Source organism: Saccostrea echinata, unplaced genomic scaffold (assembly GCF_033153115.1).
Source record: "Saccostrea echinata isolate AGI-Se365-2 ecotype Australia unplaced genomic scaffold, CSIRO_AGI_Sech_v1 ptg000025l, whole genome shotgun sequence".
NCBI classification, from domain to species: Eukaryota; Metazoa; Mollusca; class Bivalvia; order Ostreida; family Ostreidae; genus Saccostrea; species Saccostrea echinata.
Window position 1 is genome coordinate 6,569,888 of NW_026889774.1, and position 72,089 is coordinate 6,641,976.

Here is a 72,089-nt window from a genome sequence, read left to right on the forward strand (position 1 = left end):
GAAATGGAAACTTGAAAGACTCAAGTTAAACTTAATTAAATGTAAAATTTGTAATTTTACATTTCATGTCCTTGTCAATTATTTGAACAATTATGTAACATTTCAGTTATGTCAAATGTCTATCTTTATTAAATTAAACACAGTTACTCAAGGTTTTTTAGTACAATATTACAATATTCTATGTGGATTTATGCACTAATCAATCATTTTTAACTCACCTGAGCCAAATGGCTCAAGTGAGCTTTTCTGATCGAAGGGTATGTGTTGGACATCCATCTGTCATGTGCTGTCTATAAAGTTTTCACATTTTTGACTTCTTCTCAACATCTCCTTAGCCAGTTTGAACCAAAATTGCAAAAGAGCATCCTTAGGTGAAGGCAAAAAAAAGTTTGTTCAAATGAAGGGCCATACTGTCTTTCAAGGGGAGATAATCTTTAAAAATCTTCTTTTCAGTAACCACTGGGCCAGAAAAAATGAAACTTACATGTATGTGAAGCCTTCCTACATATAGTAGATTCAGGTTTGTTCAAATCATGGCATACCCCCCCCCCCTTTAACTTTTTTCATAGGAATATATAGGAAAAAGTATTTAAAAATCTTTTAAAGCCATGATTAGTGGTCAAAAAATAAATATCGAAGCATCCTTAGTTAGTGTAGATTCAAGTTTGTTCAAATTATGCCCCTTCCCTGCCCTTACGGGAGCTGAATTTCTGCTTTTCTCTAGCTAAGTGCTTAGGTGAGTGATGTGGCCCATGGGCCTCTTGTTTCAGTGTACAACAAATCTTGTAACTGCGGTGATCAACTGAATAGTAATGTTAAAGAGATTACCATTACTTATCTATTAAAAATCATCCTCATCTGAAAATTTAAGATTGAACATAAATGTTAACCCTTGTTGTTAACCAGTTCCAAAACCTGCTCATTCCAATGTTTTGTTGAGGTATGGCATACCAGTTTGTGTTGTTATGATATTGAATTACATATGTTCTGTTATGTAGATGTAATTATGCATCGTCCAAATAAAAGTGATTGTTGATTGTACATCATTCTATTGTTTGATTATTCTCTCTATTGTCAAATTTAAAAAGGATCAAATGAAGAAATATTTAGCAGTCTACGGTTCCTTGGTTTTCTGATGATGTCAAATGAATGTCAAATACACAGTTTTTGAGATTGAGGCGGTAACAATATACTGTACAAGCAGAAATTTTAGCCAGGATTCAATTTTGGCATTTTTAGTGAGGGTGTTGAGATCATTCAAATTAAATGTCGCTAAGAATTTATTCTGTATTGAAGGTTACCGATATCTTTCTATGAACCATGAAATCGCTAAAATTACTTCTCCCTAAAATTAAATACTGATTTTAAGGAAATCTCGCTAAATTTGCGTCTCTCTAAAAATTCCACTTATACGGTATGATGTAAATTAAAATTGCCATAAAGAATATGTACTTATCTCTAGTATAGGACATGTTGCTGTATAGGTATGCAATTGATAACGAACTCATGATAAGTACATGAAAAATTGAGTTTTATTCTTATTTTTCATTCAATGACATATCAGAATATCAAAGTTGAATGTACATGTAATGCATACATCAATAAAACTGATTTTCCAACCAACTATATTATCATGGACTGAGAATGTTTAAGGAAGTTTGCTTTAATTGGTCAATATCAATGGATATTTTTCTGGTGAATATCGGACCATATTCACCACCAAAAGAGTCCATAATTGTACAATAAAAATTCTACTTTCAAAATATAATTTTTAACATTTTTTCTATTTTGTGATGTGTGCATAGGTACCTGCCTACTAACATGTGAACCTGGTTTTGTCATATCACTATTGCATATAAACACATGTATTTAGTGCAATACTGTAGATTCCTTATTATACGCGAGTACTTAGTATCGCGAAATGGCCCAATGACATCAAATCGCGAGAACAATAATTCGCGAATGGGTGATTTGTCTTGAGATTTTACATACATTAAAGCACCATAAAAATAATAGCGAGTAATTTTATTTCGCGAGCGGTGGTTCTCGCGTAATAACGCGATAATTTATTCCTCGCGTATATTTAGGAATCTACAGTAGTCAACTGCAAACCCCTAAATGAATGAGTAAAAAGACAAGCCTCTATAGTAACGTCAAATACTACAGCTCTTATGTCGAACAACAAAGGTCCCTCCTTAATATTAACTTTATACAATCATGTACATATTTTTTTTAATTTAATTAAAACTTGATTTTAATTATATAAACATTCTTAAATGACTTCAAAATGTCAATAAAAAAGTAATCTCAGATATTTAAATAAAATACTTTAAAAATACATGGTAAATAGAATACTGTACCAGCCCTTGGGCTGATATGGGGCCATTTGGGAAATCCAAATTAACTTGGATTGATTTACATTACATATTTCATGTTATTTTTCACAAAAAAAAGGAAAATATTTGAGTATATCAGCAAAGACACAAATATGCACACATATGGGAAATTATTTAATTGGACATTACTGGCAAAGTATTCTGCAATATATGATACATATATTTATGATACAGGGATTGTGATGTGACACACATATGGTTAATGATATAACTAGGACATTATGGCAATGTATCCTGCAATATGATATGTAGATTGAAATAAACAGGGATTGTAACATGACAGATTCATGACATGTACATGTATCTTAATTCCATTTCAAACAGTTTTCACATGTATAAATGCTAATTAATTTATAAACTAAGATATAACGATATTGTGGAGTTTGATATGCAGCTAATTTCTCCAAACAAAAATTATTTTGACATCACCAGTGATTTGGGGTATATCAGTGCATGTCTATGAGTATTAAAACAAAATTTAAAAACAATCGAAGTCATGTTGAATAATAAACAATTAAAATAGAGCACAGATACCCTCTTCTTTCCTCATGAACAGGCTCTCCTTTAAAAAAAATGCTGGCACTAAAAGATATCCATGAATACATCATTGATGCATATTATCACAGTACTGCATCAGTGTTCATTATATAACCCTCTTAATTAAGGCATGTCAAGAAATATGAGTTGTTGCAACTCAGTATACTGTATACAATAAATATTTTAAAAGTAGAATATAATGAAAAATGAAGGAAATTGATATGTTTAATATCCTGAGCATTTACATGCCACTGCATAAAACTGTCGTCTGTATTATATATCTGAAGGGGGTTCCATTCCTTTCTCAAATCTGAAAGGCACCAGGCGCTTATACACAAATAAGATCCAGCCCAAAGTTAGAATGATCATACCACACATGGACAAAAATGTCACCCTTGGACCAAATGAATTATAAATTAAGCTGACAAATATTGGTCCCACGGTTCGAGCAAGGCTTCCTGAGGCTGTGAGGAAACCCATCATTGTACCCTGAAAGTAAAAATATATTTACTTGTGTATATATTATACTGTTTCAGTACACATTTTTGTCTTTGCAGGGCTGAAGGATGTCTTTGTTATATAAACATGTACTGTATATTTCCTAAATATATGTGAGGAATTTATTATCATGTAGTTTTGCAAGAAGCAACACTTGTGAAATAAAATTACTTGCTTTCATTTTAATGATGCTAAAATCAATGTAAAATATACAAGTCATTTTGTGATATTAAAAGTACTCACATAAATCAAGGAATCTAAAGTATTTATTGTGAGCAAATTTGAAAAACATTCTGTCAGTAATTCAAATTTTCAAAGCACTGACATTTTAACAGTTTATTTTTACAATGTATACATTTCAAATCACAATGTAACAAACTATGTTTCAACCAAACTTTATAATAAAACAAAAAGACATTACACAAACCTGAGGCTTTGGTCCCAGTATTTTGGAATACAAGGCATATGACATGACATTTCCTGTTGGATATCCTATGCAAATGAGCGCAGTGCCACAAAGAAATTGGGCCAATGTTACAATGGGGGTATAGGCGCACCACTGGTAGGCATCTGGACACCCAGTGGCCTCAGGATTCCCCCCTGAGCTGTTACCGACCACTGCTGGTGCTTTGATGGACTGGTTGTGGTATGGGGATATAGTCTGGGCAGATGGTAAAACAGTAAACCATGACTCGTTTATTGATGGTGTGCTGTTTGGGTAAATTTCTGTAATTACAGTGCATATGTCAAGTTATGTTCAAATCAGTTTCAACCAATTAATTACCGTATGTTATTCATTTCTGTACTCAAAAGTTTTTCACAGTAACTCACAAAAACTTAGATAAGACAGCACATTAAAGGGTGAAAGGAGATAAGTCAATAAAAAACTGCCTTATATAATTAATTCATCATGTATAAGAGATGCAATCCTAAGTTTATTTAATATTGATTGCATGGCTTTTACTCTATTTTGAAGATTTCAATGTAAAGGTCTGTACTTGGAGTATGACCTTGACCTTTGACTTACATCTTTACCGATGTGCCTCTGTGGGTGATGTATGAGCCAGATGTGCCAAACAGAAAATCAGCTCAAGACAAGGTTTTTCATAAGAGATCTGTTACGATCCTCTGTCATAGAAATGTGGTTCAAGGATACTGCATAAGCACTTTTGTATGAGCCAGATAAGGCCAAAAGAAGAGAAAATACTTGGACACCCCTAACCCTTGGGTATTCTTTTGGTAAAGTATGAGTCAGATAGAACCAAAGAGATGCTCTAGACAACAATTTCTGCAGAGATATTTTGAACATTGACCTTTGATCTATATTTAATTTATTGGTTTGAGGTCACTGCACACATCCTTTACCCCCTGCACTCTATGGCCTTGTTTTGGCTAAGAGAGAAATATGCTCATGACAAGATTTCTTAAAGAACTCTTCTATGACCTTGATCTACGGTCAAGGAAACTGATTCATGGTCACCGTACACCCTCTACCCACAGGTGCTTCATGGATAAAGCATGAACCAGACTCCTGACTGCAGACCTTCAACCCAAAGGTACTCAATGGGTGAAATATATGCCAAATAGGGCAAAGAGGAGAAAATATGATTGAGACAAGGATTTCTGAGAGTAATCTGCTTTGATCTTGGACCTTTGATTTAGAATTGGTTCAATAACAATGCAATCTCTTTACCTATGTATACAGGCAGTCTGTAAGTGAAGTTTGAGCAAGATTAGGCCAAGGGAGAAGAAATATGCTCCAGACAAGATTTAAAGATTTTTTTACCTTGACCCTTCATCTCCTTAAAATTAGTTTAAGGTCACTGCACACCCTCTAACCAAGGGCACTCTATGGGTGAAGATTGAGCCAGATTGGGCTGGATGATTGATGTAGGACAGACAGACAGATGGACAGCTGTCTGGACTGATGGATGGACAGACTAAACACTACAGGGCACCCTCAGAGCAGGGCCCTAATTATACAAATAATCAATGGAGGAAACAAAAGTTTGAAAATAAACTTACTGGCCATTTGGGAGGGAGGGTAGTTGTGTCCCCATGGAAGATACACCACGAAGCCCAAAAGACAACAAACAAGTCCTCCAATCAACAAAAATCGCTCATTAATTCTGAAGTAAAAATTGATTATCAAAATCATCTCAGTTTGACATATAATACTCAACAAAAGGTTTTATACATAAATGCTAGGAACCCTCTATAGTCTGTCATCCTCAAAACGTCAGCAGTCCTAGCTGAATCAACTCACTGCTGTCGGACCCCTGAAAAAATTTCATTCAATATTTTACGGGCTTGCTTCTCTCATTGAGAAGCACCAATCAGATTGGGGCTTTAATAAGTTTCATAAGTTTTACAGGTTGTTTGTCACTGAAAAGTTCAATGGACTGGTCAAGAGATAAGAAAAACAATTTGTAAAGATTTTAGGAGATTGTAAAGATTTTAGGAGATTTTAAAGTCTTGTAATATCCTAGAAAGACATCACTGCAGTCAGCCTGTAGATGAAACTGTCAGGGATCCAATGGCAACAAGTTGACTCAGGCCCCCTGATGTTGTGACTCAGTGGATGATACTCTGCATACTGTAGAGTACTACTTCCATCTATACTGTATTTTTTGTATTTTTATGCAATCAAAGTTATATGCCCTTTGTTCTAAAATTTAAAAAAAATTGTATCATTCCATTTGATATCACTCCAAGGATTCTTGACATTTTTTCTGACCTACATCAATTTATTGAACATATATATTTCCTATCTAAGTTACAAAAGTGACCAGTTTAAATATTGTATGTGTACTCAAAAAAGCAGGCTTCATATTTTAGCGGCTTTTGTGTGCAGCACAATTTGCTAATTCATGAAGACTGCTAATAAATCATTTATAAATACGGACATGTAGCGCAAATTCATGAATACCCCAACAACTCCATACCCAGTGGTTGCGCTAAATTTTGAATACGCCAATTCATGTACACATACAGTATACATTGTCTTTGAATATTTTTCCTGGGGGTAATTGACAGGTACCCTATTTTGAAAATAAAATTTTAGATAAGCTCAGTTTTTAATTACATCTTTATACGATATAATTTTCTCAATGTCAAAAAAACTTTTTTCAATATAGTATAAAAATCCTACTCCTCCAAAATAATTCTACCATAATGTCTGATTCAAGTTTATAGATGAAATTAAAATAACTTATTTTGAATTCTTACTTTTTAGAGAGAAATTTGATGACAATGAACACTAAAATAGCTACCACTCCCCCTACTGCTAATATTATTCCATTGTACAGTGTGGCGTGTGCTCGAGTCCAAGCATACATATTCATGGTCAATGGTGTTCCTATTCTGGAAAAAATAAAAATGAGACAATGGTTTACTTAATTTCAGAATTTGGATCTGTGAAATGTGATTAAACTGAAAAGAAATTTACAATGAACTTTCATGAAAATTTTATCAAAATTAAAAGTAGAATTTAAAAGCATTGAGTAATATTACAAAGGAAAACTTTAGCAAGAATCAGATATTTTAATGTTGATCTAGTATGTATAATGGAATGCATGAATTGCTAAATAATTATTTCAGAGACTCAATCTTTGTGGAAGAATGATTTTTTTTTCAATTTCTTACGTCTCAAAGACAGCAAAGATAAACAGCACCACAAAAAAGATGATGTTAGAGGCCACAACAGCAAAGATATCTGGAGTATATTCAGGAATTTCTCTGCCTACAATCATTAATTAAAAATTTTATAATATATTATTTTTTTTTAAAAGTCAAATAACAAAGATCATCATTTATACATGTGTATAACTTACTAGAGTGTTGCTTATATTTTTAAAAATTATTAATACATCTTTATCTGATGAAGTTGTAATTTTGCAGATCTAAACATTCTATGTGCTTTTTATAATACAGTCAAACATTGTTATCTCTAACTCAAAGAGACAAAGAATTTAAAGAAAAACTTTGAGATATACAAGGATTCAATGTATCAAAGTTAAGTTACATAAAGTAAAAGTTGGTGGGACTGCTCACTCACTTCACAAAAATCGATAGTACGAGATATTGGTGTTCAAGATAATGATATTCAACTGTATTTCCTTTTTAAATCAATTAATATCTCAAACACATTTACACATGAAGTTTGAAGGACTGGTTTAACTTAAAACCCACAAACCTGTGTCTTGAATGCTGAAGTTATATTCTTCATCTACAACCCGGTGTTCCCTGAATACCACAAACAATAGGATGAGATTAAGGAGACCAACTAAGGCACTAAGGAATGCTGGAGCTGTGTACAGATTTATCCGTATCCCAGACTTATGGACTGGTCCGGGGTATCCAATGGGGACCATAGCTGTCTGGATTGCTGCAAAAAAAATCTTAAAGGTAAAGAATATCGCAGAGGCTTATAGCCTTCTCCATTAATATTTATTTTCTCATTTTCTTAAAAAAGTTTATAATTAACCAAAACTTATTTAACAAGCTTTGCTCTATATGACTTAAGCTTTGAATGGATTTATTAAGTTGGTACAAAGTATAACTGGTACATGTAATACATATTTCTGGTAACTTTTGTTGTAGTTTTTTGTCAATATACTGTATACCAAGTTTCATTCAAAGCTACTTATTAAATAAATTAGCATTATAAAGTTTGTGACAAATACCATGAACTTTCTTGCAACAGATACTTCATTTCAATAAAAAAAACTTGATCCCAAAGTCAAATCTTCATAATTCAGAATTACTTACAGACTCATGCACATGATGCAACCTCAAAAAAATTTATGACAGGAAAAAGTTAATTTAAAGTATCCTTACAAGTAATTATATTACATACATTTTTTAAGGGTGTGTAACCTTTGAACTTAAATAATTACAGTCAAGCTGTGTTTTTACTGCATGCACCTGCATTTTCCATGATAAAAAGACACTACATTGAAAGAAAAGTTCCTGACAGAACTTTAACATGTGCCATATTAAGTCAGGTGGAAAAAGATAAATAATTTTTCCCTCATACCTGGTCCTACAATAAAGCCGATTGCTTGGAAAGCACTGAGATTCGCCATGGCTGCTGTTCTCTCTTTGATTGTGGTGGCTCCAGATAGGTAAGATCTGACCACCGCCACATTTCCTATACAACATAAAAAAAACAACAAATTCAGAATTACAATTGTCTGCTTTCACTGACGTTCACAGTTGTGGCATATGCCAATTATCTACAACTTTGCAATCATTTGTTATTATAAAATTTAATTTAACAAATTAGCAGTCTATAAAATAATGTACATCGATGTATTATAATTTTCTTTTTCATTCATTACAATATGGTAGCTAGTATCTAAACAGTGTCTAATTTACTGATCTTATCAACATGCATGATCAAGGACATGTATACTGACAGTGAATAAATATCATGTTAATCTGTTGATAAACATACTACATGCAAGTGCACTAAATTAACCTTTCATATCCAAATATTAGTACATGCAACTACACATTCAGTTTCATTCACTTATGTAAAATGGCAGGGACACAAACATTGACAAGATCTGTAACATACATGTATTTCAAAATTTAAAAAAATTATAAAATGAAAAACCTGCACCAAATCCAATTAATGCTCTGGCAGCAATCAGAGCCACTAGTCTGTGTTCCTTTATGTCTTCCAGATAGGCATACAGAATGTTAGCAAGAATGTTAATGATGAGAGACACAACCAGAGGCTCTCGACTTCTACCCAAACAGTTAGCCATCTTGCCAAAGAAAGGAGAAGCAATGAGCTGACCAATACTGTAGGAAGCCACCACCCAGCCCAACAGATCTGTTGTTGCATCTGTGTCCAGCTAAAATTACAGGTTATCTTTTAAAGGCATGCCATTGCAAGCAGAGGGAAAAAAAGGGATGGCAATTTAAGCTAAAATCCTAAAATTGAGGTCATTGTGACCTACTTTTTTTTAGTTGCAACACACTTCCTTCTAGACATGCATGAACTAGTAAAGTTTGATTTTCTAAGTCTTAAAATGTGCTAGATTGATATGGTAAAAAGTTTAGAACATCAGACAATACAGAGTATTTGAGCTGGCATGACAATTGTTGCTTAAATACCTTTAAATCAGTGCCTTCATAAAGTGAACATATTATCTTTTAAACTAACTAATTAACATGCTCCAGTGCATCTTACAGTACATGTAGTTAGCGATTTATCAATACCTGTTTTATTGATGCAGAACAAACATGCTCTGGTTTAGCATTAGTTCATTTTTGCCAAGTGATAACATGTCATATAGTGAACAATTATTAGTGCATCATTGATGCATATAACCATTAGATCAGTATTTCATGCACACCTGTAGATTCTTTAATTTTCATGCATAGTTGTAGAACCTTATACATGTATCTGTGTCTCTATATATTCATTCAAATCTTAGGTACTTCCTATACCCCCTTTATCATAACTAGACTAAAGTTCCTTACCAGTTTCAGAAACGGCCATATTGAGGACATACAGATGGAGAAGGACACACTACTGAGGAACATCGTGAGGTACATGACACGGATGGACTGCCATCGACTCTGACGGACTTTTGGGTTCTCAACAAATGTATTGCTAGGCATGCCATTGGATGTGCTGAAAAAAAGCTTTGTCCCATTATTGACTCAGTACAATTTCAATGTAAAATATTTTAAAGAGCAAAATGAATCAGGCACCTAGCAAAAATACAAAAGTTTGCAAATTCTTCTATTTGAAAAAGTTTCTTAAAAACCAAACATACAAATTATAATTATCTGTCCAACATGGGATGATATCCTGGAAAATTCGGAAGAAGTGGATTTACCACTGACAGAGTCGATCAAAACTCTCATCTACGTATAGTCAATTTACTGTGGACACAATCCATAAAACTAATAATGGATTAACCTTATTTAGCAGAGTATGCTTCTATCTGGCTTAAACAAATATAAACAAAGAGGTGGAATAAGTGGCCCTCTCTGTCTACCTCCTAGCTAATATTTATTGTCTGCTGCAATTTTTTTCTCTGTGTTATGCATCCAGAGATAATAAGCATAGTACCTACCCATTATATTTCCACATTTCAATCTCTGCTTCCACCCTTTCATTCTGAGTGAAATATTTAATAGACACAACCGAAATGTTTTTGTCCATGGTTTAGTAAAATGCTATAACCAGTTAGATTTTGGTTATATAATTTATGAGATCTGATTCCTGGACTTTATCCCTTGTTTTAGCACAAACTGGGAAGAGGGAATGTTGTCAGGGAATTACAGGTAAGTAGCGGTGCTGTTGGGCCGTAATGAAGCATCAATAAGAAAGGTGCTGTAATTTCCATAAGGTCCTCCAATATTCAATCCATTAGAACTGGTAAAATCAGCTGTCCAAATTTATTGTAGATATATATATATATATAGAAATGATGGTTAATAATAATTAACTTGAAATTCAACAATTATATTAAGTTTAACAAGTCAAATTGAGTCTTAACAGAGTGGGATATAGCCAGTAAAGCATCTGGCCTCTGAACTATAGAAAGTAATTATTAATTAATGAACATAGCTTTTTTGTAAGATCGACTGAAACTAACAATAATTGAATTGTAACACTAACCCAGAACTGTGTTAATAAATAAATATTTACCTCCACTGAATATTATCTCCCTTATTTCTTTTATGACACTCAAAAGATCTCCTCTGTTACAACATAGTAATGTTTCCAAAAATTACTATATTCACATCCAATGAAAAAAATTAAGATTCAAATCCTCATCCTTCAACCATAATTATAGTATTACATGTACATCCGTGTACCTGGCATACCCAGTTTGCACTTAAAACACTACATGCTGAAGTCCGTGAACATTCCATGAACTGTTTATTGATAAACTGTAATACGTTCATGCAGGACATTCATACCATTACATAATGTAGTTAGATAAGACTTATCAGCTGGTGACTTAATTGCTTTAACTGGCACATTTTGGGACAAGTAAAGAATCAAAATATTGCTGGGTTGTTACTTCCTTAATCACTTTGCATTTGAAAATTAATTCACCTGATATTGATCTTTTATACTTGTGAACTGGCCATCTGTTGATAATATTGTATATTCTATTTAAATTTACCAGAATGAATGTTTTGTAAAGAATTAGTGCTGTCTGTAAAATTCTAGGTAACTGTGACCATCAAGACTGCAGGATGTCAGTAAGTGCATGGACGATAATTAAATTCATAAGATTTTTCAATGGAGAAAGGCCAGTTACCTAACAAGGTAGGGACCAAAAAAGAGTTTTTGTTTTTAAAAATGTAATTATAAAAAGTTTAGTATTTATTTTATGATGATAAAATCCCTGGGGATTACAAGAAAATTCTTTAATGGATGAATTAGGAACTAGAAAACTGACCAGTAAGCAAGGGCCCGCCAAGGGTAGAAATATAATGGTGCAGCTTACAGAAAGAGAATTTTACAAAAAATAAAAAATATATGAAGACTATGCAACAACAACTGTATTTATAAAATTTCAAGATAATTCCTAAATAACCAACAACCTGTAAATAGTATCCTTGTATTTACATAAGGCAGCAAAATATATCATTCTATAATAACTCAATTATTTAAACAAGAATAAAGCATGTGTTTTATAAAATGCCAGCCTTCAGAGAATGCAAATATCACCCAGGCTTGACCTTAACTTCAAAACAAACATCAGTTGCAGACAAAGGTGTTAATCTATCTTAAAGTGACAGATAAAGATAAGCCTCTAAAATTTTCTGCACCAAGCAAGATAATTAATCCCAGGGGATTACTTGTACTACTCTCTCATCCTTTTCTTCTAAGTTTACAATAAGAACATTTTCATTAATGATAGAATGAGGTTATTATCGGAATACCTGTTAAAATTAATAGTATTCTTGAATTTACATGAGGCAGCAAAAAATAAATAAATAAATAAAATGAAAAAGATATCTTTATGTATATTTTTAGAATTTAATAAAATCAACTCATTGTGTATTTTATCAAAATAAAGTATGAACATTATTTAAATCCACATTTTAGAGAATGTAAACATCATTCAGAAATGACCTTCAAAACAAACTTCATTTGCAGACAGAGGTTTTAATTAATCTCAATTTGATAGAAAAGATAATGCTTTGGATTTTTTCAAGAGGAAATTAGTTAATTAATCCCATTGGACTCATCGCAGCTTTTATAGTTTACAACAGGAACATTCTCAGCAGTTATCTCTCTTGCCAAGTGGTGGCGTCTCCATATGAGTGAAAAATTCTCGAGAGGGACGTTAAACAACATATAAACAAACAAACAAAAGCAGTTATCTCTCTTTGCCCATTCATTCTTATATAAAGTTAAGGAATCTACCCCTCCACTCCAGCTCCAAACTGGATGACAAAGAGAACCAAACTTAGCATCAAAATATGTCTTACTGTCTATATAACCAACATACCAAATCTGAACTTAATTGCTCAACTATTAAAAAAAGTTATTAGAAAAAAAACCCAGAAAATTTGTGGACAGAAGAATGACAGATGGACAGACAGCTAGACAGATGGACAGACAGAGTGATTACTATAGGGCACCTGCAAATCCTTGCGGGGCCCTAATTATCATGTCATATGCTCCCATTCTTTGTTAATTGTTACCAGCATCATAAAATAGATGCTTTGTATTCCTTCAAAATGATGATTTATTTCCTAGTAACTTTATTCATAATAGACTCTAAAAAAGTACTAAAAAATTCATAAGATTTTAAAATAGTATTAAGAAATAATCTTAAAAAATTCAATAAATAGGCTTATGGGCTCTTATGCTCACCCAAATTTATAGGGCTATGAAAAACTCAGTCCCACCGCGGACTTGAACTTGGGAATCATAGGAGTCGTTATTGGACATAAATTTTACAATGAGTGTTCATTACCAGTCATTGCATTCAGCTAAACTGTGTCCTCTAGACCTCAGGAGTAAAGAGGATCAACTTGTAATTAAAATGCAATGCATTTTTTTAATCATATATACATGTATTAGCAACTTAGCCCCACCCTGAGGTTTAAGTCCAGGGGACAAAAAATTCAATATTGGCTAAAAAAAAAAAATTAGCTCAATATCTGCAATCATTTAGAAAAAAAAAAGTGCAGAAAACCATGTGGGACAGACTGGCAGACAGACAGAGGGACAGATAGATGGAGAGACAAATTAACATGCAGAATGAGAGACAGAAGATGGATGGATGAAGAGGAAATCTATAGTCCTCTCCAGTTTCACTGGTAGGTGACTGTCAAGCATTCTGAGAGTACTAAATAAGGAATACTAGTCCCAGTATTGGCAAGTGTAATCTAGCTGGTTTCTCTGAAAAATTAAAAAGGCCAATAATAATTTTAAAAATCATTGAAGGGGTACAAAATGCAAGCTTGATCTATAATTCTTTATGGTTCACTCACATACCAAAAATTGGCTCAATATAACCTGCAAGCGTTTAGATAAAATACTACAGAAACCCAAGTAAAAAATCTGGTTCTCCCTTAAAAATTAACAGACCGTGATTCTGTCAAATAACATTCAAGCATAATGGAATGCAAACTTGATCTGTAACTCCTCAAGTCCACTCATACACCAAGAATCAGTTCAATATCTGCAAGCATTTTAAAAAAGTGCAGAAAACTAAGTGGGACAGATTGATTGACAGATGAAGGGACAGACAAATAGACAGACAAAGAGGAAACCTAAAATCCCCTCCAGTTTCACTGGTAAGGGACTAAAAAACACAAGTATAACCAGATGGGATAGAGTCAACTTATGCTTTTAAGCCTGCTACACATGTTAGCTTTGTAAATGTAAAAGTGATGAGTAACCATCATCATAACCCTTAGAATTCATTTTAAGGATATCCAATCTTCATCCAGGAAGGATAACTCTTAAAATTATTATTTAATTTAAAAAGTCTCAAAATTAAGCTTCAAATTGAAATCTTTTCATGCAACAATTTTCATTTTATGCATCTCAGTATGATTTAAGATTTTTTTAAGTCTTAGAAACGGTATTGTAAAAATTTGACATTTATATTCCATGAAGTAAAAAAATAAATGCATTTTCATAGAAATCAAATTTCCTTTCAACTAGCCTTAGACACCAATGTTTATTAGCATGATATGAAATTAGAAGTGATCTATGATGTCTTACACTGATAGTAAAAGCATTTTACATTTTAATTTGTATTTTATAACAAATGAACTAAATAGAAGAACTAAAGTAACAAATAGGTATGAAAAAGTGCAATTTTCTCAAAATGCCTGGATACCTAATATAATTTTTATAGTAAAATATATTTATTGATCAATTTTCAATCAAAAAATGCATAGCGGGTACTTTTATTTGCATTTCCTGAAAATATATTTGAGATTTAATAATTTTACCTATATAATATATGATTAACTTTATTGCTGAACTATGAAGAAATGCCTTGGGTAAACATGGTAAATACACATTATTTTGAGAATTCAGACTCTGAGACATTTTTGTAGGCATTTTCAATTTACCCAACTCCTGATTTTCAGGACCTGATGATTGGACTACCTTAAAAATAATTATCAATCCTTCACTTAATTTATAACATAAAAACACCTCTATTTAGAACATTCATAATGTATCCATCACCACAAAACATTATTTAAATGCCAGCATTATTAATCCCCTACTGGTGAAACCCGAAGGGACTATAGGTTTCCTCCTAAATGTCTGTCTATCCATCTGTGTGTCCTTTTGTCCTACTTGGTTTTCAACACTTTTTTCTAAAATACTTGCAGATATTGAGCATGTTGAGCTGATTTTTGGTATGTGAGTATACCTTGATGAGTTACAGGTCAAGCATACTAATAATATTATATTAATATAATATATGGTATAATAATATTTAAGAGAATGATGGAATTTTGTAGTAGACAGCCAAGGGGTTGTGGAAATAGAAAGGACACAAACCTGTTGCTTGTGATGGTGATGGATAGCAGGGATGTACTGTCAAATCACTTATTTTCATGGGTGTCAAATTTTCATGGATTGATCAGGGAAAAAATCGGGTTTGTGGGGATTTGATTTCATGGATGAAGAATTGTTGAGTATAGTAATACATGAATATGTGAAAAATTACATTTTGTGGTACATGTATATTTGTCTTGATAATGATAAATCATATGATACATACATGTATCAATTAACACTTCTCATAGACAAACAGGTTTCCTGCACATAAATTATAATGACTCAATCTCCTTATCAACTTATAAGGGGTAGAGGGGGGTCCAACTCCAAGATGAATTTTGGGTTACATTGTATAAATTTTAATAACTGAAAATCTTGGGGGAAATCTGAATTTAATATATAGATGTTAATTTAAATTGATCTATATTCAGGCATAATTTAATTATGATCAAAATTTCAACAACCGAAAGAAAAAACTCATCTTTGGATTCTGATGCATTAAATTGAGGTGGTAAGAGCTTTGTTCATGGTGTTAGAGAAACTGTCATTTGGTCTAGGGATTTTTGCAGCAATTAAGATACTAGGCCTAATATACTAACTGCATGTAGCTTTCTTATTTTTACTGGTGCATGATCGCGCGCGATGCTGTTTTTGGTTGAACAATTACTTTCATTTTCCACTGCTCTGGTCAGTCCAATAAGCATAGCACAAAACTCTATCAATATTCCACTAAGACTGACTTCTAGTTTGATGTTGAACTACATGTATCAGTAAATCACTAAATGGGGACAAGTCCATGTGCTCGCTTATCGATATAAACCAGATTTTTCATTAAAAAGAAAATACTTTACATTACCCGTAATCGGTATAGCTGTCATCGTTTGGTGGATGTGATTTCAATAAACTCTTTTTCTCGTCAACTTTCCTTTTCATGTTGTTTGTTTCTTTATCCTGCACCCTGACATAATGTACGTACGGGGGTCTAGACAGTCACATGATTAACCATGTGACATATTTTTGTAGCGATTAATTTTTCTCTCCGAGTTATCTTTCTTAGTACACAATATTTCACCCAAATACATTAAATTTTATAAATCTTATTCAAACAAAGCTAAGAGTTGCACGGCATATTTGGCTCCATTTTTGAGATTTGCTTGGACAAGCATTAAGTTGTTTAACTAAAGAGACATCACTTCTTTACTGAACAGCTGCTGAAGGAGACACCTATTTACCTATTTAAAAACGTTTAATAAGTATATATACTTGAATTGGGGGGGGGGTGTTATTTATCTTCAAATGATTCAAGATCCGGGGGCTCGTCTTTTGAAATTTTAATTTTTGTAAAATAATAATAATAATAATAATAATTTCTTTTAATTTTAGAATACATGTACGACAAGTCGACAAACTAATATTACACTGTCAGTTAAGGAATAATACAAATGAATGAGAAATTTTTGCATTAACTTATCTATCCAAAATGGAAGCTGGGGATAAAGAATAATAAATCTAGATATCGAATGATTATGACTTTATCCCATTCTCTTTTCCTAGGTTCACTATTCCCCAACTTTAAGAATGATACAGACGATACCAGTAGAAACTGGGTAATTTTATCTTCCACGTACCTGTTATGCGCACATTTTTCTATACCTGAATTTCGAATACATGTGCGCAAAACGGGAACATTTTCAGCCTTGTAACCGAGACACAATGTATGTTATTTACATGTATGTCTCTGCGGGAAAAGAAATAGTTAAATAATTTGACCGAAATTTATTGATCCAGATGGGTCGGAATGACGCACTGAATGACGGAAGACATGAGGATGATATGATTATAATTTCCCCCTTTTTACTTCAGAAACATCGATGTTAGCTGCTTTAGTAATTATTACAGTTTCTTTTCTTTGTTTCCTGTTTTACCTGCATCTCTCTTATTTACTTCATATGAATGAATTCATGCATAATCTATTATTTCAGTGCGCTCATGCGTGAAAATAACTTTTATTTTAAAATTGCAAATGGCTGACATGCAGTATATGTGAATCAATCCTTCCCACACAGCTATCTAGGATGAGTTATGAAAAAGTCGGGAGAAGTCGCAGCAACACCAAGAGATTTACGAAAACGCCGTGAGATTTTGACAATTCTGCCAAAATCCTGGGAGGCTACTACATGTATCACGGATTCCGAGAGACACGATATAAATGGAAAGGTAAATACTATTTTATCTTGCAGCAACCAGGATTTTAATTTTTCACTCGTATCGATCACTAAAAAAATTCAAGGGCTTTACATTTTCTTAGATCATTGTGTAAAAAAAAAGTCAAGTCAATGACCAAGCTTGATTCACATTTAACGATTTATTGTGAAGCAAAAAAGGCTACATGTACAGAAAGCTTGCTACTCTTCCCGGTTTACCGCGACCGGAAAATTTTATTCCATGCATGTATGTCCTATGTTTTATTGATTTGAATTAAAAATACGCAAGAAAATAGTTATTTGTAATAAAGGCTTTCCTTACAAAATAAAAATACTATAGCATGAAATTTTGTAATTGCTTAATTTTTCCTCCAGTTTACTATAGAATATGATTCCACTTTTAAAATCATATATATATATATATCATCCTTACAATGTCAAGGTTTTGTGATTTCGGAATACCACACAGACCCTTCTTTAACGTTTTTACTCGGACAGTTTTTATAACAAAGAACGGATTACTTTAGCCGAAGCAAAATAATTTTGACGTGTCGTACTAATTGCCTAAAAAGAGTAATTTCTAAAGAGCCGAAGACAGACTGCATCTATTTTAGATAGGAATATACAGAGATTTTTTAAAGATTTAAAATTTGTGGTTGACAATTTCATTAAGCTTCAATGTATTTGGCGTTTTACAAAATCTGGGGTGTAAAAAGATTCTTCCTAATGTTATACTCAATGTTTTGCATTCTAAAATGAAATGGAATTTGTCTGCTATTTTCCCTGAATTATATAATGTACATAGTCTATAATTCCACGGAATATTAGAAGGTTGCAAAACTACCAGTTGGTGGTTTGAAGGCAACATAGTACTTTAGTAAAGAAATCAGTGTTGGGGAAATATGCAATTAAAGTGTCCAATTGAATTATCTTGCTCAGAAATTTTAAGAATGCTAGATTTGTTTACAGATTGAGTATACATAATAGATTTATAAAGGAGATGGGGAAACAAGGCGATCAAAATGTCCATAGTTCGACAAACATGAAGGTGAAAAAATAAATCTTAATTATAACAAATTTTTTCTTTGATATTTCATCTAACATTAACGTATACTTTACGTAAAATCTCCACAATTTGCAAAAATCGCACAAAGATTGAAATTACTTGCCTATGAAATACATGTAGCATACACACCGTGACACTAAAGAGGACAAAAAAGACCATTTTCTTATACTATTACTCGATTTTTTCGATATGAGTGGGACTTCGCTCCATTTTTTTGAAAGTGTTTATATATCATCAAAGTTTGCATAAAAATATACATGTTTGATTTACAAAAACATGTAGCAAAGACCCACTTTACCTAAAAAATACATTTTTATGACACAACATTCGCATCTTTCTGAGAAATACTTAAGTCCATTTAGTCAAGGATCACATTACAAACATGATATAAATGCCATTATTCATCAGGAGTTGTATAGGGTAGTGGTTAGCGTGTTAGTCTGAAAGGAAAATGATATACAGGATTTTTATAGCTATGGTTCGAATCCAGCGAATACCACATTATTTTTTTAATAACAGAATAACTTTTGCCGTGAACATTTTCCTAATAAAAGTTTTGTTTTTTAATAATTTCATAAATTTCAATAATGAGGACTTTACTCTAATTATATATATAAATACTAAATTCACAAACTGAATATGATTTTTATATATCTGAACCTATAGGCATTCTGCACGCTTTGTTCAGTCACATCTTTATTTTTAACCGGGTTTTCCTAGGAAAATTCACTTATTGAAATGGTGAAAATGGACGGCGGACGGGCGGCTGCCAAAAGGATACAACATTTGTCCGGATTACTCCTCCTACAGTATTCAAGAAAGGAACTTTTTTAATTTTGCACATGAATGAAGACATATCAGAGATGTGCTTGGTACTTAGATTTTGATTTTTGGTTATTTATGAGAAAAGTATATCATTTGTCGATTTTAATCATTTTTATGCTTTCAGTGTACATTATGTGTCTATATAACTCCTACAATTTCCAAGGTGGAAAATTTTAATTCTGCAGATCAATTGTACATAATTATATCAGAGATGTGCATGGTATTTGGATTATGAATTTTGATAATTTATGAGAAAAATGCCAGTTGTTGAACTTATTAATTTTTATGCAAAATATTGCATATAGAGTATTCCTACAGTTTTCAAGATCGGGAGTTTTTATTTTGCAGATCAATTGTACATATCAGAAATGTGCATGGTCTTGGATTCAACGCTTTGAAGACCGCGTGAACAATAGATACTAGTATATCCTGTAAACCCGAGATTCCGTGTCTGCCTACAAACCACTTGTGGTTGACAGCCATAGAATGATTTATTTAACGTTCTGAATAAAGAAAAAACATTTCGGATTTTCAGAAATCCATCTTACTTCTGATTTTCTTCATGTTTTATTCTATGTGTAATTGAGACTTGTACTTCTAAGAATGAGAATAACGCGTCGCTCGGAATGGTAAATGTTTTAGAGATGTATGATAGCACTTGAAGATTGCCATCTTATCTCAACAACACAGATATTCCACCCGAACAACTCATCAATCCTACACACCTCTGTATTTTTCAGATCAAAATGTCTAACCCACATAAACAGAGGTTCTGCGAGCAGACAAAATGCCTCTTCATTTTGCTAGTAGCAGTTATAGCAGCTATTGTCCTAGTGTGTGTACTAACATTTACTGACAAAAGTTTTCGAGCGAAAGTGAAACCGCCCAAAGAATTAGAATGGTGGAAAACGAGCATTATTTATCAAGTTTATCCACGTTCATTTCAGGATTCTAATGGCGATGGTACCGGAGATTTAAAAGGTCAGATAAACATATTTTTAAGGTTTACAAGTGATGATTTTGCTTATTTTACAGACAAATCTTTAAAAAGAACTTTCTCATTTATTTTCTTGATGTAAGAATCAAATAGAATCCTTAGTTCGTAGACCATGAATGTTCACGAGAAAAAAGAAGGGAAAAAAAAACAATTACAAGGGAGGGGGGGGGGGGGCAGGCATAGCCAAAAATAATACGCCTAAATGTTGCATGTAAGGAATTTTATAAGGATACTTTCTGCAACAACAGCCCTAAGAGAGTGGACATTGCATCTTTACAGATTCTGCCATTAATTACTTAAAAGACGCTACAAGTATTTTTAGCAAATGGTTCCTTTGCTACAAAATCTACTGTCTTATAAATGAAAATCTCCGGATCCTTTACGCCAAAAAAAAAAAACCAACAACAACAACAAAAAACAAACAATAAAAAGACAAAAAACCAAAACAAAATTAATTAAAAATTCATGCATTATACATCAAAACAAAACAAACAAACTCTAGGTCTGGTTAAAAAAAAATCAGTACACTGTATAAGCAATTTGTTATATTAATTAGTAAAACTAAATTGTATACACCATTCTTTACAATTTTTAAATTGTTAAATGCCGCATGTACAATTCTCTATTGAACATTTGTCAAGTCCTGATACTGAAGTGGATTTCAAATTTTGATAAAATTTCTTGAAACATAATGTATTTTCCTTCTTAGCAAAAATAATGGTGATTTTGATAGTTAAAAAAGGGAGAAATAAAAAAAACAAGAAACAGTTAAGCAAGGTCGGAATGCTTTAGATTAAAAGAAATAAGATGTGTTTGTGAAACACTGATGTCCCCGTATGGCAACTTAGGGCAAAGGTCTAAGTTTTTCAAATTCAAGTCAAATCAAGATCAAGAGATCAAAAACGTTGTTACCCAAAGAAATCACTTGTGTCAATGGATATACTGTAAAACAACCTTTATTCGCGTGCGAGAAATATTCACGAGTTTCGCGACATACTTTTTCTCGCGAATATTAATCGCCGCGTACCATTATTTTGCTTTGTATTTGTAAAGAATGTTTTCTAAATCGCGAAAATTAATCGTCGCGGATTGATTTGAAACTGAAGAATCGCGAATAAAAGTTGACGCGAATAATAGTTGGTTTACAGTACCCAGGTTGGTAAATATGAAAGCACAAGCACCAACCATTCAAAAGTTATAGCCAAAGTTAATGTTTTCTAGAAGTGGGTCAAACTCCAAGGTCAAGGCCAAAGGGTCAAAATTAATGGTACGCAGGGGAAGACCTTGTCATAAGAAAGACATATGCAAGATATAAAAGCCGTAGCACCAACTGTCCCGGCAAAAGATATGGCGAAGGTTAAAGTTCGTCAAAAGTAGGTCAAACTCCAAGGTCAAAATTGTTGGTATCAAAGGAAGGTCTTGTCACAAGGAATATACCTGTGAAATTTGAAAGTCCTAGTACTAACTGTTCAAAAGTTATGACCAATGTTAAAAGTAAGTCAAGGTCAAAAGGTCAAAAATATTTACACTCTGGAAAACCCTAGCACCAACTGTTCAAAAGTTATAGCCAAGGTTAAAGTTGGGTAATTTTTTGCAAAAGTGGGTCAAACTCCAAGGTCAAAGTGGTCAAATATGGTCAAATAATTACCTAAAGGAAGGTCTTGTCACAAGAAATACGCATGTGAAATATGAAAGCAATAGCTCCAACCAATCAAAATTTATAGGCAAGGTTAAAGTTTTTGCGGACAAACATACAGCTAGACAGACAGACAGATGGACGGACCGGGCAAAACTACATACCTCGGATCTTCGATTACGGGGACATAAAAAAAAAACCACGCACGGGTCGAGTAATCAGTAACTAAGCACAGGTCGAGTAACTATACAAGGGGAGAAAACTGTTTACAGAAAAAAAATCTGATAAAAACGATAGATCTTCTACCGGTAATCGATTTCATTTCATAGAAAAGCGGGGTCGTTCAAACGATCTCATCTATTTATCGAAAGGGTATCTCGAAATGTTTCCATTTTAAGGTTGATTTTCTCGAAAATTATATTTTACCTGATCTCACATCTTCTCTAACCAAGGGTTTCCGTTCCGAAATCCACTCTAGATTTTGGTTCGGAAACACTTGGCTATTAAGGATGCTCATCTCATTGATGTATTTTTAAAATCACATGATCAATAATTCACAAAATTACGAACCATACCAATTTTAGAAAGTTCAATGTCTATGATACATGTATAACATGAAATTCACAATTTTTATTTATTATTTTCAAATATTTTTTAATACTTTAGTTTGAAAAATATGCAAATGTACTTCCTATAGGTGTAACGAGTCGCCTTGACTATCTGAAAGATTTGGGTGTGGGCGCCATATGGTTGAGTCCCTTTTACAAGTCGCCTATGAGAGACTTCGGGTATGATGTTGAGAATTACACCCAAGTCGACCCTTTGTTCGGTACTATGGATGACTTCGATGAGCTGATGAGAGAAGCTAAGAAAAGAAGTACATCTGATTCATCAATATCACTATTTTAAGTAGCAAAATTCACCTCTTGACTTCAGATTAGAACTTATAAAAAAAAATAATCCCCAAGCAATTTTTTTTGTGTGTCCAGGCAGGTTTTGATATATAGTCTTTTCTTTTCTTTTTTTTCTTTTATAAATTAACTTAAAAATATTGATGTACACAATACATTGACGTTGTATAATTGTGTGTAGTGATCTAAATTAAAGCTATCTTAAATGCTCATGTACATAAGTTTAAATAAAGATACATGTAAACAAGGAATGCTGTTAAACAAAAAAAAATATTTAAAGTAAGACAAGAAAACGGTTTTAACATACTTCATGTTATGTTAATGTTATGTTTATACATGGCATCAGTTCTTTAAAAAAAAAAACAACCTAAGAACATAAGTTTGTAATGAAATGAACATTTTTCTCTGTATATTCTTAGACTTGAGAGTACTAGTAGACTTTGTTCCGAACCACACGAGTAACGAGAGCGTTTGGTTTAACAACAGTCGCCACAGTGTCGGGAAATACAGGGATTACTATGTATGGGACGACGGCATAAACTGCTCCACATGTTCCGAAACCAACTTCAAAAAACCTCCAAATGACTGGGTGAGTTACTTTTTCCCTCTAAGTCGATATGTAATTGGATAATGTTCTTATTTTGGGAGACTAGTGCCAATATTTAGATCAGAGTACAGCGTAGTAATAAATTATTATATAACCTGTATACTTTCATGTTTTCTAAAGATTCAAATTTGTATATATTTGGTATACTTGTTACGAACACGCATTTCTGATTGTATAATATCCTTAGGATATACATAAGGTCCAATTTTACAGACAGTTTATCTGTACTTGTACAGACCAGCGCCTTTCGAGGTTCAGCGTGGACGTATGATAAAAACCGGAAGCAGTTTTATTACCACGCCTACTTGGATGCACAGCCGGACCTCAATGTTCGGAACCCTAAAGTTATAGAAGAATTGTCGGTATATTTTTAGAAACAGCGTATTTTAAAAGTCTTTGTTACTTTGATGTTATGCATGTTTAACACGTTTTTTGTTATTATAGTCCCCAACAACTTGATAACAGTACATGTTGAATTTAGCATTTAAATCCTCAATAAAATTAAATTTATTTTTGGGGGGTTAGGGGTGTTTGTTTGCTTAACGTCCTATGAGCAGTGAGGGTTCTTTTTCATGCCAGCACCTACTGCGACTCGGGACTTTGATTTATACGGTGTCATCATAAGGACTGGTCTCCGCAGCACACATTAGATTCGAACCCGCGACTTAAGGATCAACTCCCTTCTCGGCGACTCTAGAGCAAATGCTGACGACCCGGGGGTGGGGGGTGGGGTCGGGAGGGGGTAAAAATAGTTAAAATTACGGTATATGATACATGAAGAAAGATCATAGATGTATGCAGTTTGTACCAAATTCTCCATCCAGCACCTCTTCAGATATTTCAATCTACAGTACATACCGTTATTTTTTATGCCTCTGTTATTGTAGATTTGGGGATACATGTATATAGTATTTGGTTTATCCGTCTGCCTTTCTGTTTGTCCTTTTAAAAACTGGAAATAACTTGTGAATGGTTATTGCTAAGGCTTTCATATTTCACTTTTTTTTTCTGGTGACAAGACCTTTCTTTAGACACGAACACTTTTGGTCTCTTGACCTTGGAGTTTGACCTACTTTGACCTTTGCCACAATTGTGACAAGAACTTTCTATGGATACGCCATTTTTTACCACACGACCTCAGAGTTTGAATTACTTTTGAGAAATTTTAACCTTGGCCATAACTTCTGAACGGTTGTTGCTAGGGCTTGACAGACCTTTTTTGGGGGATACCATCATTTTTTACCTCTTGACCTTGGAGTTTGACCTACATGTACATGTATTTTTGAAAATGTTTAACCAAGGCCATAAGTTCTGGATGGTGCTAGAGGTTTAATATTTCATGTGTATCCTTGTGACAAGATCTTTCTCTGGAAATACCACCAATTTTGACCTCTTGACCTTGGAGTTTGACCTTCTTTTGAAAAAAGGTTAAGTGTGATCATGAGCATCCATAAAAGGGCATCAATGTTTAACGAACAGATTTTGTTTATACTATGAAATTCCCTTATTCCTCATCTTAGTTTTCAATGTTCTCCGAGATATCTCTGAAATTCTAAAAAAGATGTCGCTGGACTACAACATTCCTCTAAGCCTTCTACTTAAATCAGTATAACTACCTGAAGTGTACGTGTACATTGAAAGTAAAAAAAATCGTAATGGTAAGGACTAGAGTCATCGGACGTTTGCAATTTTTTTTTTTTTTTATTTATTTTTTTTTTTTTTTTTTTTGCAATCCAAAAGTAAACCCATATTCCGACGTCATTAAAGGCTTTTGTTAAGATTTCGAAATTTCTTTTATTCTGAAAACATCAGTCCTCTGCAAAGTTGTCCAGACATATGCATGGACTACTACATACTTTACATACACTTTATCATTTCTGTCTTGTCAGTTAAGTACATTTCAGGCATGCAGTATCGTTTTTGAAAGTGAAGGAGCCAGCCAGAAAAAAGAGGAAATTTTCGGGGGGAACTGTTTTTTCCCACAACCCTTTAATTTTACTAATACACTACCATGTTATAACTATATACCGGCAACAAAAAAGGGGCAACCAGCCTTTCAATCAACACATTTTCAACAGTAAAAAGTTATGTTTAAAAAAAATGGTAGGAACCTCACCCCCCTGCCCCTCCCCCCTCAGATACTACGTGCTTGCATTTTATCGAACATATTATAGAAAACAAAGAGGTTCTTTATTTCCTCACAAGTTACTAGAAGGCCTTACATATACATTTACTTAAATCTTTTCTATTGCCCCAAAGTAATAATTTATCTTCCCAGTTTCATACTTTTCCTCACTGGTTTGAAGGGAATATTGCATTCACACATACATGTGTATGTCACACATGTATTTCACTAATTTGAAATTTTTCAATTATTAGTGAATATATGATTAATTATAATTAGTCATGCTCAAAATTGTAAATTAGTGAAAGACAAGATATTGCGTTAAACAGAGCAGAATTTTTTTTAGCTTGATATTCATTTATCTGTTTAATGAAGTGTTATCATTACCACAAAACATTATCTGTTCAATGAATTAATTGAAAGAAGAAAATAACTGAAAGACCTTCAGTATTAATTTTAATGCACCTTATAAATATATGTTCATGACTTTCCAGGAATAAACGTGTAGCCGATACAGTGAAATTTAAATTGAAAGTTATCCTCTCTCGATCATTGTCCTCGAGTTGAAAAGAGTCCTCTTTATGCATTGATTTTCTCCCACAATTTTAGAATGTTTTACGTTTTTGGCTGCATAAAGGAGTAGATGGATTTAGAGGTGATGCCATACGAAAACTCTTCGAGTTTCAAGATTTGCACGAAAATGAAAATGGCATAAAAGTAAGTTTATAAACTGTTAACAACACCTTTTGTGCCTTACAAATAGAGAAAGTAAGTCAAAAACTTCAATATACATTGGGTTTTTTTAAAGAATTTGACCAGAAATCTTCGTGAAATATATCCAGTAATGAAAACATGGAAGGATGTGTTGAACAAGCACGGCAGAAGAAATGGACAAGAGAAGTATATTGCCAATCACTCATTTCTATCATACTTTAAAATTTTATTTTTATTTATATAATTCATAATAAAAATACGGAAGTAAATATTTCAAAAAAAAATTGATTCATTACCTTGTAGAATATTGATAGCAGAATCATACGGAATTACGAACGAGATGCGAGATTCGTACTACGAGGTGGACACAATACCATTCAATTTTGCATTTGTTCAGAAACTTAACCGATCTTGTGAAGCTCGCTGTATTCATGAAATTATACACTCTTCCCTAATGGATCTAAAAGAAGATTGGTGGCCTAATTTTGTGGTAAATACTTAAGTGTTAGATAAACTAGCATGGATAAGTTGAAAATGATACTTGGAACGTAAAAAAAAAAAAATCAGCACCACATCATTTTCAGAAATGTAAAATTTGATTCCATTTGTAAAAAATAAGATATTTGTAGCAACTATCATGATTCATCAGTTTACCGAAAGTTTCTTGTGCAGCTTTTTTCTTTTACTTAGGTTTCGAATAGTTCCGTAAGGAATTTGATAACTTTCGTAAAATGCCAAATTTAATGGATCAAGATCATATTATACATGTACATTTCTGTCAGTAACGTTTTAGAATGATAGGGGGAATTATTACAATTAAATGAATCATCAGTTTGTTTCTTCAGCTAGGAAGTCACGACGTATCTAGAATAGCCGACAGAATGGGACCAGAATTAGTTGATGTATTTAATATGCTCCTGTTGACGCTACCCGGTACACCAACAACATATTACGGCGAAGAACTAGGAATGAGAAATGCATTCTATACATTAAACGAGAGTCAAGACCCGGCTGGACTGAATTACAAGGTTATATAAGATAGATAGATAGATATTCATTCGCTAGCCAAGGGTTGTGAGGAGGATATTGCTTGTCTTGAACAATAGTTCTATCTTCACATGTTCCCCCTCCAGTTTGTCGCTTATTACATTTGGACACTGCTATTTTGCAAAAATCTTTTAAAATAAATATCTATATCTACAATAAAAAGGGAATAAGAAAGTTTTATTTCATTTTAAAATCTTCAATGCATACCAACCTTATATATTTACAGTTTTGGGCTTTTACAGGGTGATTATCTAAAGCACACACGGGACCCAGAACGGTCGCCGATGCAGTGGAACTCCTCCACAAACGCTGGGTTTTCTAATGGAACCCCGTGGTTACACGTGAACCCCAATTACCCAGTTTTAAATGTAGAAGTTAGTGAAATCACTTTTCATTTTCTTAATGTATTAACCTCATTACGTTTTTTTTAAAGAAATGTTATGTCATACAATAGCACCAAATTTTCGTAACTTATTATTTTTTTAGGAACAAATTTCCGTAGATACCTCCAGTTTAAACACTTATAAAAGACTTGCTAAACTGAGACAGCATCCATCTTTTACCAACAAGAAAATTATTTTCTCAACCGTTAACGACAACATCATCTCATATATAAGAACCGATGCTGAAAAACCAAAATACTTGGTTGTTATGAATTTTGGGTCACGTGATTCTACAGTAGATTGCAGTGGCCCTCCTCTGGTTGCTTCAGAAGGAAAAGTTGTCTTTTCTATTGGCAATTCTCTCACAGAAACTTCAACAGACAAGACTGGAAATATCATAAACTTAAAGACAATTTCTCTGAAGAGAGGGCAAGGGATCATTGTTAAAATATGAAAAGCGTTTTGCTTCCATATTATGTCCCAGAGGTACATAAAGAATATGGCAAATTTGCTTTACTCTCTTTGCTCATAATTACAATTATCGTTCTGTTTGATTTTCCTCTTGCCAATTTACATTTTTACTTCGGGACAGAAGGGTAAGAACAGTTTTAATTAAGCCAGAAAAGGTCAACTGTTGAAATAACCTTTAAATTCTCTGTAGCATACCCAAATAAAGTTGACATCAATGAAACAGAGTTTGCGACTTCTGAAATTTTTAGCTGATTTGAAATTGTTCATTACTTTTGCCTCCACCACAGTAAAATTATGTCCCCTATGGCGCCCTATTTCTAAGTATGACGGTTAGAATACGTTTTGCATGTTTGTTTTGTATCAAGTCTGATTAAAAACAGATCTTTGTTACGCACCAAAATTCTGATGGTCGTTGTACATCGACCATCAAAATTTCGGAGCATAACAAAGATCCGATTTTAATCAGATTGGGTTTGTAGCAAGATGAAGCGAAAAACAAAGTTAAAGAAATAAGTGACACACCAAATCTTTTTTGCTTCTTGAGGTTTTTATGTTTCAAGAAATCAACACCTATTTATAGAAATACATGTACAAAGAACAGTCTCTCACTTTTTTTTCTCAGTTCAAATGGCTTATTTGGAACCCTCTGCAGTGTTTATGATACACGTCTGTCCATGTCCATACAACAGATATACAATATATTAACTTTTCAGGAAAAAGATTTAATAAGGCAAAATTATTTATAGCAATTCTATTTTTAGAACCGATGTAACAATTTGTGAATCTTCAGGAAAAATCAAAATTGTTATAAATATTTAAACAATCTTTAAGTATATCTCTTTTGAAATTGAAAGACCTGAATAAGCTTTTTTGCATTTTTCGTAGAAAGCAATAAGTTTGTTAAGAGATTCCAAAGCTTAAAAATAAAATTTATTTCGGTTGAACTTAAGAATAAAATTATTTCCTTTTGTGGGAACTACAGTAATGTTAAGGATGTGTGGCTTGAAGGTTACGCAGGGAAGTTGTTACTTATTCTGGCGTTAAAACTCTGCACGGAAAAGTTTGATTTTATGAGAGTACCTTTTTTTTTTACAGATTGATTCAATTCTATGACTCTCTGCATAGCAATGTGCGCAACAACAACAAAAAAATACATGTATATTATTTGTGATTCAGTGTTTATTATTATTATTATCAAGTGCAGATACAAAAGAAAATTGTTTAATAAAATGTCAAAAGAATCTGTTCGACATTTAATCAAGTTTTCTTACTGAGCATGTCCCTGATTAACTCTAAGTTTGTGCACTCAAAATGTATATGATTAACGATTTGCTGAAATAACCTTTATATTTTCTGCAGCATACCCAAATCAAGTTGACAACAATGGAGACAGTGAATGCTAAATTCTGTAACATTATGTCCCAATAGTTCCTAAGTTCTAAGAATTATGGCTATAGAATACATCTTACATGTTTGTTTTGTAGCACGCTGGAGCGTAAACAAACGAAATATGTGTCACACCAAATCTTTTTTAGGTTTTATGTTCCAAGAAATCAACGCATATTTATAGAAATATGTATAAAGAACACAGTTTCTCACTTTTTTTGTTCGCCAAGTTGTCTTTCTTGGAACTCTCTGCAGTGTTCATAATACATGTCTGCCCATGTTTGTTTCACCATGCAACAGATACTGTATATACAATATCATATGAATTAATTCGACTTCCTCTTTTTATACCTTTTCAGGAAAAAGATTTACAGTGAAAATTATTTATAGCAATTCTATTTTTAGAACCGATGTAACAATAAGTGAACCTTCAGGACATTTAAAGATTGGAAAGACCTGAATAAGCTTTTTTGCATTTTTCATTAAAAAAAACAAAAAGTTTGTAAAGAGATTCCAAAGCTTTAAATTTGATTTTAATAAGATATCAAAAGAATCAGGTCGACATTAAATTAAGTGCTCTTCCTAAGCGACTGTTGCAGCTATGTCCCTGATAAACTGTAAGTTTGTACACTCAAAATGTAACGATTAGTTACAACAATCTGTCTTGAGAACCGGTACATGTATCTAGGTATGGAATGCATGTAGTGTACTATTCAAAAAAGGAATATTGGTTGTTTCATTTCTTTATTGATAAAATTCAAATGTCTGTACACCAGGATCTTCATACACAATTTCATGCATATTGGTCAAGTAAAAGTTCTCTAGGACACGTTGATTACACAGTTTCGTGTCTCGTTTGTTGCTCACTATGTTACAGTTCGTAGTATCCATCTCCATTGGTTCCTCGTGGTCAGGCACAATAGACTCGCCTTCTTCCTCTCTCCCTCTCCAGCCTGCATTCTTTGGAACATAAGGTCCACTCTCGATCTGGCCACCTTTCACTGATAACTTGGCCATCTCGAAACGGTCAAAATAATCCAAATAAGGTGAAAGTGGATCGTCAAAATTGGGTGTGTGTAATACAAATAATACCGCCTGAACACAATCGTCAAATGAATAACAAGTTGAATTCCATTCATCGTCATCCAGTATACTTATGCATACTTTTAAATCAACTGAAATATCTTCTAGAGATTCTTCTGATAAAATGTCTTCTGAGAATTCTTCAATGTTTGGATGGAATATTAGAGTCTGACATGTAACTGTGGGTGGATAATTAGGCCAATCCTGACTCGTTGTGGCAATCTATGAGAAAAAATTGTTATAATTATTGAAAGTTGTAGATAATTAAAGTGTATAATTGCAAAATACAAACAGAAGTATCTTAGAAAATCAATAATTACGCCATGCAGTTTCAATATTATGAAAGACTCAACTTGTATAAATAGAATAGAGTTCTAAGAAATATAAATAGCATATAAGAACGCAACAATTCTTTTAGCTTTGTGAGAAAGTGGATTAATTTATTTAATTACATGTAACAATATGTTTTTATTAATAATAAAATTGAATTTTTAATATATATATATATATATTATTTATATTTCTGTAATTAATGTCTGTTTGCAAACTAAAGAAGTACCTTAAAAATATATTTCCCTGAACAATATGGTCCACCTGACGGAGATATTTCAACCTGGAAGCTGAATTCGTCATCGTCACTCTCATCTGACCATGACAAGACGCGGGCCTGTCCGTCTATAAATAGAATCACATCATAATATAAATAGAACGTATATAAATTTAGACAGTGTTCAAAACTTAACCCGTTTAATATGAAAACAATTAAGCAGTTAGTGGTACAGACGTTTACTAGTATTTTGCAGAATCCATGGATGCAAATAACAAGAGATAGGCCTATATGGGTTGATGTACATGTAAACATGTACATGGAGATACATACAGTGTAACATATGCAGATGGAAATTGTTTCATATGGTAATCTGGCCAATTACATGATCTTTGAACCTACCTGAAAAACTATCGATAGTTTTCAGTAATTTGAAGAAGTCCTTCATTAAACTCCTTTTCAGTGCCATGATTTGAATGAGAAAAAACGCGCCAGTGTTTCCTTTTATATTAGCTTGTTTTGGAACTAAAAATAGATCTTATACTCTCAAGGAAATTCCCAGATAGACTGGCAATTTTTAAAGACTGACAATGCAATGTGACCCATAACATTCGGGGAAAGAATCTAAATTTAAACTTTGGATATTTAAAGTTATGAACTTAGCCTTAAATTTTTAATGATTTATACTCGATACACTTGTATATAAATATATAATTGATGGAATGTATTATCTGTAAATTTGCCAATAATTATATACTGTGATATAAGCTTACGTACATGATCACCACTTCCGAAATTCTAAGGGATCCATAATTTTTCGAGATTTTCAGTTGCATGTTGTCGATGTTTATGATTTGACAGTGAACGTAATTTTTTAGGACAAACTAATTTGCCGATCGTCAAAAATACGATATATATATTTATTTTTTAAAGCGTTCCACTGTTAGACTGTGCTAGATTATGTACTGTTATCTTATTCTCTTTATCCTTCCTGGTGCTTATCCGCATCACTCTCAAAATTTACACTCATCAGTCAAACATGAGATTTCTTTCTTTTTTCAGTCTTTCATATACCCAAACTAGGCGTTGCATAAAATGGTTAATATGCAGCAATGAAATTTTGTCGAAAAATCCTTCGACATTATTACTGCATTGTTAATTTAGATTCATATGAAAGTGTAACACGATGAGCGTTCAAATTATAATTTTAATTGATATATTAAGTTTGTACATTGAGTTTATTAATATTTAAAATATTGTGTTTTGAATTATAATTGATACTATCAGTGTGTAGAGCGACGGACAATAACTTCTTAATTATGATCTTGTTTACAAACTCTGGGAGATTGGATGCAATAAGTGAGCGTCTTCATTTGACGGACAATTAGTTTTTACGATGTGTTGTTCTCTAACATTGACACTTCCAATCAGACTTTGTGCAAAGCTGCAACCATCTAATTAACTGAAGAATGTGCAAGATACACAATGTTAATGTAAACAGAGGACATTGCCGTATCCTATAAGGAGATGAGACAGCTTCAGTGAGGGGCGGACTTTATTAATATTAATTATGTGACACTGTAACTTATACTGATTGTTATTACCAAATACGTGATCCCTATGATGCAGCTTCTTGTACAAAAGATGTACGCACTGAGTATCAATAGCTTTTAACATCTTAGCTCTAAGACTGACTACGAGAGCTTTTTACCATCTTAGCTCCTAGACAGAATATGTGAGCTTTCACCACCTTAATTAGCTCCGAGAACGGCAGCCATTGAACTTTTTTATGTACCATTGTTTTGCCTTTGCTGTGACTTTATAATAAAACTATAAACTTACAAAAGTCTTCTTAATCCAAACACATTGAGTAATTGTGTTATAAAAGAGAACAATCATATAAGAACATATGAATGAAAATATTCTACCCAGTCTGTTTTTTCAAAACTTTTTTAAAAATAAAAATATATTAGAAAATATGTTAATTTTCACCTTATTTTCAATACCATAATGTAAAACAAAAATGGACTTCGTTTTATTGATTGACATTGCGTTGTACATGTCGTGCTGTGCAATAAAATGCAGTTAAATTCCTATTATGGTAAACAGTATAAATTCTCTTGAAAACAAAAAAAAATCCACTCATGAGTCAAAAAGGAGTGTTTATTCTTTTGGATCTTTTGCGCATACCCAAACTAGTCATTCGATGAAAAAAAAGCAAGCAACATGTAACTTTGCGAAAGTCCTTCGACTTAATTACTGATTGTTAATTTTGATTCATATCAAAGAAAACAAATATTTAAGAATATGAGAATAAAAGAAATGCTCTCTAGTCTGTTTTTGAAAACCTTTTTTATCAAAGCATAAAATGAAAAAAAAGTGTCTGTATTCAATGAGTTTTTAAATTCAATTAAGAAAAAAAAAATGACTAAGTTAATTTTGATTGCACAATTTGGCAGGCATCACATTGTATTGCAGCAGAGTGCAGTATGGTGCAATTCTACTTGTATTTATATAAGCACAATTATTTTATATAAGCACAATTATTTTACTTGTCAATGTAATAGAAATATTCCCCACCATCCACCCTCCAAAGACAGCTTTTATATACAATTTGTCCTTGTAATTGAATGTTTCTTTGGAAATTTGCATAAAGTAAGTTTTGTTTCAAAGTTCGATAACTCAAATTATGTCCCTTTGAACAACGTAGACAAAACGATCATTGATTTCTGCTTTATATTATGTAAATGTTTAAGCAATGCTTACGAGTAACAGGCTTGTATACTATATATACATGTAAGACGTTATAGAGATATTCACAAATGCCCGTGTGTTAAAGTCAGAGTAAATAACGGTTATGGGTAATGTCGCGTGTAAAGGACTTAGCGTGAGCTTATTTCACTAAACAAGTACTGCAAATATAAGCAGTATTGAAAAGCGTCCCTGATTGTTCTTCAAAGTCATCGGCGCTTTGTTTGAGTCTTAAAATATTCACTCATCAATCAAACAGGAAAGTTATATTTTTTTCACTGTTTGCCTAATAATAAAAATTGACCAAGTATGTTTTAATTAGAGAGTACATCAAGCGTTACAATGCAATGTAGTGTAGGACAGTTATATTTTTATTTAAAAGTAAAATTATTAAGCTTGCAATTAAAGAACTTCTCTCGACACTCCAATTTTCCTTGGGATGTTTCGCAATAAACCAAATCAGTCTTTCAATAAAACAAATCACCAAAAGTAACTGTTCTTTGCTTTGATGAGAACTTAGCTCTAAGTACTGTTATCAGAATATATTCTGTTTAGGCTTCCTGGTGCTTATCTGCATCACCCTCAAAATTTACACTCATCAGTCAAACATGAGATTTCTCTCTTTTTCAATCTTTCATATACCCAAACTAGGCGTTGCATAAAATGATAAACATGCAGCAATGAAGAAATTTGTTGAAAAATCCTTCGACATTATTACTGCATTGTTAATTTAGATTCATATGAAAGAGAACAATCATATAAGAACATGTGAATGAAAATATTCTATCCAGTCTGTTTTTCAAAACTTTTTTGAAAATAAAAAATATATATGAAAATATGTTAATTTTCACCTTATTTTCAATACCAGAATGTAAAACAAAAATGGACTTCATTTTATTGATTGACATTGCGTTGTACATGTAGTGCAGTGCAATAAAATGCATTTAAATTTTTATTATGGTAAACAGTATAAATTCTCTTGAAAACAAAAAAAAATCCACTCATGAGTCAAAAAGGAGTGTTTATTCTTTTGGATCTTTTGCGCATACCCAAACTAGTCATTCGATTAAAAAAAAAAAAACCAGCAACATGTAACTTTGCGAAAGTCCTTCGACTTAATTACTGATTGTTAATTTTGATTCATATCAAAGAAAACAAATATTTAAGAATATGAGAATAAAAGAAATGCTCTCTAGTCTGTTTTTGAAACCTTTTTTTTTTATCAAAGCATAAAATGAAAAAAAAAAGTGTCTGTATTCAATAAGTTTTTAAATTCAATTAAGAAAAAAAATGACTAAGTTAATTTTGATTGCACAATTTGGCAGGCATCACAATGTATCGCACTGTATTGCAGCAGAATGCATTATGGTGCAATTGTTCTTGAATTTGCAGTAGAGTGCAGTATGGTGCAATTGTTCTTGAATTTGCAGCAGAGTGCAGTATGGTGCAATTGTTCTTGAATTTACACAAGCACAATTATTTTACTTGTCAATGTGTTAGAAATGTTCCCCACCATCCACCCTCCAAAGACAGCTTTTATATACAATTTGTCCTTGTGATTGAATGTTTCTTTGGAAATTTGCATAATGTAAGTTTTGTTTTAAAGTTCGATAACTCAAATTATGTCCCTTTGAACAACGTAGACAAAACGATCATTGATTTCTGCTTTATATTATGTAAATGTTTAAGCAATGCTAACAAATAACAGGTTTGTATACTATATATAAGACGATAGAGAGACATTTACAAATGCCCATGTGTTAAAGTCAGAGTAAATAACGGTTATGGGTAATGTCGCATGTAAAGGACTTAGTGTGAGCTTATCTCACTAAACAAGTACTGCTTAGCAGTATTGAAAAGCGTCTTTGATTGTTCTACAAAGTCATCGGAGCTTTGTTTGAGTCTTAAAATATTCACTCATCAGTCAAACAGGAGAGTTATATATTTTCCACTGTTTTGCCTAATTATAAAAATTGACCAAGTATGTTTTAATTAGAAAGTACATCAAGCATTATAATGCAATGTGTTGTTCGACAGTTATATTTTTATTTACAAGAAAATTTATTAGCTTGCAATTAAAGAACTTCACTCGACACTCCAATTTTCCTCGGGATGTTTCGCATATATCCATATCAGTCTTTCAATAAAAAAAAAAATCAGCAAAAGTAACTGTTCCTTGATGAGAACTTAGCTCTAAAATTAGAGAGAGAGAGAGAATCGATGTGAAAAGTTATCATGAAATACTCGGTATTTATATAATGACAGAGGACAGAGATGTTCTGTTGTGACATTTAAGGTTTGCAGAATGCCCTCGAATGAATATTTGTACAGAATACATTCGTTTCTGGAAACAATTTAAATGTTATTTAGAGAGGGGGGGAGATGTGTGTTAATTAATACGGATAAATTGCCTACATTTTCGCGTCTTAAAGATTATTGCTGTTTTTGTTGTCATTATGATGATCTAGCCACATGAGGAGTACTTACTATATGAAACAAGCTGAAGGAAAAAATGATCACATGTACAGTGAGGGCAACAGCTATAGTTTTAGGAAGCATTTATAGTGTTCCCAGAAATTATTGAGAATTTTATCGTGAATTTTTTTTCATTAAAGGATTTTTTTATTATTTGATTAAGTTTTTTTTAATCAAATAACATTATTGCTACTTACAGTTTTCATAAATAACTCACCGTTTTCTTTGTACACAATTTCAGGTCGATTGCCAATGCTCAAAATGAGTGTTATTGAAAAAAGAAAGCTTATTGTAGAAAGCTAGAGTTATCAAAGATTTGTAAAACTTTAAGAAACTTTTGAAACACTGAGTATTCCGCTGTCTACTATAGATTCACGTGGAGCAAAAAATTCATAGATGGAAAGGAATTCGGCAGAGGGAAAGAGCTGGTAGGGCTATGGGAATGGAATCCCATTTTTTTTATTTATGCAGTGTTGTTCTTACTGAGCAAATATCAACGCTTTCTTTGATCTGTGAATGCCTACAAACTCTTTTTGAATTTCTTTTCTTTTTGAACAATACAGAGTAGACGGTGACATACTGAGTATTCGGTGTTTCAGAAATATCACCAGATTTAACAATCCGTTACTTATACATTACTGAAAAAGGCTTTCTACTTTCAATGGCAGTAATTTTGAATATCAGCAGACAACAGAAGTATATTAAATAAATGGGAGGCTATCCATAAAAACTGCATGCATCATTAGAAAGTGCGGGTTATTATCATTAAATAAAAAAGTAACATTAAATTATATTGTTTGTTATGAATCCAACGTATCATTAAAAAAATCTCAATAATCTCTGGGAACACTATACATACTGATTTCTCATGCGTGGGGTCAGGTAGGATAATTTCATACCAAGAAAATCTTAATTTGCAATTGCGATTTACATTTTGGTGAAATCAATAAAAGCGCAACTTATGCTTATCACTAATACTGGCATGATATTGAGGCAATAAATTTCACCAGTTTTGAGGGATGGATCCTAAATTTTGAAACTTCCAAATAAGGAAACTAATTCTTCAGAAAACAATTAGACGCTTTTTCCACCTCTTTCCCCTTTATTACCCATATATCATAAATGCGTTCAAAACTTGAGGAAAAAATATTGCAAAAAGGAGAAAATACTTTTTGAATCAATAAAAGAAACTTAGACAAATGTTCTGATTGGCAAAATCAAAATTGACCCAAGGTCTGATTTGAAGTTTAGAGAAATATTCTACGTCGCTATTGCGCTGAGTGGGGGGGGGGGGGGGGGGGGGTTGAAAGTATACTTGTAAGGTAAGTAAGTTATAAATATACATGTATAAAAATTACCCATTAGAAAGCCACCTTTCTGTGATATGAAGGTCAAGGTTAGAGTCATATTTACCATCTCTAAGTTTATCATGTTTTTATTGAAAGATCAGTGTTGCCTCGCACCATATGTATCTGATTCAGTGATTAACGTAAACTTACTGCTCTTTGGTCGATTTCACCCTTGACTATATAAATTGGACCGCTGCATGTTTAAGTTCCATTTTTCCGCGATTCGACACTGCTTTTTTGCTGGAAAAATCCTGCTTTTCCGATGTCGATCAGCGAGATTTGATCAGCTCAAATAGCTCAGTTGGTAGAGTACCCGTCTACAGTCGATTCATGGGGCCCGAGTTTGATGATCGAATCGCTGGTTACATTTGGTGCCATGACCAGGATGTGAAAGGTGAAAGACCTGCCAGTAAAGAGTCTTGGTTGGGATCTTCGGGGTAAAAACCTTTAAGGAGGTAGCAATGTGGCGGTCAGGCAGGTTTGATTGTCGGTGGTCAGATACAGCTCAGCTGGAAGAGTCCGAATCCTGGTCTACTTCGTTGCATTTTTCTCCCTCACCAGTCACAATACACAGTAGTATATGGATTTTTTTCATAAAAAGAGAATAGTGCTTCAATTTTATGATTCATGCCCATCTTGAAGTCTTCAAATTCAGGCACTGCATGATCATGAACAGTTGACATTGCATTATCTTTATAGGCTATATACATGTATATTGCATCTTCAGAGAAGCTCTTCTTTAAAAAAATGAAAGTGATAGGATACCCCCTCCCCCTTACATTTGTTTTTAAAGTTTGTTAAAGAATGATCCACATCGGGAAATTAATGTGATATTATATATAGAAAATTCTTTACAGATCTTGGGAAATATTGAATTGTTTCAGGAACGTACCTGGTCATAACTGAGTTATAATTTCATTTTTCCACTATACAGTATACATGTATATTTCATTGAAAAGTGCATTTTTCTAAAATATTATTGCAATGTTATTTGTGGTTCTTTTTTTCTTTTTCTTTTTTTTTTCTTTTTTTTTTTTTTTTACTAAAATACCATAAAAGGTACCGTATAATTATTTTCAGTTTCTTCTGATCTTCACATAATTTCAACATACTTGTATCTCACTATATCTGCAGCATTCGATCAAATGCATTAATTCAATTTAAAATTTTACGATTCCAGTTTGGTAAGAAATCATTATTTGAGGTTAGTAATTTTGCCTTGACGATTTCTTAAATCATTCTCAATCATTAGTCTATCATTTTGTTTAGCATTTTAAGACAAGAATATTTGAACATGAACAATTTTTGCATGATTCAGTGTAAAAAATCATGAAAATTGGGCTAAAATTGACCTCGCAATAAGTTTTTATATATGGGATATATATTTTTTATTTTTTTTAAAAATCTTAATAATGAATAAATCATGCTCTTATCTGTTAATTGTGTGTAAAAGTACATTAATTAAATATACGGTTAACTCAAAATGTGTAATTAGAAAACAAATCCGGAAATACCGTCATTGTTTTTGAATGGTATAAATTCATCGAGGAAAAACAAACATGGCGGAAATCGAGAAGTGGATTGAGGTAGCAAAAGAATGTAAATACTTGCCTGAAAATGACCTTAAAGTAAGTTATAATATCGGGAACATAACATTGTAATTGGTTTTCAAGTCAAACACCATTAATCTGTTATGGTAATGTTCTTTTCTTCAGATTTCTCATTTGAGTAACCAATGCACTAACTAAACACTGAAACAGATAAATGGAGTTATGATGGTTTACAAGTTTTCCCAGTTATTGAATAATTTATAAAACCTACAAACAATAAATTCAACTTTCATATGCATATTTTATGTGCTTACCATTTCTGTTGAGTGCCAAATAAAATACTTCTTGTCAATATTACAGAAACTTTGTGATATGGTCTGTGAACTTCTGCTTGAGGAGTCAAACGTCCAGCCTGTTTCTTCACCAGTAACAGTGTGTGGGGATATACATGGACAGGTATATAATCAAATTATTTAATAATAAAAGGTATAGAAGCTTAAATGCTTCAACAGGTCTAGGAAAATCACTATATTTAGCTATATAGCTAAATCTACCTATATAGCTTTATTTACCTATATAATATAGCTTTATTTAGCTATTTCAGAGTAAATTTCTGTTTTATGAAAAGCAGACAAAAAGTCGCATAATGAGGCAGTATTAGTTTTCAACTTTGAAATGGACTGAAAACAATTCACCAAAAACCCACTTTTAAAAATGTTTCTCCTTTTGTGCAATTGCAGTCAAAGATCTAAAAGTTTTGGGGCTATGTATAACAGTTAATCTGTGAATAAGCAGCTACTTTAACAAAGAAAAGTAGTTTTGGTCAACAAGATAATTGATTGGTAATAATTCAGCACAATGCAAGGCAATCACACTTAGTCATGCCTCATCGCACTTCCAGTAATGGACAGCTATCCAAACAATAGAGATGCATTTTTTGGTTAAAAAGTGTTTAAAAGAGGCAATGTTTTTACTATCTATGCCCTAGGTTGTTTTTATCAAACCTTTTTAAAAAAGTATCAGCCATAATTTTCATGCGACTTTTTGTTTGCTTTTCATAAAACAGAAACTTATTCTAAAATAGCTAAATAAAGCTATATTATATAGGTAAATAAAGCTATATAGGTAAATTAAGCTATATAGCTAAATATAGTGATTTTCCTGGACCTGTTCAATTGGGTCATATGGATTTGTAAAAGGTCATCTTTGCCAGCCAAGGGTTTTTAATCTGCTACTCTCCTCACAAGCTCTTGCTATCAAAATTCAGGATTTTTTTTCTCAAGTTGTGACTGGGGTAAATTGATATCATATGATCAATCTGAATCTGCTTCTTTTGGGATATTTCTTGACTATATTCTTGAAAATGAAAAACAAGCCAATGGTACATGCCATTCTATAAAAAGCTACATGTATGGTATCATCCATCATTAAGTTGATGTGCATATAATTTTATCTGAAATCTATATATTGAAGATATACATCTGCATCCTAAATAACAAGTAAACATTGCTCAATTTTTGCTCTATAGTTATTCTTCATATACTTTGATTTTTTAAAATGCTCTTCATTTCTGTCAATAACGCAAGCTGCGTGTATTAGGTAAGATTAGATGTAAACAATCCTGATGTTTAATAGCACAATAGCCCAAGGGTTTATGAGGAGAGAAGCAAGATCAGAACCCCTTAATTGGCTAGGGAATATGGTAAAAGGTCCATTCATCAGTGTTTTCAATAAGATTTTCAATAGAAGGAAATATATTTGGAACAGCAGGAAACCAATATCGGCGAGGGGTCAGGGGGCCGCATCAGGCCCCCAGCGTGTCCAGGGCAGAGCCCTGGTAGGGGGCCCAGGGGGACAAAGCCCCCTGGCCGAAAACGAAAATTGGCATTTTTGACTCATTTTTCTTACCTCTCAGGCCAATAAATTTTTCACATTTCTGTCGCTATCAATCACCAAATTTTACCTAATAAAGCCATTTAGAAAACAATTTGTACCGCTTTCACTGATTTGTTATATGGACTTTTGACGGACTGATTTTTTTCCCCTGAAAACTAGGTGTCTGTAAAAACATTAAGACAACTTAAGTATGAAATTCTAGCACAGACAATTGTTTGTGTTAGAATTTCATACTGAAAATGCTACATAATTAGTCCCTTTCACATTAACTGGTCAGGAAAATTATTCAAAATTAAGGAAATAATTTATTTAAAAATTTAAGAACTTTTTAACACATAGTGACATACAATACCCCCAAAAATTGAAATATTCTGCAATCTCAGACTAAAATATCATAAACCTTTCAATTTATTTACTATTTTGTACAGATTGTCAGAATGAAATAATTAAGAAAATGGATACAAATACAAAATACAAGTACATAAAAACCTTCTTAAATGTGAAATGTTGCAATGTTCCTGTATTTCAAGAGAACTAACACAAATAAATGAGAATACAAATTTACATTTTCAATTTGAGGAAATTCTGTAAGAATTACTTCCTATGTCCCACGTCTTAGTCACGATTAAAAAATTAAGACTTTTATTTGTAAGGTCTTAAAATTATATCAGTCTAGATATAAATGGTTTCTGTTGTGATAATCTTGACCTAGCTTGTGGAGTGACAGTGAATGTTAAAAAAAAAACATTTATTTTCCTGTTCGACAATTTAGGCCGTAGATACCTGAAGCTTGCGTCAGTGAAGCCCCAAATTCTCTATAATCATGATCATATCCTGTATAGCTAAAGTTAAATCGCAATCGTTGAGTTGTGAATTTTATATGAGGTTGGAATTATTCATTAAAAATTTATTCTTTAAACTTTACTCTCGCAAGTTATAGCCTTGTTTTGCAGGTTGCACAACAGTATTAAATTTTGCTATATATTCTTACCAAAAATGCGCAACTTTGAGTAGGTGGTATTAATTCAAAACAAACTTTTGAGAAGTTTCCTTTTCAGATCTTGTAAAACAATTCTTTATAAAGATTTTAGTACCAAAAAATACATAGGCATCCAGCAAGGCACGCAAGTTTGTTTCGTTGGAAGTCGAGCAGGTGCTTGAAAATCAAGTCCAGGACCTAATCACTCCCCACTCAAATACAGTATATAGAAAAATCAGCACGCCCTAAATTATAATGAATCTAGTCAATACAGGAAGTTTACATATTGTTTTTCATCTCATAAAAAAATTCAGCTCCAGTCTCGTGTTAAAATGCCCGAATCGGAAGGGAAGATTCAGGAATTATTTTGCGTCAGCCATGATTTGACGTGAACCTCAAGTGAAATACTGTTATGACACCTGCAATAAAACTTAAAATTTTTGCTTGCAAGAATAATGCTATTTTCCCGATCTGTAATGAATATTCAATGTAATAAAGCAAGTTTCATAAAAATCCGTCTCAAGGTAGGAAAAATATTTGCGACACTCGGTGACAGGGGTGTTCGCGGTGAACGCGGATTTCTAAAAATATGGCAAAAGTTGAACTGTATGTCATGATCTTGTGCGTTGAACTTTTGTTATTTTTTCGTCTCAAATTTTAAATTAATGCATACTGATTCACATAAGGATTAAAAATTATTTAAAATATGTTTGCTTTTTATTACAGGGCGAAAGAAGTAGTCTTTGTCATAGGGAAGGGGGGTGGAGTTAAAAAGAGCATTGAAATAATACATATTATTGAAATATCATGGCGTTTTCTGCTTAATTACGATTGTTTTGCCTAAATAATTCTTTTTTCTAACCAGATTTCTGCATCTGTTACCACTGTGTTCCAAATTAACCGATATTTACACAAATTGAGAATTTTTATTTTGCTCCGGGTTTAGTCTAAATTCTTTAAATTTATAGACTTTGAAATTGTTTATGAGTAAATACTGTTAACGAGTGTGATGGCAAGGTATTTGTTAAAGTCTCTTCTAATTTTCATGCATTTCTCTCAACCCGATACATCGAAATCAGGCCCTTGTGTGGTCAAGATAAATTATTTTAGAGGAAATCTGGACTAATTTTCTATGCTCCATTAAACGCGAACGAACGGCAATGACGGCCAAAAAATGCCATTATTTCTCATTTTCCGTCTAAACTCACGAAATTAAACCTTAAATTATAGACTACAATATTTCTAAGTATAAAATCTGGTTTTACTGCAGGTTGCACAACAGTATTAAATTTTGCTATATATTCTTACCAAAAATGCGCAACTTTGAGTAGGTGGTATTAATTCAAAACAAACTTTTGAGAAGTTTCCTTTTCAGATCTTGTAAAACAATTCTTTATAAAGATTTTAGTACCAAAAAATACATAGGCATCCAGCAAGGCACGCAAGTTTGTTTCGTTGGAAGTCGAGCAGGTGCTTGAAAATCAAGTCCAGGACCTAATCACTCCCCACTCAAATACAGTATATAGAAAAATCAGCACGCCCTAAATTATAGCGAGCGCAGCGAGCGGCGCGAAGCGCCGCTCGTCACTGCGAGCTCTAACGACAACGCCTGGGCGAAGAGAAAATTCGGACTACTGCACATTCATTCAATAGAATTTTTTTCCGCAGTAATTCTGACCCACAATGCATCGCTTCTTGTTCTCGCTGCTAACTTCGTTCACGCGGTGACAACAACTAAAATTTCACACAAAATTAACTCACCTTAATTTAATGGATATTGCATGCAGATAGTAGATTAAACGTTCTTAGTTAAAATATTTGCACTCTTTAAACTTTGTTTATGGAAATGCAGCTAACATACGACGTCATGTGACGTCACAGTCTGTCTCGTGCGGTTTGAAGAGGCGGATCATAATAATGAAGTGAACACTGCGCTCGCCCCAACGGTCGCACCGTCAACATATTAATGAATCTAGTCAATACAGGAAGTTTACATATTGTTTTTCATCTCATAAAAAAATTCAGCTCCAGTCTCGTGTTAAAATGCCCGAATCGGAAGGGAAGATTCAGGAATTATTTTGCGTCAGCCATGATTTGACGTGAACCTCAAGTGAAATACTGTTATGACACCTGCAATGTTGTACGTATTGGATCTAATCAAACTTCCATAAAAAAAGAGCGCACTCAAGGGAAGTTACTCTATATCATATAGATAGTTGCGATAAAATCTACGGATTTCGCTTACCAACCCCGGCAAAATCCCAATTACGGAAATCTCACAGCCGGCAAAATTTCTCTTACAGGTGGTTAATTTTGCTGGTTGCCGGCTCTTATTGAAAACACTGCATTCATTAGCATAATTTACAACAGGTCAATTCCTGTTTTTAATATATTCAGAACACCAGAGTGAGATTTCATAACCATGATAGTGTAACTGTAAACACTGTATAGAATGTTTATCGTTAAGATGGATAAAATTGTAAAATCAGGTTAAACAAAAACACCCAGAGACATATATAACAAAAATTTGAAACTGTTGGAAATCTCAAGATTTCTTCCATGTGCTATTGTTTTAATTTTTGTTTTTCAAATCTTGCACCATTTAAATCATAAAAATCTTTAAAATGATCAAGAATAACAAAGTAGAACCTTTTATTCATTTCAAAAAATATTCAGAATGTTATATTTTCATAATAGTTTTTATACATTAACAAAGGTGAAATCTGAAATACCAACAAGTGACATTGGTCAGCCATATCTCTGAGATTTTGCCAACCTTTTGATCATTTACTTCTTTAATTTGCTTTGTTTGCTTTTATTTACTAATACACATGTATATAGTTTAAAAACTTTACCAGTCTGACACCCATACCTGATCATACATTTATAATGATTTATTTAAATCAAAATACAAAACCAACTAAGAGTAATTAATAGGATTGACCTGTCACATATTCTAGACAGGAAGTACAGGAGTTGCAAATCTCTGTTATTTATGTCTCTGAAAAAACAAACAAACAAAGAAAAAATTCACCCAGTACTTCCAGACAATTAATTGGATATACAGTAACAAATTTTGATTATGTATTGATGACAAAATTTTAGAAGCATGGTATTTTGCTATGAGCTTTCAATTTGTGTTTGTTATATTGTAATAAAATATTATTTATCATTATAAATTATGTTTTTTTTTAAAATAGTTTTATGACTTGATGGAATTATTCCGAACAGGAGGGCAGTGTCCAGACACAAACTACATTTTTATGGTATGTTCACTTGCATAAGCATTAACTAAGTCTTTATAACAATTTTTTTTAATCATAAGGTCTTTGTACCTAGAATTTATCATTCATTTTCAGGAAATAATTATGTTGTAAATTTTTTAGAATTCGAAAATTTAGTCTACCATGTTATTTAGTTATTTTTATGAATTTCTTCTATACATGCTTAGGTGTGCTTACTTTTCTTCATATAGGGAGACTTTGTTGACCGTGGATATTATAGTTTGGAAACTTTCACATTGTTACTGACACTAAAAGCCAGGTAAAATACAGGTGTACAGTATTTTCATGTAGCTAAAGAAAGAAAAGTGTAATGGCAACTGAATTACCTTATTTTGTAGTAGTGTTTAGCTATAGCAACAGTCTACTGTAACTCTTTTTTTTTACTATTTTAAAATTTAAATCGACAGATGGCCAGACAAAATAATTCTGTTGAGAGGAAATCATGAAAGCAGACAGATAACTCAGATATATGGATTTTATGGTAAGTAATTGTATTCCACAAATGACCAGTCACCCCCACCTTCCCCACCCCATCAAATGTAAAATAAATACATGTACACGATACATTTTTTTTCTCAAGAAAAAAAAAAGTTTTAGCTACTATAAGAAGTGGGGCTTGAACAATAAATCCTAGAAAATAGATATGTAAATGATACTTCATTTGATACATGTACATGTATGTGCTGTTAGAAATGAATCAAAAAGTGTAATTTAATTACCATAGGTTGAAATTTTATTCAATTTCCGGTTAAAATTTTTGCTCATGTACTTATCTCCCTTGTCAAGTCTATCAACATGCATGTGCCGGTACCAGCCATTTAATGGCCAGAATCATCTGAAGATCTCTAAGCATCATTGTTTACATTCAGTAATAAAACTGTGGAATGGTGTTTGAAAATGTGATTAAAGCTGTAAGATTTTACTGTTAAATAATTCTGATTTGTCAATTCCATTGGCTCTGTGGAAACTCACTGAATGTCAGCCAGTGACAGTGAGACTTGCAAACCTTACTAAGTACTTAATGACATTTCCTTTTATGCCCGAAAGACCAAGAAATACATGTACTTATGAAATGCTGTTAAGGTTCATAATATGAATGAAAAAAAAAACTAAAATAAGAAATTTGATACTGGAATGTTAATACAGTTGAATTTTGATATCTCAAATACCATGGATATGTTGAACCCATCTGGAAGTCCCAGCCGCTAATCATTCTCTTAGTATTTTATCCTTGATTTCTGAAATCTTATATCTCGAATTATTTCTTTTACCATTAATTTCGAGATAACAAGGTTTGACTGTGTTAATAACTTTTTGAGGGGAAACTTTCCACTGGTATGTTTTTGATGGAACATTTCCATCAGCACATGAATATTCTTGTCTGTTGTATTTTGTTTGGTGAACTATACATGTAGTCATGTACATACTGTGTGTTGTGGACAGACATGTCAGTCAATGTGTTAGCAGCAGCTTGTTGAACAGACATCTCTTGTATGTCTGTCCTAATTTGCTTTCCCAGAAGGCTACATTTCTGCAGCTGTAGATATGGGAAATAAGATTTCTAACATGTATGTATACCCACACAGATGCTCTGTTTGAAAAAGTGTATGTTTTTTAACCTATAGATGAATGTCAGTCTAAATATGGGAATGCCAATGCCTGGAGGTATTGCTGTAAAGTGTTTGATCTCCTCACAGTAGCAGCAGTGAGTATGAACTATGATTAACATATACGGGGATTTTGTATTTGAAGGAATCTTTTACTAAGTTTTTATTTGTTTCTCCAAAAATATTGCAAACATGCTCTAAGGCATTTCAGCAAGCCAGGGGTTTTTGGTCCATTTCGCTCTCTCTTCTGGAGAGCAAAGCGGACCGAAAATCCTTGGCTTGCAAAGATGGTATTAAGAGATCACCAGACTTAAATGATATATATACAAGTGTATCTTTTAGCAGTAATTCATGTGTCTTTGAGTGATAGAGTTGTGGAATTCAATTTTCCATTATAAAAACTTTATTTTGTTAGTATGCAGATTTTTTTCTTTCTATTAATTTAAAATAGAGATCATAATGATTTTTTTCAACAGATTATAGATGAGTGTGTTTTGTGTGTCCATGGAGGTCTGTCCCCAGATATAAAGACCATTGACCAGATTAGAACAATTGAGAGGAATCAAGAAATCCCTCACAAAGGAGCTTTTTGTGATATCCTTTTTTTGTGTGTATATGTATTTGGATTTTTTCTTTCAGGTAACTGTTAACGAAGGTCATGCATTTTTACAAGTTGTGTCACATAGCTAAAAATATGGAATTTTTCCAAATGATAGACCCAAAACAGATTGTTATGTTACATACAGAAACAATATTTTCTTTTGTCTTTCTTCAGTTTGCTGAAAAAAAGTTGGGTTTTTTTTGTTTGTTTTTTTTTAATATATAAAAAGATAACTCTTGAAACATAAAATTAGCTGGTTATTTAAGTAATGTAATAAGTGTAAGAGTTTCTGGTGTTTAACTGTGAAATTTTCTCACTGGCTCAAAGTTTGGTTGGTTTAAATGAAACTGCATTTAAAATTCGAAGCAATGTAGTACGACTTAATAAAAGGAAGTATGAATCATTATACGTACGCTTTACTCAATAACCAAACCTGACCTGATTTCACGTGTTTTATGAACTTTTTATCATAAAATGTCTAGTTTAGTGCGGAAAACGTTTCTGTGTGCGCTGAAAACGAGATCTTCTTTCCAACATTATGGATTCACGGCAATAAGAAATCTGACCGGTCGTACCATGGTGTGTAAAAGGACATTTTCAAGCCTTGTCAATTTTCCGAGGCAATTCGGAAGCGTACAACAGCGTTGGTGTCATCAGAAAAGTGCCAGCCTTGAAAGTGATTCCAATTTGTCGAAGTACCTGGAATCTGAAATAAAGTCAGAAACGGAGGACGGGCTTGAAGAAATTGACAACCTTCTTGATGGATGGACAAAGGAATGTGAAGGAGTTCAAGTGGTTTTAAACAAGAAGATAGGCAAAGAGACTGTCAGAGTAAAATTCAGCATTGCTGGAGCTCTGGAGGAATATGGACCAGAGGGAGAGGAAGTAGAGTATGAGATGCCATTGTTTTGTAAGCCTCCCTTTGAAGTTGAAATTGTCAAGCCTAGTGGTAACACAATGGCTATCCGTTGCATGATTTCAGAAGAAATCGGGGAAGAGCCATCAGAGGATGATGTGTCTGACAGATTCGAAATTATCAACGTTGCAATGACCCAAGGAGAAGTTAAAGAAACAACATATGTTTGCGAAGCAGAAAATATGGATGTTGACATGTATGAGGGGCTTATGGACGTTCTTGATGAAAGAGGCATTGACAGAGCTTTCACTCAAGACTTGATTGAATTTAGCACAAAATATGAAAAGAAGGCATATGTTAACTTCATTTCATCAATGAAGAAGTTTGCAGATGAATAGTGCTGTTGTGACAGTTTTTGACAAGAAAGATTTGCATTAACATGTAGAGAACATTTTTTAACAACTCACCATGATTTGTTCCATTATGTTTTATGTAATATCATAAGTGATTTATGAATAAAATTTTAGATCTGACTTTTTAAAAAATTCATATAATGAACATTCTGTTCAGTGCATAGAAGGTAAAGTCATATTGCTGCTGAACATTTGTTTCCGACTAACTTGGGCATTAACTAAATTAACTAAAAAAGGAGGGGGGGGGGTGTTTTGCCTCTTTTCTAAGCCAGCTTCCTTCATATACATGACTCTTCTTGTCATTTTATTGGGGGCAGGGGGTGGTGGATAGGGGGTCCTAGGTCATTTTGTGTTGCCTGCAGAGCAGAGCGACACTTGGGGATCACTTTACTTGAATACTGTCCTTTCTTCTGTCTGTTACACCGTATTTATAGGTATGGATTTGATATTTTGCACATTTATTGCTTGGCACTTTGGCTTTTGTAGAATACTATGGTTGTGACCTTTTAACTTGACTCCTGACCTACTTTTCAAAATAGCTCATTGTACATATACACAGCATATTTTTGACATTTAAAAGGTAAATTTATGCTATTTAGCATGTACATTGTTTGACATTACTAGCGTTACAATCCACTTGACTTTGACCTTCCTTGCAAAAATACTCTGAATGGTTGATTCAGTTTGTGTTTCTTTTGATTTTGTGAGGCAGGGTTTTGAAATTAGCAACTATAATTCATGTTTATGAGCTCATGAAACTACTTTGAAACTGTATGCCATGCTGTAACCACACAAACTGAAATTTAAATAGATTGTACTTTCAAAATACATCGTGATTGGTATACCAGTATTAAAGAAAGACTGAAATCTCTTTTGGGGATGGTTAGATTAAACACGCATTTATCATGTTTTAAAATGAAAAATATATATTTTTTTAAAGGTTAATTTCAATTTCATTATTCCCCCTAGCTTTGGAGATTGGGGAATCATATTTCTATTCTAAAATCAGATTTTATATGATAAACGCTATTCTTCATGGATTTTTCCTGTGCTTTTATAAATCATGATAATGCTAGTAGCAAATAAATAACTGGCCACTCTTCGGTTTATTGTTATTTTTAATGATGCTATAAAGCAGGCGACACATTTGTTCCTTGGAACTCTCTAGTTTGATAATGTAGAAATTCAATAACTCTGTAAATCCAGGGGGGTGGGAGCTTTAGATCCAAGAAATTGTGAAGTCATTTCTTGCTGCCTTCTTTCCTAAAATTATTAATATATCAGAAATGCTCATTATTTCATAATTGTAAAATGAGTATTCATTTTTGTATTCATAAATATCTGTCTATTCAAGAGAATGATTGGTTTGTAACAGAAATTTTTAAATTGTGCAGATTTTTCCAAAATACACATGTTAATTAAAAGCCAATGTTGGAATATTTCAAAAACAAGTATTGTTTGATGATAATTTGACATTTTTCCTTAATGCTGTATACATTTGGTATGGTCTGATCCTGAGGATGTTGAGACATGGGCAATCAGTCCCAGGGGTGCAGGATGGCTCTTTGGGGCAAAGGTCACAAATGAGGTAAGAATGCTATTTTTTTGGCATGGAAGATCCTTTAAAATGAAAGATGGAAATCCCATATAAGTGGGGGGGTTTTATGAAAGGAAAGATGGGGATCACCAGACCCAAGTTTCTTTACAAAAGGCCTTGGTCAGTGGAGATTAAAAAAAAATGAAGTCTGATTTATGAGCTGACTTGCACTGTATGCAGTTAGTAGCTGATCTGAGCATAAAGCTCAAGTTGCTTTTCTGATAACATTCATCCAATTTTAACCAAACTTGTCACAAGCATTCTTGAGTAAAGGGGATTCAAGTTTGTTCAAATGAGGGGCCACATACTATTAAAAGGAGAATGAAATGCAGATTTAGGGTGGGTATCTTAAAAATCCTCTCGGAACTACTGGACCAGAAAAGAGGAAATTGATAGTTTTAAGATACAAGGTAAAGTTAATTTTATTCAAATCATGGCCCCAGGGAGTTGGTTGGGGCCAGAATTCAAGAAGTTTAGCATGGGAATATAGAGGGGAAAATTTCTTTATGCATGTATTTTGTTTTTAAGAACATTAAATGCTATGAGTAGTGAAATTAATATGCAATCATCCCCAGGTAGTATAGATTCAGGTTCAAATTATAGTCCCATGGGGTAGAAAGGGGTCAAAATGCAAAGTTTAATATGAGAATATTTAGGAATTTTTTTTAATAATCTCAATAACAAGGCAATGATAAGTCACATTAATGTGCATGCATCCTCAGAGAGTGTAAATTTAAGAATTTTAAGTTTGTTTGAAATGTGCCATCCAGGAATAGGGTTGGGGCACAATAGGGTATCCAAGTTTTACATGACAATATATAGGGAAAAAATTATTAAATAATTTCTTTTAAAGAACAGCAGATCCATGATAAGTCATTCATGTACATACTACACAAGTATTCTCAAGTTTTGCAGATTTAAATTCGTTGAAATCATAATCTCCATGGGTAGGAGTAAAAGTTTCACATGGAAGGTATAGTTTAATAAAAAACAATGTACAAAAACTTTCCTCTTATGAACAGTAAGGCCGTTATTAGTGATGTTTGATGCAAACATCATCCAGCGTTGTAGATTCAAGTTTAAGGGCCACTGGTGCAAGGGTACCGTGGGATCACAATAGAAATTCAAAGAAAATATCTTTTAAAAAACTTCTTGTAAAGAACAACATGGTCATGATTAGTCATAAAAATATGCAGAAATTTCAGTGTGTAGATTCAAGTTTCTTCAAATATGACTCTGGGGCTAGGTTTGTGCCATTGTTTTGAAAAACGCTGCCAAGGTGACTCAGGTGAGCATTGTGGCTTATGGGCATCTTGTATAAAAATGCCACCAGGAACATAAAATTGCTAATTAAGAAATATTTCATCATTTCAGTTTATGCATATCAACAACCTGAAACTTATATGCAGAGCTCATCAGTTAGTGCACGAAGGTAATATATATTTATGTACTAGACAATGTTTTGTAAAAACTGACAATAAAGCACGCATAATTAATGAGATGATAAAGGTGGAAAATACTGAAATGCTGTATTTAGTACTGTGGAGAACTGAATAATAAGTTACATAGTATGCATCATCGCGGACATGGAGTCCGCATACAGCTCTCTCCTATACTGGCCAGACGTACGTTTTGGCCATGGTTTGCGACGATGCATAGTATGTTAGATAATATTAATACATGTATTAATCATTGAATTCATAAGTTTTAGTGAATTGCTTCATATCTGTATGGATGATTTTTTTTTCAGGCTATAAGTACATGTTTGATGAGAAACTTGTGACAGTCTGGTCAGCACCTAACTACTGTTATCGATGTGGAAACATTGCAGCAGTTTTATCATTCAAAGATCCAGACACAAGAGAGGCCAAATTATTCCGTGCTGTACCAGAACACGAGAGGGTCATTCCAGCACGCACAACAACTCCATATTTTCTATAGGACAGTCATAAGTTTTTAATTCAGCTTTTGGATCGGTGACAGATTTGGAACAAAATATATATTGTCTCATTAAATGATAAATGAAATAACAGGAAAATAGATTACTCCATTAGTAAATTAAAATTTAAAAAAAAGCTCATAAATTATCATGTGTTATGACAATTTACATTGATTGTAAAGCCTTCAGGTTGTTTTCATTTTTTCACATAAGAATGTGAAAAAGTAAACATTTCTCATGGATTTTAGAACGTTTATAACATACGCAGACATTATCAAAACATTGAAGAGCATGTCAATTTAAAACCTCTTTATTGAAATCTGATCTTTTATAATTGTGTTTGTAAATAATGTAAATAAATGTATTTTTAAACAATTTTCTTCCTTTATTTTTCATCTTTTCAGACAATTATCATTTTTTACTTCATAAATGAAGGCTATTTTTTTCAAGTTTGATTGCTTTTTAGTTTTTATTTCAGCAAAACAATTTGTTTGACCTTTAAGATATTTTTGATAACTGGATATTTTTATCGGCCTAGATATCCTCTCCAGTTCGTCGGGGGGGGGGGGGGTCTCTATCCTGTTCCATTTTTTTTTTCAGAATACTGGTAATTTGCCATTGCTTGACTTTAATTAAAGCAACAAAAAAGGGGGAGAGGGCAACTAGCATCTAAATAAATAATAATCTTTGTTTTACTCTCTTTTTTTTTGGCAAGATGAATTGCAATCAGACTAAAACTGCAGAAGTAGTAGCCTTTTAAAAGAATTTTAGAGAAATTTCGATTTTAGTTACCAAGGCAACATCATTCATCAAAATCAAAAAACAAAGACAATTATGTATCTCAATGTAGTCTCAGGGCTACTTGCATGCCACGTTATATCAAAATCAGACAAAACTGTAGGCGAAGTAATGTTTTGAAAGTATATCAAAGAAATTTCAATTTTTTGTAACCATGGCAACACTTAACCAAAATCAAAAAATGGATAAGCAGAATTATGTATCTCAGTGTAATCTACTTGTGTGCCAAGTTATATTGAAATCAGACCAAAACTAGGAGGAGTAGCATTTTGAAAGTATTTCACAGAAATTTCTATTTTTAGTAACCATGGCAACACCGTTCATCGAAATCAAAAAGTGATATGCAGAATTATGTATCTTAGTGTAGTTTACTTGTGTGCCAAGTTATATTGAAATCAGGCCAAAACTGTAGGAGGAGTAGCGTTTTGAAAGTATTTCACAGAAATTTCTATTTTTAGTAACCATGACAACACTGTTCATCGAAATCAAAAACCGGTAAAGAGAATTATGTATCTTAGTGTAGTCTACTTGTGTGCCAAGTTATATTGAAATCAAACTAAATCTGTTGGAGGAGTACGCAGCATTGTTCGAAGAAATCAACACAATATAAAAGTGCATAAATACATACCTTTTTAAAATTAATTCTAATTTTGTAAAGGTACTATATTATCTTATGACTTTAACATTCTTTGAAATAACGTGGTTTGGTCACGTTATTTGATAGTCACGTGATAAATGCATGTAATGTGTATTGTATGTAGGTCACAAACACATTTCAATATCGCAAGGGCATACCCTAGTTAAAATTAAAAATTAAAGTAATAGATTGTTTCTACATAACTTGTAGTTTATGGAAAGTGCTGCTGCTTTAAATAGAATTCGCATTTTATTAGTTTAAATTTGAAGTTGTCTAGCTAATGTCGAAATATGTGTGACCTTTACCAAGTATTTTATGCATTTATTAAGTTATGCTATCGATTTCAAGAAAGCAGCAGCACTTTTCAAGTTAAGGAATATGTCCATTATGTGTATTCAAAAAATGGTCAAGATCTATTAAGTGTATGCCCTTGCGAAAAGGCGATTTAATGAGGCACCTCGGCGTGAAACATGCACACCCTGTAGACAAAAACACGGTAGAATTAATTCAATACATTCTCTCGATATTTTTTAAATAATGGCAATAAACAAACGTTTCAGATTTGTATTAATGGTCTACCTCAGATTTTCAAATAATATTCTGTTTAATAATAAAATGCATTTTTCACTGTGAAAAAATTATTTGATCCGCCTCTCACTGCACATAAAATGCGTCAAACTTTACCATGATGACGTCATGTCGACAAGTGCATTGCGATCAGTGATTTGTTTATATCTTGCTGTCTGGAATTTAACTAGCGACAAAAATGAATGCAGTGGTAAGTTTTGATAAAGGTCATTACTCTTATGCAGTTTAGATTCGCAAATTATTTCATTTTCTGTTATTGTGAGGAATTGCTATATTTGTGTGATGTCACAGTAAACTTTTCCCGTATAAATTAGGCCCCGCCCCCTTTATGCAGCCTTAACAGAGCTGCGTAGCATTTTGAAAGTATTTCACAGAAATTTCTACTTTAAGTAACCATGGTAACACCTTTCATCGAAATCAAAATCCGATACACAGAATTATGTATCTTAGTGTAGTCTATTTCTGTGCCAAGTTATATTGAAATCAGACCAAACCTGTAGGAGGGATAGCATTTTGAAAAATTGTTTACAGTCAGACAGACAGCTAGACGGACGGACGACGGACACCTTACTATCGCATAAGCTCTTCTGGTCTCTGACCAGTAGAGCTAAAAACTTAAAACGTTCTAGGACCTGTGCATGTTATATTTTGAGATACGGCTCACCTTTGTAATTGTCCATATTTTCTGAATGTTCAAAAATTAGAAAGATAATGCCGTCTGAAAACTATATTAAGAGCTGCATATGAATGCTTGTATTAATTATACAAAATTTATACTTTGCACTAATTATGCAATGTTAAACGAAGTGCTATATGTATTATATAAACAAATTTTTGACTATTTTTGCGTACACTATTATTTGAAGAAGAAGAAAAAAATCAATAACGAAATTATATAAACTATCTAGACGAACTGTGAGCGAGCCCAAAAATTTATACCCCTGAGCCAATTATTTTGAAGTACTTCCTAAATATGATCTCGAACTTGCCAAAATGCCTTGGAAAAATAAAGAGACTGGTAATAATTAAGTGACCTGGCTTTGAGTGAAATAGGGACAACCAATGTTTCCACATTATAAACATGATAAAATTATGCACTTGACATGAATTTTGCACTTTTTTCTATCGGTGACCGTGTATCTGCCAAAATGACCTCGGGTGAAGTTTAAAGCTACAGAAAATTTGCTCTGGTTGAGAAAATACGGACAAACCAGGCAAACTGTGGTTTGTCTGTCCGAATTTTCTCAATCAGAAAGCTTCACTTTTGCAGCTACAAATATGATGTATGATGTCTTTAAATGTCACCCATGATCACACATTTTCTTCAGACTTCAGGTATAAGTATATCTTTATCATTCTAACTTAAAGAGGTACACTGTAAGCACCTGAAAGTATTGTAATGTCAGTTTTTCATGAAGTATCTATGGTCGATACAATGACCTTGTCAGCAAATACAATTTATCATTGAGTCAAATGCTGACTGACGTTTTTCACACTAATTGTTAGGCCATTATTTACATTCTGAATTGTCGACGGATTTTTCCCTTATTTCCCGATCATGACAAGGAGAACACGGCGGGTGTGACCGGTCGGCAGGGGATGCTCACTCCTCCATGGCACCTGATCCCACCTCTGATGTTTGGAGGTCCGTGTTTGCTCTGCTCCTATTTTGTATTGATTAATGGACTTTTGAGCTTGAATACTGTTCGTTATCTCCATATATTTCATATACATGTCTAAATACTTATTCGGATAAGGAATTAAAAAAGTGAAGAGAAACAGGGGTAACAATTAAATGCCTTGTTTCTTAGTGAAAGCCAGTTTAAACAGACCTTTTTGCACTTAAAAAAAAATTTGAAATATTGACTGAAACAATATTATAAACACGGTAAAACATTTTATATTATCATTTATGGCATGTCAAACGTTGCAATATTATCTTTTCCATTTGTATAATTTTTCATTTATATTCCGTAATTTTCCATTTGCATTGCATATTTTTCCATTTGTATTGTATCATGTTTATTTATATTCTATAATTTTTCATTTGTATTATATAATTTTTCATTTGTATTGTATAATTTTTATTTGTATTGAATAATTTCCATTTGTATTCTATAATTTTTAGTTTATATTGTATAATTTTTCATTTATATTGTATAGTTTTTATTTGTATTATATAATTTTCCATTTGTATTCTATAATTTTTCATTTGTATTGTAAAATTTTTATTTGTATGAATAATTTTCAATTAGTATTGTATAATTTTCCATTAATTGTATTGTAAATTTTCCATTTGTATTCTTTAATTTTCTATTTGTTTTTTATGATTGTACAATACAAATGGAAAAGTATACAATGCAAAAGGAAAAGTATACAATACAAATGAGAACTTATACAATACAAATGGAAAATTTTACAAAATAAATGGAAAATTATACATTTCAAATAAAAATTTTATAATACAAATAAAAACATATACAATACAAATGGAGAATTATAGAATACAAATGGAAAATGAAAGAATACAAATACAAAATTTACAATACAAATGAAATATTGAAGAATACAAAATTGAAAATTATACAATACAAATGGAAAATTATGCAATACAAATGGAAAATTATACAATACAAATGGAAAAGATCGAATATTGCAACGTTTGACATGTCATATTAAATCAATTAATTTTCAAGGCTAATAGTTTTGGTCAGAAAAAAATTCTTGAAGTCTAAAAAATGAAGTGTGACCTTTCTGCACGTAAAGGTAAGAAAATCAAACGTGAATAAAGTATGTTTCTGAAATTTAGTGAAGGAGAAATGCCATATTAAAGATTTTTACATGAATATTATTGCTATTTTTTTTATTTTGGATATTAAACACAAAAATGGGGTCACATTTCATTTTTAGCTCACCTGAGCCGAGTAAATGTCTAAATTTAAGCCCCTCACGGTATATGGTGACGTCTCTATATGAGTGAAAAATCAAACAATCAATGTGTAAGCAAAACCCTTTTTATGTCGTATTGAAAATACAATCCTTTCTGTTGATACGAGAATCTATCTCTGAAAAAAGTGTTTTATTGTTGTTTACATATTGTTTGTTGAAGAGAAGTCGAGGTCTGCAAACTGCAATTTGATTAAAATTATCACCTTTACGATGGCGGTGTATAATTTTCGTTGGCTGACACATGATATGAAAGAGTACATATTATACAAACTGAAACAAAAACATATATTGACATTTGAAAGCTAAGAAGTTTTTCAAAAAAATACCGATAATGAGTAAACCTCTTTTATACTGTACTCCGGTAATCTACGGGGTTTCTTGAAATATCTGTGATGTCAATCTTATACGGATCTGGTCCATGAAAAAAATCATATATATATATATATATATATATATATATATATATATATATATATATATATATATATATATATATATATATATATATATATATATATATATATATATATTAGGGATGTCAACGAGTACCCGGTGAACCGGGTACTCGATCGAACGTCCGAGTATCGAATACTAAAATCGGTACTCGGCTACTCGGATGTATATTTTTTCATACTTTAAAGTGCATATATCTATTAAAAACTTTTATTTAAATATGCACTGTCCATGTCTTTACAGTAATTAGCGTCACCTTCTCCAGTTAATACCCGTTATCGCCCGTTAACGCCTGTGGCTATGTACATGTATATACAGTATAATTACCGTGACCAATCACTTGACACATAGTTGTCCTCACCTCTTGTGACCCTAATTTTTGGATGGCTTCAATAATTTGATTTCAATGATTCAATCGTTTAATTACATTGTAGATCCATTAGATCCATTATCCTTAGATTATTCAATCAGGATACAGTAGCGAAATCTGGCATACGTAGAAATACCGCTACCAATTCAAAAGTGAAGAAATGTTTAAAAATAACCGAAGATTAAAAAATTGTTAAAAGTCAGCTGTGCATAGTAAAATTTAGCGTATACGGGGGGAAACAACCATATATTTAAGGAATCAATGTCTATTTTGTTGGGTTGTTGCCAGAGCATCAACGGCAGTTGGAAACTTGGGATAATTTATGCATGATGGGTGAAGTTGCAAAATACTAGTAACAAGAAATCGTCATACTTAACTTTCAAAGTTATCAAAAAAGAAAACATTTGAAAATGTTAATAAAATACGACCAGCAATCACGACAACGATATTCTCTTTCGCTAGTTTAATCTTTACAAAGTTGCGTCCTTCTCTTCATTCCGTTGATCAAAATGTCTTCCTAAACAAGAACTGTAAATCATTAATTTTGTAGTCATTCCGTTGATCAAAATGTCTTCCTAAACAAGAACTGTAAATCATTAATTTTGTAGTCTTTGGTGTATTAATTGATCGTGTCTTTTGTGTTTGTTCGATACATAAATTAAGTACCAAAAATCATTTTCGTTGGGCTCGATTATTATATACATGCATTACTTATAAATGAAAGGAATCCTCGATGGGGTATACAGGTCTATAAATCAACAAACTTTTACATGCATTTATACACACTTTTACCGAGTACCCGGGTACTCGATCGGAAAATCGTCCGAGTAACCGATTATCAAATATTGACCGATTTGACATCCCTAATATATATATATATATATATATATATATACCTGTGTTATGATTGATGTTTGATGTACGAAGGTCATAACATATAACTTGTCTTCAGACTTGTAATTGACGAACAGAACAGAAATACAGAAATATTGATTAATCCACATTTCCCTTGGTGAAAGGACTGAGGCTCTTACGGTTGAGAAATCACCACAACTTTTGTTAAATGTGCATACATTGATAATTCTATACCATTGAAAAGTGATGCATAAAAATAACTCAGACATTAAACATCATCTCTATTTCCGTCTTTTATTAGAGTAAAAATATGATAAAACATTACACGACATAAATGATATCAAAAGGTCATAAGTAAAAACTCGGCACTTAGGGGCATTGAGCAGTGAGGGATCTTTTTCATGCCAGCACCCACTGCGACACGGGACCTCGGTTTGTATGGTCTCATCCGAAGGATCGATCTCCACGTCCAACATTGGGATTCGAACGTGCGTCGTAAGGATCAACTCCTTACACCGCGACTATAGAGCAAACACTCTAACCACTGTACCAGTCATTGCTTTATATACAAATAAATTTTGACCACACAATCAAATATACATTCACTATTATCAAGGCTACAGCTAGCTTCCAAGTTAAATAAAAATAAATGTTTCTTAAATATTTCCAAAATGTTTCAAAAACATTTTTTTTGAAAATGTTTCATCGCCTGATGGCTTTATTAAAAACGTTTTTAAAACAATTTAGCGAAGATTTTCAGCAAATGTTATAAGAATATTTATTTTAAAAGTTTTAAAAATATAATTCTCAAATTTATATCTATAACTTGATTTTGTACATTTTTTTCTTCAAAATGTTAAATGTCAGAGATGTATTTTCAAACTTTTTATTACTAAACTTATAACATTTCCTGGTAAAAAAAATAGCTATTATGAATGTTGATTGCATCATAGTGTATGGTTTTAAAAGCGTTCTTAAAGGAGTTCACCATAATGAATTTTATGACAATATATTTTTTTGAAGATTTGTGACACATATCAAATAATCTTAAGGAGGGATTCTTCTCATATTCATTGTATTTAAAAATTAATGAAAATTTCACAGATTTAAGATGACGATATCATTAAGTGCTGGTATCAATGAGATTAAATTTGACCGTTTTGTTTTATGTGCAAGGTCAGGTCAAGGTCATCATCTTTTTCCTTGACATCAAGAATGAAAAAAATACTTTTGCCAATCATTTGATGCCTTCAATTATTTCAAATTAAATGTTTTTCTTTTTGCATAAAAAGATTTCACCATATAAGGTCTATCAGATGATACTACCAAATTAAGATAAAAAATTTAACTAAAAGAGATATAGGCTAATCCAAATTTCCTCCATTTTAGTTAAATTTTTAGGGAATAGTAGTTATTTTGATATACTTCATATATTTAAATTTTTCTTATTTTCACATATGGTAAAGTAGTCAAATCAAGTTACAAAGTGATACAAAAACAAAAAGTTTTGACCGTTTAGTAAGAGAGAAAAAACACGTTTTACTGGTTTTATGCTCAAATCTTTTCTTAGATAGGAAGCTTTCAAAAGCTAATAAGACTGTAGTTTGTTTAGAAATTGAATTTATCTTATATATATTAAAACAATAGTCCATAGTGATTAATTTCAGTCACTTCAGAAAATTTCAAATTTCTTTAATTGTTTTAGAATTTTAACAAAATTCAATGTTTTGAAGTAATTTTAAGATGCAGAAAAGGAGATATTTTCATACGCCGCTATTCCACCAAAAATATAGTCCCTGCTAGATATCAAACCCAGCCTACCATTGGTATTTAAAGTTGTACAATTTAGAGAAGGAAAGAAAAATATAATTTTTTATATCCTTTACATCTAAATATATACGACATATGGGCAAATACACTTTGAATATTTCATTTAGTCAGAAACCAGACAAGAATCCCTCCTTAAGTACAGTCAAAATTGAATACATTTTATTTTTCAAATTTTCATTAAAAAATATTAATACCGGTAATACTCAATTTTCGAAATATGTAAGTTGTGATTCAGTATTAAGTTTCTGACTGAGTTTGTTTTAAACTGCATTTTTAAAGACAAACATAAATCCTGGATTCAATCACTGAATTTCTAAAATCACTGTTTAATTAACTCCTTTAACTTTACTAGTGAAAAGTGGGTCATTGAAATAACATCCAGGATTTTTTAAAAAAAAAAACACTCATCTGGTTAAAACTTAGGTTCCACAAGGTAGCGGATCCAATGATTTTAAATCACGCACATGGTTAAGTCCAACAAAGTTATTGTCGTAGGCAAGAATTCGAAATGAACAGGAAGCTCCTTTCTCTAAATCAGTCTATCGACAAAAGAGATAATGATGTGAAAGTCATTTATTTTGATAACTTTTCATCTCAAATGATAGACATATACATATATAAATTGGAAATAAATTGGAATTTGAAAAATAAAATAGAAATATACAAGAATAATTGGAGAAAAACAAACAAAAGTACATGTTCTTGCCCACTTTGAATGAATGAAAAGAATTAGATTTGTCTTCATGTTAAAATTGATATCAGTAATTATAAATAATGATTATTGAAGAATAATGTAGCGGATATAAAATAATGACCGGGTTATTTGTTAGTGTGAAAATCTTTAAACCCTTTTGTTTGTAGCATGTGTTTAATATATATATTGTAGCGGGAAAGTCCTTTTCCCAGTAGCGCTGCCACCAGCTGATTATCTCCTATCAGCAAGGAAACTCAAATATGAACCTCTTATAAAAAACTTTAAAAAATGACCTGACCTATTCAACTCTCAATACTTTTTCTCTGACCCTGACCATCACCAACACCTGAACAGAAGTCTTAAAGACTTGTAAATGAGACACAATTTCATAAAGTTAACAAATTTATTCATTCAAATCAATAAAACAAGCAAAATATAAAACAACACGGCTGAGGACTTCACTTATGTGCGTAAAATTGTTACTCAAAACAGACACGAAGACGAGATCGACTGATATCATAGCACAATTAAAGGGGAACAACTCGGGATAACTCAATGTGACAAAACAAGAAGGTCAATCACTTCTCATATAAAAATTAAAAGCTAAACTCATCTGAGGCTATCACTCATGAGTTTCTTATCAGTAATTAGATGTTTTGTATAGTGAATACTGAGGCATTCCGAATGTTAAATTATCGATTTTTCTGTTACTGCGGGAAATATGAATAGCATGTTCTTTCGATAATGACTGAATGTATACAAGATTTTTGAAAATATAAGAAATGTTCGTAATGTAAATATTACGGTTTGTTTTATAATTTTATAGACGAGAATCGACGAGATTTTACTAAGAGAATTCTGTATTGAGATTTTCTGTTATATTTTCTGTTAATGTCACGTGATAATACAGATTCTGTGTTTTTCTGTATTTTTCTATGTTTTGCTCGCGCGATGTATAGAATTCTGTTTTTCATAGTATAAAAGCCTGGTAAATTCTGTAATTCGAAGTCTTTTGGTTCTCTCTCATTCTTGAGGCAACGTAAGTCATTTTTATTTTATTTTGTTATTGTTTAGGCTACATCTTAATTTTTGAAAGGAATCTTATTGAATTTTATTTATGGAAAGTTGTTTTATTGAGTTATCAGAAGTAGCAAATATTTTGGTAACTTATTTGGCTAATTTTAGGGATTTGTTTGAGACTTTGATCAGTTGAGATTTGATAGCAAACTAGATTTGGTAGAATTTTACTGAGTTATTTAATTTTCAACTTTATTGGAAAGTCTGGTCTATCTGATATCAAAAATTAGGCTCTTTTTAATTATTTGTGAGAGAAATTATATTTTAGAAAAGTCTTTGTTGAAAACATAACTTGATGATTGTCTCAAGTGATCATTGTAATTGATAATTAATTTAATTACTGTTGTATGAAGACTTAGGGTATTTCTCAAGAGTGATTTTCCTCAGAGAAATTTTATTAGGAACTTTTAGATTCTTAAGGGTGATTTTCCCCTGAGAATTCTATAGCTTATTTATTTCTAATTACAGATAAGAAACTCATGAGTGATAGCCTCAGATGAGTTTAGCTTTTAATTTTTATATGAGAAGTGATTGACCTTCTTGTTTTGTCACATTGAGTTATCCCGAGTTGTTCCCCTTTAATTGTGCTATGATATCAGTCGATCTCGTCTTCGTGTCTGTTTTGAGTAACAATTTTACGCACATAAGTGAAGTCCTCAGCCGTGTTGTTTTATATTTTGCTTGTTTTATTGATTTGAATGAATAAATTTGTTAACTTTATGAAATTGTGTCTCATTTACAAGTCTTTAAGACTTCTGTTCAGGTGTTGGTGATGGTCAGGGTCAGAGAAAAAGTATTGAGAGTTGAATAGGTCAGGTCATTTTTTAAAGTTTTTTATAAGAGGTTCATATTTGAGTTTCCTTGCTGATGGGAGATAATCAGCTGGTGGCAGCGCTACTGGGAAAAGGACTTTCCCGCTACAATATTCTTGTTTCATCAATTTGTCAATAGGTTGCTTCGTTTTAGAGATTTTTTGTACGTAGAGTTTGCTCTTGCGTATCGAATCAACAGAGAGACCTAAACCCCATATGCAGGTGATACTTAGGGTATATTGCTACATAAATAAGGGAAGTTGACGATTGAAAAGTTGAAGTCATCGCGTTTATCTTAAAGCTAGGTTTTTAGGTTACCATTAACGTCTTTTTATAGTAAAATATCCAAATATGAAATAGATGTGTCAGACTCTGTGGTATCTTCTATTTCAAGCTCACTGAGATATATCGAGTAGACATGTGAATGGAAGTAACTACTGTTAATTGATAATACGTCGTCGATATATCTAAATGTCGTGTTGAAGGCCACAGCGAATGATTTCTTCTTCTCATGTAGAAATTTTTGAATAAATTCTGCTTCATATGAATACAAAATAGGTCTGCTTATAACGGGGCGTAATTGGTACCCATGGTATTCTGACAAATTGTTGGAAGACCTGGTCTCCAAAAACTACACAGATATTGTCAATCAGAAACTCAAGCATCTTTTTATAATGTCAACTTTAGAATACTTGTGTGTACAATCAGAATGTTTTTTTAACAAAATTGTGTTACAAATGACCATTGACAAGGTAAGTAAATTTACGAGTTCCATTTTTATTGAAAAAGCAGCTGTCAATGATGTCAAAGAGCCTGGTCTTTTATTTATCGTGGGGAATTCGAAAATGGTTGTATGAAGTGTTGAAAATTCGTTTGTTTTAATGTTATTGTTCATGATTTGGATAAAATTTGGTGATTCAAATTTTTTTTCTTAAAGTTCCTTGGAATTTTTAAGTATGCACATCTGATTTACACCACTTCTTTACAATATATTGTTGTACAGTACTCCTGAAGTTTCTCCTTCACTGCTGTTAATATTTCAGTGAGGATTAAAGAAAAAGGCTCGGTAGAACATTTACTGGAACCTGCTATATATCTTTGTTTGTAATGATTTTTTATAACGAAGTTTAGGAATCCAGTATAGGTATGGCAATTCAAATTCATTTTGATTGTTGGGAATGATAATTTTTTTAATTGTTGGGAATGATAATTTTTTTAAAACTGACATATGATTTTAAAGAATTTCTTTCTTAGAATGTAATTTAAGTTAATTCATTATGCATTTCATTTATTGTAAATAATCATATTTTCTAACAATGCATTATTGCATATAGATTTGATTCAAGGTTGAATAACCCTCTATATTTTAAAGTAAGATTCATCTTTTCAATGTTAAATGTCCCTGACTTTTTCAACGCTGAAAAATATGTTGCATCTTCAACGTTGTTTCAACCTTGAAATAACAGCAAACAATTAACGTTTAAAATATGTTGAATCTTCAACGTTCTTTCAACGTTGTAGAACGTTGAGATTTCAACGTTGAAACCTCAATGCTAAAACAACGTTGAACTTTAAATTCCACCTACTTTCAACGTTGAAACAACGTTGCGTGCCAGCTATGTTATATTTTGATCTGCAGCTTCATAATGACGTCACTTTAGTGCGAGTTTCTTTTGTATATTTCTAATCGTGAGTATATGTGAAAATGGCATTCAAATTAATTCCATGATTGTTTAAAAAGTAGAAAAACACGAAAAATTTAAATATGGCAATTTACAATTAAATTCATAACACATGTGAATTATCAATGGATACCAGTAATGTGGCGATTGTAAAAATATATATATATATATATATATATATATATATATATATATATATATATATATATATATATATATATATATATATATATATATATATATATATAGTGAAATTAAATCCGAAAGATCCAGGTAGATAAGGTTTTGCTTAATGCAATGTGCAAACCTTTAAAGAGCGGTTCATTTATCATTTATTGCAATGTACATTAACATACATCCACAGATTGAAATATGCGCTAATATTTAAAATAATCAATATTGTATTTTGACATTGATATATCTACATGTAGGACATAATAGTTCATGTATAAGCAATTATATCATAAATGCACTGAAAATCTTCATCACATGTTACAGTATATTTTTTGATGACGTTGTCACGCCTATAAATACGCTCAAGGGGGTAGTTTTATCGATTTGACTTTGACAGTTGAAACTTTGACCACAAAATTATTTGTTTGTTTTGGTTTTTGAATATCATGTCTTTTACTTGGCAATGAGTGCAAGATATTTTTCTGTACATACTTTTTGAAATTCTTCTCATCTTTGTTAAGATATGATAAAAGAGAGGATTCAGAGTAAATTATAACTTTTATTGCATATAAAGCAACATTATCTAAGCGGGGAATACATGCTTTATCTTCCACACGCCATCCAGCTGACTCTGGCTCCGTACAGCACTGAGTCTCCCCATCTTGCGAGGTTTATGCTAAACCCTCCCCTGGTTATATCCTTTACCTCTGTGCTAACACGAAGGTTAACTGTACCAGCGGAATCAAGCAGGTATAATCCGTATGTTACGGTCGGCATTTCTTGAAATGCTGTTTGAAATGTGATTGTTTGTCCATAAGGCCAATTAGGAGCAGGGGCGGTGTGTTGTCCTAAAACGCCCGATTCACCTACATGTATTTGTAATTAACAAAAAAAATTATAAAGAAAGAAATTTTATTTTTTTGATTAAGATAATTGAAGATTGACCTTAAAAAAGAGAAAAGTGATATATTTTTAACAATGACAATATTGGAATGCTGGCATCAATAAAATATACTCACATCTGAATTCTTTCCCTAAAATGTATAAGATTCGACATAGAATATGAACAAGTTGTAGAATTAAGTAATTAATACAATGCATATCAAATATATATATATAGATCAATTTCAACATACTATTTGCAATATCTCTTTCGAGCGACGAAATAGAAGATTTCATTGCATCAATAGTGGCCATCATGTTTTTAATTGTGGACGCCATTTCTGCGATAGCCTTCTCCATTTCCATTCCTTTCGCTTTTTTGACAAAAAACTGCTCCAGGACCCTCTGAATTGGATTGTCACTATTTCTAGCTGCTTCATCTGATCCATTATTTTGTAATCCAGGAGGCTAATGAGGAGAATTGCAGTATGAGTTAATAACAAAATTATTAACCTTTCCTCACTCACCGAGTAATCAGGACTGCCTGGTTAATTATAATCCTTCTATAGCTATAGGCCTAATTTATCCATGAAGTTTAGTTCATTTCTTTTAATGACAAAACACCACAGTCAATGCTTTAATTTCATGTGCAAATGAATTTGATATTTTTAATCATATGTAAATAAATGTTGTGCTGCTTTACTTAAGAGTTATAAACTTTTATCAAATAAAGAGAGATTTATTAATATTTCCAGCTATGACTGTCCTTTAAAATCTGGCTTACTTGAGTAGCAGCTGATGTAACAAGAATTAATGCGCTCACTACCATGTACCTAAAGAAACTCATCCTTCAAACTGAAAATAATTAAATACCGGTATTTGAATACAAATATAAAGAAAACAATATCAACGTTAGAGACAGATAGGGACATTTTGACAACACGTCGATCTACCTACACGTTCTTCAAAATAAATTATCTTTCCTGGAAAAACAAGCATTCTGAGAGTATTGCATTAGCAATACTAGTCCCCTACCGCAAGTGTAATCTGGTTCCCATTAAAAATTGAAAATGCCATAATTCCGTCAAAAATCAATGAAGCGGAACGAAATGCAATCTTGATCTATAACTCATCAAGGTTGAGTCACATACCTAAATTCAGCTCAATATCTGCAAGCGTTAAGAAAAATAAGGCGGAAAACCAAGTGGGACAGACTGACAGACAGACGGACATACAGACGGACAGACAGACAGACAGAACAGACGGATGGACAGAGGAAACCTATAGTCCTCTCCGGTTTCACCGGTAAGGGACTAATAAAACGTCAAAATTAAATTATATGGTGGAAAAAATAAAGGTCGTAACAGAAAAACAAGTGAATTACATATCAAGTTTGACCGGTTGATTGATTGAATGATTAATTGATTGATTGACGGATTGATTTACTAATCGCAAGGGTTGGTTGTTCTTGAATAAGATGCATGTATAGAACTGTACAGGTCATTCCAAATAATTTTTAAGATAAAAGAAAACACGAGTCAAAAAAGAATGTGGTTTTTTGTGCACAGAAATTTGCGATTTATTCTTTGAAAAGTAGCATTTAATATTCAGCGTTAATAATGTTACAAAATTATATTTCTGAAACTTAAATAGAGTTGTGGATGTTAATATTTTGCATTTGTCAATTTAAGGTTTGTGTGAAAGATTTTTACTTGAAGGCAAATGAACTAAAGAAACACCTGTTTCACAATATATCTATATAACATAATTATATTCCTCTGGTGATTTTTCCCAAGTAATGACATACAATTTTTAAATTGCCAACAATACTTACAAATATACAGCTGCTCAATATAATATCAACGTGTCTGTATCTGGCTTTCTTTTATATCAAATTATAGCAATTAAATAGAGTAGACATGTGTTGCTTCCATCATGACTGATCTTTGTTCAGAATGAAAAAGGTCCCCCGGAAGAAAAGCTGGCAATTTATACAAAAACAATTATCTTGAAAAGACCTGGAGTAACGGTAATGTGTCATGGTAATGCATTGTCATCATTACATCATTAAATTTTTTCACAGGAATGGGATGTAATGTGTAATGGATCCATTTTTCAATTACAAGTAATTGTAATGCAATACATTATTTTCAAAAAAATATCAGTAATGACCATTATATTATTTGATTTTATTTCAATTATAATATTTTGTATGTTAATCTTTTGTATTTTTATTATATTGAATTTGAAACAAATAAAAGTTAGATACAAGTTTGTTTTTTTAATTATTGATATTACTTTCTTGAAATCAAAACCTTATATAACTCTTTTTTCTTTTTTTAAATGTTTATTCAGTGATGATGGAAAGACATACTAAATAATTATTTCAATGGAAAAATTTTTAACAGGACAATTATAAAATCATTTGAAATAAAGTTAAGAAAAAATATTGAAAGAAAATATTTAATTTCAAAGATAGCCCAAAAACAAGTGATATTTGTACTCACTACCAAGCTCTGACCCTTTTTTGAGTGACACTCTGTATGTATATTTTTCAGTATGATTTTTTTTCACAAAGTTTATTCTGTAGAAATGGACTTGGTATCCAACATACTACATCAGTATCATCTACTAGAAGACATATAGGGAAACGTTAAGACCAAATGTAAATATTGTCCATTCTATACATATATTTCTAGTAGCTTGAGAAACGCCTCAAATTTCAAAGGCTGTATTTCACTACCAAAATTTTGAAAACTGGTCGGATTTTATTGCCGAAAATTATATTTCCTTTCATTTCCGAAAAAATATCAGATATTACCGAAAATTCAAAGATACCGGTTAAGACCTACAAGTGTGACAGAAAAACATAGCATTTGTATTCAGATATATCGGAGCCATGTTACGCCAGATTTTAATTTTTGTATTCCATTTAGGGCTACAAGTACTCTGCAGTAAATGATATGCAGATATTCATGCTATAGATTACAGTGACAAAGTGATCGATCTCATAAAAGTCTACAAACAATAGACATTTGTGAACAGGGCATAAAACACAGACCTCTGGAAATTCAAGAAATGGGATCAGGTGCCTAGGAGGAGTAAACATCCCCTTTCGACCGGTCCAACCCGCCATATATATTGATCAGGTAGACAGAACATTCCTTAGTCATACTTAGTATAAAAACAAAGGCCTAACAATTGATATAAAATACGTCAGCCAAAATACAATCCAATGATGGGTTATTTTTGCTAACAAGGTCATTATAACGGCTATAAAATTTACGAAATGATGACTTAAAACGAGGTTGTTGAAATCCCTGTAGAACCAACTCATCTGTCAGTAGCCTGTCTCTGTTTAAAAACTGATCATAATCAGAGCATAATCTTGAGTATCGAATAAATTTGGAGACGTTAACATCATATGCTGGTGATAGCGGAATATTCCTACATAAATAAGGAAAATTGACTATGGATAAGCTGAAGTCATCTCGATTGTCATACAATTTTAGTTGTTAGTTGTCCCTTATCGTCTATAGACGGTAAAACGTCCAAATATATAAACACACATGGCAGACTCTGTGGTGTCTTTTATTTCAATTTCACTGGGATATATCCAATCGACATATGAATGGAAGTAACTATTGTTAATAGATAAAAAGTCGTTGATATATCTGAAAGTCGACTTGTAGGCCACAAAAAGTGTTTTTTCTTCTCAAGTGGAAGTTTTTGAACAAATTCTGCTTCACAGGAATATAAAAACAGGTTTGCTAATATAGGAGCAGAGTTTGTGCCCATCGAAATTCCAATATTTTGTTCGGAGACCAGGTCTTCCATCCGATGGCACAAACTGGTTCCTTTATTAGCAAACCTATTTTTTATATTCTTATGATTCAGAATTTGAATAAATACATGTAAATGTTGTCAAAGAGAAACTCAAGCTTTCTTTAATTATATCAACTTCAGAGTACTTGTGTGTAGAATCAGAGTGGATCTATTTTCTAGAAAGAGTTCATGTAGTTTAACTATATACAGTTGACAGAGTGGATTGGAACACATGTAGATTTATAAGCGTTTTATTCCAGTTTAAACCGACTGTAAATAAGATAATTATCTGTTTTTGGTTGAAAAAATGCCGTATTTTACTACATTCAGTAAAATTTTCCAGCTCAAATGTCATCTACCCATTGTGATAACTCGAAGATGACAACATTTAGTATAGTCTGACTAATGGAAGAGGTTAATAAAAATATATAAATTTCAGAACTTTTATACTTTGGTTTGAAAATTAACTATTTAAAAATAGTTTTCGGAAACGATAAAATATTTTCAGAATTGAAAAGAAAAAGATCGGTAAATTAAATGCAATTATATTGATTTTCGGAGTGGAATATCTAGGTACCAGTAATTATTAACTTTAATTGTGTTAGATTATTTCTTAAGTGCTAAATTATTTAATAATAAATGTGTTCTGCCTGTTTAACAATGTAAGGGTTTACAAGGTCGTTTACAATGACAACTTATATTATCAATTTATTAGATACAATATCATGTAAAACGCATATATCATATTGGATTAAACAAGTAAATTCAAAGAATTGTGGTCCCCCGCTTTCGGTGTCTTAGTGGATGGGATGCCATTATTTATGGCATATTGTGTCAAATATGAACGCCCAATTATATGTCATTCAAAAGTAATCACCAAAGTTAATTTTTTTTGAAAATTAAGTCAATCATGAAGGACAAGGTCAAGGGGTCAAAAATCATAGCATGCTCGAAAACATCTTCTCACAGGTAATGTAAATGTCAAATATGAAAGCCCTATCTCTTTTCATTCAAAAGTTATAAGCAAAATTAACATTTTTGAAAAGAAGGTCAAACTTCAAGGTCACAAGGTAAAAAATCATAGTATAATTAGAAAGGTCTTGTTACAAGTAATATACATGTGCAATGTGAAAGCCCCATCTTTTCTCTTATAAAAGTTATGACCAATTTAAAGTAAAATTTTTGAAAAGTAGGTCAACTTCAAGGTCAAGTTCACAGGGTCAAAAATCATATCATATTTGGAAAGGTCTTGTCAAAGGTAATGTACATGTGAAATATGAAAGCCCTACCTCTCCTCATTCAAAAGTTATGAACAAGGTTAAGGTTTTTGTGACAGACTGACAGACAAATAAGTTTTAAAGTCCCCTCGCTTTCGCGAAAGCGGGGGACAAAAAAAACAGAGGAACTAACATAAGAACTAAAGAAGTCTTCAAGTATTCAAATCCACTTCGTCAATTGCATATAATTAAACTACATGTATTCTGTTCAGAAAATAGATCCAAATTGTAACTGTAATCGTAAAATTCCAAAGTAACATTACTGTAATATAAAGGAACCTGGACACAATTGCATCGTTTACATTTTAAATTCTTATGCTTATTCAAAAATAAAACCAGTTAAATGAATTGAACTTACATGAATATTCTTAGAATTCAATGACAACGACATTTTTCTTTACATCACGTCAAACATCTGTTTTCTGTAAACAGGG

At 32.3% G+C, this 72,089-nt stretch overlaps 6 protein-coding genes across 7 annotated transcripts; 3 read left to right on the forward strand and 3 right to left on the reverse strand.

Moving 5' to 3' along the window:
- Positions 1–2,947: 2,947 nt before the first annotated feature.
- LOC133192541 (major facilitator superfamily domain-containing protein 8-like) lies at positions 2,948–16,403 on the reverse strand. 2 transcript variants are annotated; one of them, XM_061328537.1, is made up of 10 exons: positions 16,310–16,403; positions 9,927–10,080; positions 9,052–9,295; positions 8,470–8,583; positions 7,627–7,818; positions 7,077–7,173; positions 6,660–6,794; positions 5,457–5,560; positions 3,859–4,157; positions 2,948–3,422 (listed from the first exon to the last, which is right to left on the reverse strand). In XM_061328537.1, the coding sequence occupies exons 1-10, from the start codon at positions 16,384–16,386 to the stop codon at positions 3,207–3,209; spliced, it is 1,632 nt and encodes a 543-aa protein (XP_061184521.1). In that variant the 5' UTR covers positions 16,387–16,403; the 3' UTR covers positions 2,948–3,206. The 2 variants fall into 2 exon arrangements, with proteins under 2 accessions (XP_061184521.1, XP_061184520.1); XM_061328536.1 differs by lacking the exon at positions 16,310–16,403 and adding an exon at positions 10,529–10,632.
- A 1,065-nt stretch (positions 16,404–17,468) lies between these two features.
- LOC133192542 (maltase A3-like) lies at positions 17,469–28,664 on the forward strand. The gene is made up of 11 exons (XM_061328538.1): positions 17,469–17,670; positions 20,289–20,529; positions 22,879–23,058; positions 23,512–23,681; positions 23,936–24,061; positions 26,434–26,541; positions 26,633–26,724; positions 26,842–27,028; positions 27,384–27,566; positions 27,828–27,959; positions 28,072–28,664. The coding sequence occupies exons 1-11, from the start codon at positions 17,536–17,538 to the stop codon at positions 28,420–28,422; spliced, it is 1,905 nt and encodes a 634-aa protein (XP_061184522.1). The 5' UTR covers positions 17,469–17,535; the 3' UTR covers positions 28,423–28,664.
- Positions 28,665–30,563: 1,899 nt separating this feature from the next.
- Positions 30,564–31,982, reverse strand: LOC133192543 (NEDD8-conjugating enzyme Ubc12-like). The gene is made up of 3 exons (XM_061328539.1): positions 31,858–31,982; positions 31,468–31,583; positions 30,564–31,130 (listed from the first exon to the last, which is right to left on the reverse strand). Exons 1-3 carry the CDS (start codon positions 31,922–31,924, stop codon positions 30,570–30,572), a joined length of 744 nt encoding a protein of 247 aa, XP_061184523.1. The 5' UTR covers positions 31,925–31,982; the 3' UTR covers positions 30,564–30,569.
- Positions 31,983–39,554: 7,572 nt separating this feature from the next.
- Positions 39,555–53,127, forward strand: LOC133191919 (serine/threonine-protein phosphatase 6 catalytic subunit). The gene is made up of 10 exons (XM_061327679.1): positions 39,555–39,658; positions 39,941–40,036; positions 45,656–45,721; positions 45,931–45,998; positions 46,147–46,220; positions 47,365–47,444; positions 47,823–47,940; positions 50,713–50,804; positions 52,188–52,245; positions 52,564–53,127. Exons 1-10 carry the CDS (start codon positions 39,590–39,592, stop codon positions 52,752–52,754), a joined length of 912 nt encoding a protein of 303 aa, XP_061183663.1. The 5' UTR covers positions 39,555–39,589; the 3' UTR covers positions 52,755–53,127.
- LOC133191920 (uncharacterized) lies at positions 48,402–49,336 on the forward strand. The gene has a single exon (XM_061327680.1). The coding sequence runs from the start codon at positions 48,422–48,424 to the stop codon at positions 49,199–49,201; it is 780 nt and encodes a 259-aa protein (XP_061183664.1). The 5' UTR covers positions 48,402–48,421; the 3' UTR covers positions 49,202–49,336.
- A 13,083-nt stretch (positions 53,128–66,210) lies between the features above and the next one.
- Positions 66,211–67,488, reverse strand: LOC133192546 (uncharacterized). Its single transcript, XM_061328540.1, has 4 exons — positions 67,338–67,488; positions 66,808–67,021; positions 66,691–66,705; positions 66,211–66,537 (listed from the first exon to the last, which is right to left on the reverse strand). Exons 1-4 carry the CDS (start codon positions 67,398–67,400, stop codon positions 66,275–66,277), a joined length of 555 nt encoding a protein of 184 aa, XP_061184524.1. The 5' UTR covers positions 67,401–67,488; the 3' UTR covers positions 66,211–66,274.
- Between the last annotated feature and the right edge of the window lie 4,601 nt (positions 67,489–72,089).

Coding starts and splice junctions, on each gene's coding strand:
- LOC133192542 (XM_061328538.1), top strand. CDS start 17,536: ATGAAAAAGTCGGGAGAAGTCGCAGCAACACCAAGAGATTTACGAAAA. Junction 27,567..27,827: donor CGGCTGGACTGAATTACAAG/GTTATATAAGAT, acceptor GGGCTTTTACAG/GGTGATTATCTAAAGCACAC. Junction 27,960..28,071: donor ACCCAGTTTTAAATGTAGAA/GTTAGTGAAATC, acceptor TTATTTTTTTAG/GAACAAATTTCCGTAGATAC.
- LOC133192543 (XM_061328539.1), bottom strand. CDS start 31,924: ATGGCACTGAAAAGGAGTTTAATGAAGGACTTCTTCAAATTACTGAAA. Junction 31,584..31,857: donor AACTATCGATAGTTTTTCAG/GTAGGTTCAAAG, acceptor TTCTATTTATAG/ACGGACAGGCCCGCGTCTTG. Junction 31,131..31,467: donor CAGGGAAATATATTTTTAAG/GTACTTCTTTAG, acceptor TTTTTCTCATAG/ATTGCCACAACGAGTCAGGA.
- LOC133191920 (XM_061327680.1), top strand. CDS start 48,422: ATGTCTAGTTTAGTGCGGAAAACGTTTCTGTGTGCGCTGAAAACGAGA.
- LOC133192541 (XM_061328536.1), bottom strand. CDS start 10,617: ATGGACAAAAACATTTCGGTTGTGTCTATTAAATATTTCACTCAGAAT. Junction 9,296..9,926: donor TATGGCCGTTTCTGAAACTG/GTAAGGAACTTT, acceptor CTGTAATTTTAG/CTGGACACAGATGCAACAAC. Junction 7,174..7,626: donor CTTCAGCATTCAAGACACAG/GTTTGTGGGTTT, acceptor TAATGATTGTAG/GCAGAGAAATTCCTGAATAT.
- LOC133192546 (XM_061328540.1), bottom strand. CDS start 67,400: ATGAGTTTCTTTAGGTACATGGTAGTGAGCGCATTAATTCTTGTTACA. Junction 67,022..67,337: donor TTACATCAGCTGCTACTCAA/GTAAGCCAGATT, acceptor TCTCCTCATTAG/CCTCCTGGATTACAAAATAA.
- LOC133191919 (XM_061327679.1), top strand. CDS start 39,590: ATGGCGGAAATCGAGAAGTGGATTGAGGTAGCAAAAGAATGTAAATAC. Junction 40,037..45,655: donor GTGGGGATATACATGGACAG/GTATATAATCAA, acceptor TTTTTAAAATAG/TTTTATGACTTGATGGAATT. Junction 47,941..50,712: donor TCACAAAGGAGCTTTTTGTG/ATATCCTTTTTT, acceptor AATGCTGTATAC/ATTTGGTATGGTCTGATCCT.